General features: G+C 36.0%; 2 protein-coding genes, 5 long non-coding RNA genes and 1 pseudogene across 25 annotated transcripts; 3 read left to right on the top strand and 5 right to left on the bottom strand.

Annotated features, from left to right (window-relative positions):
- Positions 1-29,557: 29,557 nt before the first annotated feature.
- Positions 29,558-35,329, top strand: LOC132045534 (uncharacterized; annotated as a pseudogene).
- Positions 35,330-35,514: 185 nt separating this feature from the next.
- LOC132045531 (uncharacterized) lies at positions 35,515-36,667 on the top strand. Its single transcript, XR_009412440.1, has 3 exons — positions 35,515-35,617; positions 35,708-35,821; positions 36,296-36,667. It is a non-coding gene; the product is annotated as an uncharacterized LOC132045531 (long non-coding RNA).
- Positions 36,668-39,661: 2,994 nt separating this feature from the next.
- Positions 39,662-48,056, top strand: LOC132045533 (uncharacterized). 10 transcript variants are annotated; one of them, XR_009412445.1, is made up of 9 exons: positions 39,808-40,075; positions 41,909-42,035; positions 42,148-42,333; positions 44,178-44,246; positions 44,336-44,392; positions 44,479-44,533; positions 45,500-45,810; positions 47,117-47,279; positions 47,717-48,056. It is a non-coding gene; the product is annotated as an uncharacterized LOC132045533 (long non-coding RNA). The 10 variants fall into 10 exon arrangements; XR_009412447.1 differs by having other exon boundaries at positions 44,178-44,249; positions 44,479-44,525; XR_009412443.1 differs by having other exon boundaries at positions 39,809-40,075; positions 44,479-44,525.
- A 5,158-nt stretch (positions 48,057-53,214) lies between these two features.
- LOC132045539 (uncharacterized) lies at positions 53,215-54,176 on the bottom strand. Its single transcript, XR_009412460.1, has 2 exons — positions 54,126-54,176; positions 53,215-53,691 (listed from the first exon to the last, which is right to left on the bottom strand). It is a non-coding gene; the product is annotated as an uncharacterized LOC132045539 (long non-coding RNA).
- Position 54,177: 1 nt separating this feature from the next.
- LOC132045538 (uncharacterized) lies at positions 54,178-57,590 on the bottom strand. Its single transcript, XR_009412459.1, has 3 exons — positions 56,274-57,590; positions 55,490-56,193; positions 54,178-54,390 (listed from the first exon to the last, which is right to left on the bottom strand). It is a non-coding gene; the product is annotated as an uncharacterized LOC132045538 (long non-coding RNA).
- Positions 57,591-57,659: 69 nt separating this feature from the next.
- Positions 57,660-61,350, bottom strand: LOC132045537 (uncharacterized). Of its 8 annotated transcripts, XM_059436118.1 has the most exons (5): positions 61,010-61,350; positions 59,969-60,155; positions 59,393-59,476; positions 59,017-59,116; positions 57,660-58,055 (listed from the first exon to the last, which is right to left on the bottom strand). In XM_059436118.1, exons 2-5 carry the CDS (start codon positions 59,991-59,993, stop codon positions 57,983-57,985), a joined length of 282 nt encoding a protein of 93 aa, XP_059292101.1. In that variant the 5' UTR covers positions 59,994-60,155; positions 61,010-61,350; the 3' UTR covers positions 57,660-57,982. The 8 variants fall into 8 exon arrangements, 3 of the variants coding, with proteins under 3 accessions (XP_059292101.1, XP_059292100.1, XP_059292103.1); XR_009412454.1 differs by having other exon boundaries at positions 58,500-59,476; positions 61,010-61,349; XR_009412458.1 differs by lacking the exon at positions 59,393-59,476 and having other exon boundaries at positions 61,010-61,345.
- Positions 61,351-63,133: 1,783 nt separating this feature from the next.
- On the bottom strand, positions 63,134-63,885 carry LOC132045536 (uncharacterized). 3 transcript variants are annotated; one of them, XR_009412453.1, is made up of 2 exons: positions 63,433-63,885; positions 63,134-63,329 (listed from the first exon to the last, which is right to left on the bottom strand). It is a non-coding gene; the product is annotated as an uncharacterized LOC132045536 (long non-coding RNA). The 3 variants fall into 3 exon arrangements; XR_009412452.1 differs by having other exon boundaries at positions 63,134-63,487; positions 63,565-63,885; XR_009412451.1 differs by having other exon boundaries at positions 63,565-63,885.
- A 5,727-nt stretch (positions 63,886-69,612) lies between these two features.
- On the bottom strand, positions 69,613-71,535 carry LOC132045532 (MACPF domain-containing protein CAD1-like). The gene is made up of 4 exons (XM_059436116.1): positions 70,624-71,535; positions 70,306-70,501; positions 70,096-70,179; positions 69,613-69,657 (listed from the first exon to the last, which is right to left on the bottom strand). Exons 1-4 carry the CDS (start codon positions 70,860-70,862, stop codon positions 69,613-69,615), a joined length of 564 nt encoding a protein of 187 aa, XP_059292099.1. The 5' UTR covers positions 70,863-71,535.
- Between the last annotated feature and the right edge of the window lie 554 nt (positions 71,536-72,089).

The following is a 72,089-nucleotide window of genomic DNA, read 5'->3' as shown; positions in this document are numbered from 1 at the left end:
AATATTCGTATCTTAAGTTTTGAAGTCAAGCAAGTTGCAAAATAATAGTCGGCGAAAAGTATCGCAAGTTACGTTCATAAATTTTGTTGAAATTTGGGTCAAATGTCACTGAGCTTTTATCCCAATATACTTGGAGTTACGGGGTGATCTACCTATCAAATTTAAAGTCTACAAGTCTAGTTTTCAACACATTAAACTATTTTTCCATATGACATTGAAATAGAGAGATATTCACGTTTTTACGAGACTGCGCAGTCAGTCAGTTTGGGGCCCACTTAGGCGGTGGCCGACCTACTTCATTTTAAAAACGATTTGGACGACCATTTTTTCTCATCTTTCGATCCAAATTTGTCCATACACTCCTCCTAATCCTCTCTAACAGTTCTCAAAGGCTCAAGGGTGAATTCAAAGCCAAACAACTCAAAACCTCTACTAAAGTGTTGAAGACTACAAGATGTTGCTCTATGGTGTTGTGTTGTGATTAAGGGAGGTTGTGAGCTAAAACAGCTGTGGATTTTGATTCATAGATACTGCTTGAGGTAAGAAAAGTATGTTCTTGGTTGTGCTTATGGTTAATTCTATGTTGGTTGTGTTACTTAGGCGCAAAACCACAAGATAGAACTTGATATGGCATATGGGTGTTGTTGTCTCCTTGTGGACTCTTTTAAGAGTATATACATGACTTGTTATGGCTGAAAAATATGGAAAATAACATGATTATGATATAGTTGTTGTTGTTATGCATTTCTATATGTTTATCAAGTGAATTGACGAATGAAACATATGAAACTTGAGATTGAAAGTGAAGATTGAAGTGTTAGGCGTGTGGACTGTTTTGAAGGTTGTTTTTATGATGCTTTGGACTGAAAATGATATATTAAGCATAAGTATAATGTTATTAAGGTTGTATATGTCATGACCAAACCCAAGGGCCATGACGGGTACCCAGAACTAGCCTACCGAGCACCACCTAACATGCTTCTTCCAATCTTATCTCGGTGGGCTACACATCTAACTCACAATATCCATAACCAGTACAAACATGAATTCTCAAATGAAACTCATTTACACAATGATTATCTACTCCGCCCCATATATATACATATATAAAAGCCCACAAGGCTACAACAATGATGTGCAAAATATACATTAGCGAGATTATGAAACTTCTAACTATCCACATATGTCTACGAGCCTCTATCTGGAGTACTGGAAATCATAGTGATGGGACAGGACCCCGCCATGCTCCAAGTATATATACACAGAGGAAGTATACCAATAGACGACAACTCCGGAGAGTGCTCCTGTGTCTCCGCTGATGAAGCTACTAGGGATCAGAACCGTCTCCCTGTCTACCTATGAGCATGAATGCAGCGTCCACAAAAGAAAGGACGTCAGTACGAATAATGTACTGAGTATGTAAGGCATGAATAATAACATAACAAGAAGTAAAGAAGCATGAGATAAGCTATATATATGATTGCCTCATAAGGCGGATACCATGTATGCTAACTTTTACTTTTAAAACAACATCATAATTATCTATAAATAAGCTGCCCGACCATATAGGTACGGTGTTATCATCATTAGCCCACATCCGAGCCTCCCGCTTTCGGGGTAATCACCTCACGCCGCCCACTAGTGGTGTCTGGCCGGCCATAAAGGCACGGTGTTATTATCATTATCCATAAGCCGCCCATCGTAGTGGTGTCTGCCCGGCCATGAAGGCACGGTGTAATCATACATAAACTTAAGCATGCATGAGAGCCCAATTAAAAGCTACAACTCTATCGGAGTGACATAAGGTCGGTAACCTCTGATTTATGTTATGGACAAATCATCATCGCTATATCCCACCTCGAAGGAACAAGTAACATAAGGTGAGATCATCAATAATGAATAAAAACAATAAACGTGTGACAAACTCAATATTATCATGAAAACATTGAGAACTTTATGCATTAGCCTTTTTAGAAGGGAAATCGTCATCATAAGCATCATCACTATCTTGTCTTGCTTTGAGGGAATAACAACATAAGATAAGGCTAACTATCATGAATGTAATCAAGAATTACATGGCAAGCTCAATCATATCATAAGAGACTTGAGAGTTAAGGTTCTCTAGAACTTCTAGGAATAAGGGTAACATGGATAACATATATGGGATCACAACATAGGATTCATGCCTTTTGAAAGAAAAGGGGTAGCCTTACATATCTTTACGTCTTCTTAATGACTAAACGTTTCCTCCAAAGCTCGCAAACTCTACATTTAAGAGGATTTGTAACAACGTTAGGCTTGAAAACATACTCAAGCTCAAACTAATATGACTAAGAAAGCTAACGGAATTTGGGCAGCACTTCCCCTACTTTATCAACTGTACTTCCACCATATCATAAAACAGCTTCCAAATAACAATAATAACATCCATAATATCATCCTCATATTAGGGGTGATGTTGGGTGGTGAGGGCTAACAAAAAGGTGAGTTTCCGGTAAGTTTTCTGCACAGCAAACTCAGTTTGCAGCCGCAAACTAGGCCACAAACTCCAACTTTCGCGAAAACACGTTCTTTTCGATTCGTTTGACCTCCAATCCTTAAGGAACCTTCTTGGCACTTATATATAACTTCATCAACCATCTAAGGGGCTCTATATATCTTTTTCAAAGTGATGCTAAGCAATGTATAGCTCAAATGATACAAAATTTCCCAAAACATGGCTCAACCTTAACTTTCTCCGACAAACTTACTTCCTTTGCCTCAAATGCCTTTGGAATCTTAAGGTATACTCTTAAAATCATCCAACATCCTTCCTAAACTTATAGGGAATTCATGTACACCCTATACATACATTAGTCTATTCGTAATACAAACAACGTGAGATTTCCAAGGTGTAACAAAGATACTAATTTATGGAAACAAAATTGGATTCAAATTATGTTTCGTTATTTATAAAATGAGCTTGCCGCTCAATATGGTTTTAAGGTAATCGAAGAAGCTTATATTGAATATTTGTTATTGTTGTTGTTTTTGTTGTTATTGTTGGGCTGTTGATGACCCTTAGTGGTCCTAAGGATGTAGTATAAACAGGGGAGGTGTTACCCGATTTTTCGTAGGTTGTAGGATTAGCAAAGTATGATAGGTTGGACACTGTTTGTTGACGACGATATCATTTCACTTGTTGTAGACGAGGGAAGATTATGTTAAGCTTTGTTGTGGATTGAGAAGGAGATTATCCAGGTATGTAAGGCTGCCCCTTTTACTCTTTTTGGCATGAATCATATGAGAAGAACGAAACGAACGAACGAACGTTATCCATAATGATTCCATTATTAAAATACTAGAAAACTTATGTTTCTTTTAACTCTTGATGATATTATTACTTCATGTTTATGATTCTTGAATTGATCTCAAGGTCCTTGATCCAGTAAAGGTAAGATATGTTGATGATGTTAGTCCCATAACGATATTCGAAAGTTACTGACTTTACGTCACTCCAAAAGGCTCAGATGTCACCTTTATGAGTAATTCATGCATTGTATATATATGTATAAATTTTTTTTACCACACCGAGTCGTGCTATAGTCATCGGGTATGGCACCTATTGTGCACACTACTGCAGTTGGGTACGGATAACACCCAGCCTGTCATGGCTGAGTACGGATAACACCGAGCCTATATTATATGGCCGGGTATGGTATTATGATACATGTATATGATTTTGAAAGAAAGCATGCATATCATACGCCCTTAGAGGCCTTTTCAGATATATAGAGTTATACAGATATATTCAGACATACAGATTGACTCTCATGTCTCAGATTCCTTTCATGATTCTTATGTATATGCTGTTTTCATGCCTTAAATACTCGGTATATTATTCGTACTGACTCCCTTGGGGGGCATGAACAGGTTGGTGATCCATCTATTAGGATGTCAGCTCAGTAGATAAGGTTGATGCACTCCATTTGTTCCGGAGATGCCAGAAGTCAGCATGGTCTTATGTATATACATATGTATGGGTATGGCGGGGCCCTGTCCCGGCCACGTTATGTTATATTTTCCAGTAGAGGCTTGTAGACAGTTATGTACAGTCAGACGATGTCCAGACTTAATGTTTCATATGTTGTCACACAGATGATTATGATTGTCTTATCGGCTCATGTAGTATGTCCAGCATATTCATATAGATGGGTCTTTCAAATTAATTAATACATGCATGTTTCCTTATGAGTTTATCGAGAATCATATGATGGGCCTATCGGCCCACCTATGTTCATGTTGATTTCATAGATGTATGTTAGATGGTGCTTGACTACTACGGTCCGGTGCCCGTCGTGACCCTCTAGCTTGAGTCATGAAAAGGTCCCCTCCATACCCGTAAATATGCATACATATCCATACTGACTCACAAGGAAACTCTAGAACATGTGGAGTGCGACACACTGTTTGCTGAGCTGGCGTCCTACTGAGTGAGCCGTCAACCTGGATCTCAACATCTGCGGGCACGAAATGCAACGTCCCCAGGCATAGGGACGTCAGTATGAATTACCGAGTATGTAAGGCATGAAAATAGCAAATAGAGACATGAAAGTGAAATGAGACAAGAGAGAATCAACTTGTACATCTGAATGCCTCTGAGGGCGATACTATGCATAAGTGTCGTACATGTGCGTATATAACGCCTGGTCATACATATATATACGTGTATATAATGCCATCAGACCTCTGTGGTTATCTGATTATATCATGGCGGCCTCTGTGGGCATCATCATTATCATCATATACCAGCTGATCAGGTAGTGGTGTGTATATAGCGCCTTACCTTTCCCCTATCCCATATACATATCATATACTCATATATAACGCCTGTGTGGTCATGGTATATGTACATATATATACATATATATATATATATATATATATATATATATATATATATATATATATATATATATATATATATATATATATAATATACATACATACATACATATAATATATATATATATATATATATATATATATATGTATGTATGTATATATGTATCATTCGTCCTCGAATGCTAAACTCTCGTGAATCTTATTGAAATTTTGACACAGTCTCCTCTGTAAATGTTCTACTACTAACCTACCACGCAACAACCCAAACTATATAATGCCTCACAGGGCCATAACAAACAACAACAACAATGACCTCACACGACCTCTACTCATAAGTAACGAAATATTATGCCTATGAAGGAAATGGTGTCTCAGTATGGATCTCCTCTGGGAGCAGAAACAAGTGCGGATACCGGGATATTATATCTTTCTCAACTTCCCAAGTCATCTCCTTGACATTCTTGTTTCTCCAAAGTACTTTAACTGAGGCTGCATCCTTTGTCCTCAATCTCCAAACCTGTCTATCTGGGATAGCGATAGGGACTTCCTCATATCATGGTTGCTCTGTAACCTGAACGTCATCGACAGGTACGACTCTAGAAGGATCTCTGATGCACTTACGGAGCATAGACACGTGAAAGACCGGATGTACAGACTCCAAGTCTGAAGGTAGCTCTAACTCATAAGCCACTTGGCATACTCTGCACATAATCCTATAATGCCCAATGTATCGAGGGCTAAGCTTTCCCTTCTTACCAAATCTCATAACACCCTTTATTGGCGATACCTTCAGGAATACCCAGTCATCTACCTAAAACTCCAAGTCTCGTCGTCGATTATCTGCATAAGATTTATGGCTACTCTGAGCAGCTAATAGCCTTTCCTGAATAAGCTTAACCTTCTCAACTGCTTGCTGAATCAAATCTAGTCCTATCAGCTTGGGTTCCCCAACCTCGAACAATCCGATAGGTGATCTGTACTTTCATCCATATAGGGCTTCAAAAGGAGCCATCTGGTTACTGGAATGGTAGCTATTATTATACGCAAACTCGATAAGTGGCAAATGATCATCCCAGCTAAATCTAAAGTCTATCAAACATGCTTTTAACATATCCTCAAGCGTCAGAATCATACGCTTAGCCTGTTCGTCCGACTGGGGATGGAATGCTATACTAAGACTTACTTGTGTCCCCAATCCCTTTTGGAAAGACTTCCAGAAGTTAGCTGTGAACTGTGCACCCCTATCCGAGATAATATATACTGGAACACCATGAAGTCGTACTATCTCCTTAATATATAACTTCACATAATCCTCTGCTGAATAAGTAGTCCTGACAGGCAGAAAATGGACCGACTTACTTTGCTATTGGAAACACATGATGCTCTTTTCCTAAATACCTTCTCTGATTTCCCCTGAAACGGGATCCTCAAGCTAGTGCTTCTTTTACCTCGGCTACAAAGATTCATCAAGTTCGGGGTACTATACCCATGATCCCTGGGTTTTTTCGGCATATAAAATACATCAACCATTACTATTTCCGACTACATGATACTTCAATAATTGAAACTCTGTACTTATCTTAGTAAGTCCTTTATACAGTTATATCATTTTTACGATACATGGTTTCATGCCATCTTGATCATTAATATCTCTTCGTTGTATAGGCATTCGACTTTCTAGTATGCCTCCTTTAGATTACTAACTCATTGCTAAAGAAAAATGTAGCTTGTATCACTTTGCAAATTTTAACTCGTTCATTTCCATCCTTCCCGGATTATGTTTCCATTTGCTTGGTTCTTCATCCCTTACTCTTCTCGAGACATTTCTTATTTTTCCTCATTAGCTATTTAGTCCTATATCACTAACTCAATAATCCCATTGTCATAAAACTTTTACGGAGGATAATCTTCTGTAGTTTAGGCCTACCTTTCGTCTTATACATTCCTTCAAAGTAACTCATAACCTGTATATGCTTATACTCATGCCCCTGCATAATATCTTTTCCGATATAATCTATTCTCTTCCTCTACTTCATTGGCTCATAATTCATTTGCATAATTGATCGAATGATTTAATAATGCATACTCCTATCTTTTCCACAATTCTCCTTAAAAAGGGCATGCAACTCTATCCTCCTCACATGTCCCTCCACGATAACTCATAATTCACATATCCTTATACTTACATAGCGTCGTAACATCCTTATCAATATCGAACCATGGGTAAGAAAACTTCTATAAAAGTATATCTCAATGAGTAATACCCATCGTCCTTCTCCCTTTTTTGGCTATATCGATATCATTCATGTTCAACCAATAAAACAATCTTAGTACAAATCTTGTAATTCCATATTGTATCGCCATAAACATTTCAATCCTTATAATCTACACTCCTTTCTTATTCCATCATTTATGTTTTACCTTCTTGTTCGCAAACCCTTTACATAACAAAACTTAAGCGTCATACAGAAACACATACGTAGCCTTCCCATATCATTCCTTTTAAAGCAATTTCAATGACTATATAGTCATATCATTGCCTTATTTCCATAACATCTCTTTACCGTCTTATCGACATACTCACAATCTTAACCTGCCACCTAACCATAGATTCCACTTACAGTTCCCCTTTTAACATTACCCTCTTCCCCTATCTTGGTGTAACCATCATGGCTTTACGACTTATCATTGTTGCCTAACATAAAAAATTTCAAAACCACACTCGTATAATTCAAACATGTTATTAAAATGGTAGATATATCTTCCATCCTCAGTCGCTCTGGTCTTGAAACTCTGACAGGTGGAACCCTGCCATAGCCCTACTCTAGAGCCTTGATCTAGCATGAATCGTGCTAACATGGGCTGGGAAAATTCTTCTTCCTGTTGCCCTCCATTGGTTGTTCGTCGCAACTCAGAACCTCTACAAATGTACCAAGTATACTAACTGTTACACCTTCTGTTTTGTTGCAAGGAGATTTTGGCTTATTGGCGGTGTGTACCTTCAGTTCGGTAATCCGCACCAGAGTTTTAGACATGAGATATTTTACCTTGTATGTGTACAGGAGTATAATTATGCATTCTTGACATAACGAGGGAATTAGAAGTGAAACGAATCGAATCGGAGCAAAATGGAGCAGTTCAGAAAAACTGCTAAAACCAGTCAGCGTCGATGGCCCAAAGGACGACCGTCGACACGTCTGGCATCATCGACAGGGTTCTGTAATCAGGCATCTCAGGCGGCAGTTCGACGGGGCATGTCGATGGGCCGTCGACATGTCGACGACCGTCGACCCTGCTCGTCGACCAGCGGATCTGGAATTTTTCAGCTCGGATTATAAATATAAGATCTCACATTTTTATTCCATTGTTCTCCCAAAAACAGATCCTATATCTCTCTAGAACTCTCTAAAACCCTCCCTCTATTTCTATGACAAATCTATACAAAAAAAAAAAGCCCAAAATCAAAAGCAAAGATTAAGAGATTCATGTACTAGGAAGCCTATTAAGGTTTGTGAAGAGTAGGAATTTCTTGGGTATTCAAGTGGGGGAGATCTCATTCTAATGGAGTAGATTGACTCAAGGCTTGTCCCTAAGTGATTAAGGTGAGTTTTATGTTTATTTCATGTTATTGAGAATATTGAGTGGTTAAAAGACTTGGATTATGGAAGAAAGTGGAATATGAGTTTAAATATGGAAATAATGGTATGTTGGGTAGTAAGTTAATGTGAATCATGATTCTTAGTATGAGATGAATATAATCTCGTTATAGATGATGCTAATGATGTTGAGGAAATGGTATGTGAGGAATAAATATGATGTTGTATTATAATTAGGGTTATGGATATCCTTGGAGGGGAATTGTGAGAATTGAATAATGCTTAGCTTAAAGAGGTTATTTATTAGGATATTGTGGGTGTTGTTGTTGATGGTTGGGAATTGTTACAGTTGGTGAAAGTGGTTGAGACAATGGGGATATTTCCCAATTTTCATTAGCTCTTAGTCGCTCTAGCTCAAGCTTATGTATGTCTTCAATTATCTAATCTTAGTACGAATTCCCTTGAAGGTAGAATCGCAAGCTTGAGAGGCACGCAATTAGATAATAGAGGTGAAGAGATACAAAGGTATGTGAGGCTAGTCACTTCTTTTTCAAAGGCATGATTCTTATATATATGGTGATTTCTTTCCGGTAATTTCCATGGCCTTCTTACATTCCAAAAGATGAAAGCTAAAGAGTATTAACAGTTTCCCACGAGATAGAGATGAGATATGTCCCATGATAATGATATGATGCTAATGATCTTGACATGATTCTTTGATGCTATTCGTTGTTGATACCCTCGCCTTATAATGCTAGTTCCCTCAAGGTGAGGCATGATGATCATGACTACTCCATAATGGAATCCGGAGTTCTCGACCTTACGTCACCCCAATAAAGTTGCAGCTTTTACTTGTGTTCTTATGCATGTCCTATGATAAGCATATAATGATGAGATTACATCGTGCCTAGTTGGCCGGACATGACACCGCTACGGCGGGCGGCTTAAGGTTACACCATGCCTAGTTGGCCGGACATGACACCGCTACGGCGGGCGGCTTATGGTTACACCGTGCCTAGTTAGCCGGACATGACACTGCTACAACGGGTGGCTTATGGTTACACCGTGCCTAGTTTGCTGTACATGACACCGCTAAGGCGGGGCGCTTATGATTACACCGCGCCTATGTGGCCGGACATGGCACCGCTAAGGCAGGCGGCTTATGATTACACCATGCCTATATGGCTAGAAATGACACCACTAGTGGGCGGCGTGCGATAGTTACCCGGACGCGGGTTAACGATGATGGTATATTTGATATGCATATCATGTATTTTCCATTAAAAGCTAAGCAGGACATATCTTCGACTTATGTTTCATCATTTCTTTATTATGTTGGTATTATTCATGCCTTACATACTCAGTACACTTTTCGTACTGACGTTCTTTTTTTTTTGGATGTTGTGTTCATGTCTACGGGTAGACATGGAGACGGTGCAGACCCGTAGGAGGTTATCTTATTAGCAAGTTTACAGGAGCACTCCACTACTTCGGAGGTGCTACTTATGGTCATACTATTTTGTTTATATATTTTGGTATGACGGGGTCCTGTTCCGTCCTTATGACACAGCACTCTAGTAGAGGCTCGTAGATACGGATACGTAGGTAGTTGATGTCTTATGGATATATCGGTGTATATTTTGTATATCATTTTTTGTAGCCATGAGGGCTTATATATATATATATATATATATATGCATATGTGGCCTTCAAGATTGTGTATGTTCAGGGTGGGGGATGCTGACTAGCATAATGAGTGGTGCTCAGTAGTCAGCTCCGAGTACCCGTCATGGCCCCTTAGTCGGGTCGTGATAAAAGTGGTATCAGAGTAGTTCTGTCCTAGGGTGTGTCCACGAGCCGTGTCCAGTAGAGTCTTGTTTATGGGTGTGAAGCGCGCCACACTTATAAACGCGAGGCTACGGGGCATTTAGGAAAAATAACTGTTCTTCTTCTTATTAGATCGTGCCATAGAGCTATGTTATAAGATTTCCTCCTCCTTAATTGTGCGTTATTATTTCAGCGATGCCGGTAAAGAGAAAAGCCACCGCCGCCCAGAGGGGCAAGGCTACGACAGAAAGGCGGAAGAAAGGGAGCCACCAACAAATATAGAAGAAGGTAAATCTCATAATGAGTCTCCATCCAATACCTCTCACACCTCGCCTATTCTAGAAAAACAAGAGAGGGCTTCAGCTCCAACTCCTATGCCTCCAGTTCCTCCACCGGGTGCTTCGGGTCAATAAATGATCGAAGCTATTCAGTTATTGACCCAATTGGTTGCCGCTCAGGCTCAATGGCAAGGTGCGGGTTCCGGTGATAGAGCCATCATTGCGAGGGCCCGTGATTTCATGAGTTTAAATCCCTCGAATTTTACCGGTTAAAGCCGGACGAGGTCCCGCAAGGTTTTATAGATGAGATATTGAGGACGTTGACGATCATCCATGCCTCTAATACTGAATCTATGGAGTTGGCATCTGATAGACTCGAGGATGTGGTGGTTCTTTGGTATAATAATTGGATATCTTCAAGAAAGGAAAATGCACCTCTCCCAGTTTGGCCAGAATTTGTAGATGCTTTCATCCGCCACTATTTGTCACCCGAGGTTCGAAGGGCCCGAGCCAACAGGTTTCTAAATCTAAAGCAAGGGAATATGAGTGCTCGGGAGTGTAGTCTCTGTTTCAATTCATTGGCCCGGTATGCTCCCACTATGGTAGCCGATATGGGAGATAGAGTACACAGATTTGTGAGTGTCCTAGGGCCACATTTGTTTAAGGATTGTCTGGCGGCTTCATTACATGAGGGGATGGATATTTCCCGTATTCAGGCCCATGCCCAGAACTTAGAGGGGCAACGAAAGCCGCGCCGAGGCGAGCATGATATTAATAGAGGACAGAGCAAGAGGGCCAAATCTGCTAGCGGTGAGTATAGAGGGGGCCAGCAACAGTATTCCAGATATTCGGGCCATTCCACGACGAGTGTACCTCCTCAGTTGGCGGGTAGCAGATTTGACCGCCCAATTTATTCTAATTCGGGTCAGAGTTCGAGGGTCTCAGGTTCCCAGTTTGGAGGTGATCCTAGTCAGAGGAGGCCACCGGTCCCACGATGCAGTCAGTGCGGAAAGTTACATTCGAGCCCGTGTCGCCAAGGCTCAGATGCTTGTTATGTTTGTGGACAGACTGGGCATGTGATGCGTGATTGTCCCTCAAGGTATGGTAGAGGTGGGGTTCAGCCCACATGATCAGCAGCTGGTTCTTCCTCGTCTGTGTGCCCGATAGGGCAGACTTCCTAGACTCCAGCAGGCCGTGGTTGGGGCAGAGGGGGAGCATCCAGTTCAGGTGGCACCCAGCTCTATATTTATGCTTTAGCCGGACGTCAGGATCTTGAGTCCTCCCCGGATGTAGTTACAGGTATACTATCTATATTCTCTCATGACGGTTATACATTGATTGATCTAGGTTCTACGTTGTCTTATATTCCTCCTTATATTGCTGGCTGCATTGGGGTGAAACCCGAGCCAATTAAACCTTTTGAGGTATCTACTCCGGTTGGTGATCCCGTAATAGCTAGACGAGTATACAAGAATTGTGTGGTGGTGGTATGTAATCGTCAGACTATTGCTGATTTAATTAAGCTGAAAATGTTAGATTTTAATGTGATTATAGGCATGGATTGGTTGGCCTCTTGTTATGCCGATGTTGATTGCAGAACCAAAATAGTTCGATTCCAATTCCCGGGAGAACCCGTGTTTGAATGGAAAGGTAATACAGCGTCTCTAAGGGGTAGGTTTATTTCCTACCATAAGGCAAGGAAGATGATAGCTAAAGGCTATATTTATTACCTAGTTCGAGTTCATGACACCGAAGAAAAGCCGCCAACCTTTCGATTCGTCCCGGTAGTGAATGAATTTCTGGATGTATTTCCAGATGAACTCCACGGCCTTCCTCCAGAAAGAGAGATTGATTTTTCTATTGATGTGTTACCGGACACCAAGCCTATATCTATTCCCCCTTACCGAATGGCTTCTGCAGAATTGAAAGAGCTGAAGGCACAACTGAAAGATTTGCTTAAGAAATGATTTATCAGGCCCAGTTCATCACCGTGGGGAACACCTGTCCTATTTGTGGGAAAGAAAGATGGTTCCCTACGGATGTGCATAGATTATAGGCAGCTAGACAAGGTGACAATAACGAATAAATATCCGCTTCCAAGAATCGATGATTTGTTTGACTAATTACAAGGTGCCAAATAGTTTTCCAAAATTGATCTAAGATCGTGGTATCACCAAGTGAGAATTGGAGAAGAGGATATTCCCAAAACAGCTTTCAGAACAAGATACGGCTATTATGAGTTTCGGGTGATGTCATTTGGGTTGACTAATGCTCCGGCGGTGTTTATGAATCTGATGAATAATATATTTAGACCCTTTCTAGACCTATTTGTGATCGTGTTCATCGATGACATCTTCGTATATTCTCGATCAGAAACGGAGCATGCAGACCACTTGTGTATTGTCCTTGAAATTCTTTGGACTCGAGAATTGTATGCAAAATTTTTAAAATGCGAGTTTTGGCTAAATTCCGTGACTTTTCTAGGCCATATTATCTCAGGCGATGGCATTCGAGTAGATGTTCAAAAGATTGAGTGGAAGACTTGACCAATGCCTACGCGCCTACGAGTGTTCGTAACTTTCTGGGATTGGCAGGTTACTATAGAAGATTTGTGGAAGGATTTTCCTCTATTTCAGCACCATTGACGAAGTTAACTCAGAAATCAGCAAAATTCCAGTGGACTAATGCTTGTGAACGCAGTTTCCAGGAATTGAAGGATAGATTAACTTCAGCCCCAGTGCTGACACTTCCGTAAAGGACCAGATGATTATGTTGTTTATTGTGATGCCTCTTGTGTTAGGTTAGGCTGTGTGTTGATGCAACACGGTAAAGTCATTGCCTATGCTTCAAGGCAGTTGCGAAAACATGAGAAGAATTATCCAACTCATGACCTCGAATTGGCTGCGGTTATTCATGCACTAAAGATGTGGAGACACTATTTGTATAGAAGCCATGTTGATATTTATACAGATCACAAGAGTCTCCAATATATCTTCAAACAGAAGGAGTTGAATCTTCGACAGAGGCGGTGGTTAGAATTATTAGAGGATTATGATGTGAGTATTTTATTCCACCTCGGAAAGGTGAATGTAGTAGCTGATGCACCTAGCTGCAAATCATTGGGAAGCCAATGTGAGGTTCCTCCGGAGAAGAAAGAATTAATTCGTGAGCTTCATTAGCTAGCCAGCCTCGGAGTTCGTCTAATTGATTCAGGCGATGAAGGAATTGGTATTCACAACCCAGCTATTTCGTCCTTAGATATGGAGGTGAGGAAGCGCCAATATGAAGACCCTCAGTTGAATCACTATAGAGATACATTTCCTAAGAAAGAGAAGTCGCTATTTGAAATTTCTGCAGATGGAGTTCTTAGGTACCGACATAGGCTATGTGTTCCAAATGTTGCCGAACTACGTCGACGAATTCTAGAAGAAGCTCATTACTCTCGGTATTCCATTCACCCAGGAGCGACAAAGATGTATCACGACCTCAAACTAATGTACTGGTGGGATGGAATGAAGAAAGACATAGCAGAGTTTGTAGCTCAATGTCCAAGTTGCCAACAAGTGAAAATTGAGCATCAAAAGCCAGGAGGGTCGGTACAAGCCATGGAAATTTCAGCCTGTAAATGGGAAGTGATCAATATGGATTTCATTGTAGGGTTGCCCCGTTCCCGGCGCAAGTATGACTCCATATGGGTGATCCTGGACAGACTCACAAAATCGGCTCATTTTCTTCACCAAAACCACATATTCAGCAGATGATTATGCAAGATTGTATCCTAAGGAGATAGTGCGACTTCATGGTATCCCGATATCTATTATCACAGATCGAGGAGCACAATTTACTGCTAAATTTTGGAAGTCTTTCCAAGAAGGTTTGGGTACTCCGGTAAGGCTTAGCATAGCGTTTCATCCACAAACTGATGGGCAAGCAGAACGCACTATTCGGACTTTGAAAGATATGTTACGAGCATGTGTGCTAGATTTCAGTAATAATTGGGATGACCACTTGCCTCTTATTGAGATTGTATACAACAACAGTTATTATTCCAGTATTCAGATGGCCCCGTATGAAACTCTATATGGAAGAAAGTGTAGATCCCCAATGGGGTGGTTTGAAGTAGGAGAGATATAACCAATCCATCTGGAGTTGATTCAACAAGTAGTGGAAAAGATCAGGGTTATCCGAGATCGACTATTGACAGCCCAAAGTCACCAGAAATCTTATACGGACAACCGTCGGCGAGACTTAGAATTCCAAGTTGATGATTGGGTATTCTTAAAGGTATCACCGACGAAAGGCATGATGAGATTTGGTAAGAAGGGAAAATTAAGTCCTCGATACATTGGACCTTATAAGATTATCCGTAAGGTAGGCCAAGTTGCTTATGAACTGGACTTACCCCCAGAACTTGAATCAGTCCATCCAGTTTTCCACATATCAATGCTCCGTAAGTGTGTCAGAGACCCTACTAAAATTGTGCCGATAGATGATATTCAAGTTACGAAAAAGTTGACTTATGAAGAGGTACCCATTGCCATACTAGATAGGCATGTACGAAAACTTAAAAATAAAGAGGTAGCCTCAGTTAAGGTCTTGTGGAGAAACAATAACCGAGAGAAAATGACTTGGAAAGTGGAAGAAAATATGAAGTCCAAATATCCGCAATTATTTCCATCCCCGGAAGAAGTGCAAGATGAGACGCCATTAGCATAAGGTATGTAATGCTTCATTTCATGTTTTTGGTCGTGTGTGGCCCTATTTTCTTACCATTGTATTGTAGCCCTGTGAGGAGTTGTTATTGTGGGTTGTTGCGACGAGATGGTATTGCCATATTGCATGTGGGAAACTGCGGCAAACATTTGTAGGACCCCTTGAATTTAACATTTGGGGACGAATGTTCTTAAGGGGGGGGGGGGGGGGAAGAATATTACACCTTTCGTTATATTGCAAGGAGATTTTGGCTTATTGGTGGTGTGTACCTTCGGTTCGGTAATTCGCACTAGAGTTTTGGACATGAGATATTTCACCTTGTATGTGTACAGGAGTATAAGTATGCATTCTTGACATTACGAGGGAATTAGAAGTGAAACGAATCGAATCGGAGCAAAATGAAGACGATTCGTAAAAAATCGTTGAAACCAAATACGGCCGTCGATGGCCCAAAGGACGACCGTTGACATGTCGACAGGATTTTGCAATCAGGCATCTCAGCCGGCAGTTCGACGGGGCATGTCGACGGACCGTCGACATGTCGACGACCCGCGGATCTGGAATTTTTTAGCCCTGATTATAAATATAAGATCCCATATTTTTATTCCATTGTTCTCCCAAAAACAGATCCTACATCTCTCTAGAACTCTCTAAAACCCTCCCTCTATTTCTACAACAAATCTATACAAAAAAAAAAAAAAAAGAAAAAAAAAAAAACCAAAATCAAAAGCAAAGATTAAAAGATTCATGTACTAGGAAGCCTATTAGGGTTTGTGAAGAGTAGGAATTTCTTGGGTATTCAAGTGGGGGAGATTTCATTCTAATGGAGTAGATTGACTCAAGGCATGTCCCTAAGTGATTAAGGTGAGTTTTATGTTTATTTCATGTTATTGAGAATATGAGCTTAAATATGGAAATAATGGTATGTTGGGCAGTAAGTTAGTGTGAATCATGATTCTTAGTATGAGATGAATATAATCTCGTTATAGATGATGCTAATGATGTTGAGAAAATGTTATGTGAGGAATAAATATGATGTTGTATTATAATTAAGGTTATGGATATCCTTGGAGGGGAATTGTGAGAATTGAATAATGCTTAGCTTAAAGAGGTTATTGATTAGGATATTGTGGGTGTTGTTGTTGATGGTTGGAAATTGTTACAGTTGGTGAAAGTGGTTGAGACAATGGGGATATTGCCCAATTTTCGTTAGCTCTTACTCGCTCTAGCTCAAGCTTAAGTATGTCTTCAATTATCTAATCTTAGTACGAATTCCCTTGAAGGTAGAATCGCAAGCTTGAGAGGCACGCAATTAGACGATAGAGTTGAAGAGATACAAAGGTATGTGAGGCTAGTCCCTTCTTTCCAAAGGCATGATTCTTATATATATGGTGATTTCTTTCCGGTAATTTCCGTGACCTCCTTACATTCCAAAAGATGAAAGCTAAAGAGTATTAACAGTTTCCCACGAGATAGAGATGAGATATGTCCCATGATAATGATATGATGCTAATGATCTTGACATGATTCTTTGATGCTATTCATTGTTGATACCCTCGCCTTATAATGCTAGTTCTCTCAAGGTGAGGCATGATGATCATGACTACTCCATAATGGAATCGGGGGTTCTGGACCTTACGTCACCCCGATAAAGTTGTAGCTTTTACTTGAGTTCTTATCCATGTCCTATGATAAGCATATAATGATGAGATTACACCGTGCCTAGTTAGCCGGACATGACACTGCTACGTACGGGCGGCTTATGGTTACACCGTGCCTAGTTGGCCGGACATTACACCGCTACAGCGGGCGGCTTATGGTTACACCGTGCCTAGTTGGCCGTACATGACACCGCTAAGGTCGGAGGCTTATGATTACACCGTACCTATATGGCCAGACATGACACCACTAGTGGGCGGCGTGCGATAGTTACCCGGACGCGGGTTAACAATGATAGTATATTTGATATGCATAACATGTATTTTCCATTAAAATCTAAGCAGGACATATCTTCGCCTTATGTTTCATCATTTCTTTATTATGTTGGTATTATTCATGCCTTACATACTCAGTACACTTTTCGTACTGACGTTGTTTTCTTTTGGACGCTGTATTTATGCCCACAAGTAGACTGGGAGACGGTGCAGACTCGTAGGAGCTTATCTTATCAGCAGGTTTACAGGAGCACTCCACTACTCCGGGGGTGCTACTTATGGTCATATTATTTTGTGTATATATTTGGGTATGACGGGGTCCTGTTCCGTCCTTATGACACAGTACTCTAGTAGAGGCTCATAGATACGGATACGTGGGTAGTTGATGTCCTATGAAATACCAGTGTATATTTTGTATATCATTTTTTGTAGCCATGAGGCTTATATATATATATATATATATATAAGCCTATATATATGTGTGTGTGTGTGTGTGTATGTGTGTGTGTGGCCTTCGAGATTGTGTATGTTCAGGTTGGGTATGATGACTAGGATAATGAGTAGTGCTCGGTAGTCAGCACCGAGTACCAGTCATGGCCCCTTAGTCGGGTCGTGACACTAACCCTCCTAGTCTGGCTACCATCTTCATTCGAACCTGGCTCCACAAATGCCATCAAGTCTTGGTTAGTTGGGCTCTCAGGCTACAAACTCCTCAATCTCTTGGAAGGCCCTGCTTCCTCCAATGGTCTACCATAGTACGAAGCTTGGGAATCAACTCCCGACATTGGCCTCCTCCCTTCTTGCCCAGCTGGGGCCAAAGGTGAAACTGGCGACGTCGGAGCTCTTCATGGCTCCTCTACACTCATCAGAGTCGACGATACCTGCAGTGCTGACTCATCCCGAATCACAAACGGGTTTGTTTCCATAGAAGACTTGATCTTATATAGGTCCGTCTCAATATAAAACATAACCTCAGACGGGTTTGTCTTAATTAAGTAATTTGCTCCCTCTCTCGGATAGTCTGTAGTCTTTTCCATAAAAGTCATCTCCTGACTATAAAACAAACAAAGGGCAGGATTCGGAATTTCATTTCCTATGACTAAACTCTATAGCACGATCTAGGACAAGAAAAAAGATAACCATCTTAAATGCCCTGCAGCCTCCTGTTTATAAGGGTGGTGCACAACACACCCATAAACAAGACTCTACTAGACACGGCTTGTAGACATTCCTAGGACAGACCTGCTCTGATACCACTTGTGTCACGACCTAAAATCGGAGGGCCAGGATCGGCACCCGGGCCTTACTTGTCTAGCACCACTAGACATACATCTTTAAACATAATCATAACATAGCTAGGCCCTGAAGGCCATCACAAGACAACCTACTGACTCATAAAAGCCGTAGACTGAAAAGGAGACAAGCTCCAAAGGACATAAATACATGAACATGTTGAACATACTGTACGGGCCGACAAGGCTATCTAACATGTTACTATGCATAACTGTCTACAAGCCTCTACTGGAGTACATAATACAATGTGGTCGGGATAGGGCCTCGCCATTCCCGTAAATATGCATGCATATTCTTACTGACTCACAAGGCGACTCCGGAACATGTGGAGTGCAACATCACTGTCTGCTGAGCTGCTATCCTACTGAGTGAGTCATCAACCTAAATCTCAACACCAGCGGGCATGAAACTAGCGTCCCCAGGAAAAGGGACATCAGTACGAATAATATACCGAGTATGTAAGGCATGAAAACATCATAATAGAGACATGAAAGTGACATGAGACAAGAGAGAATCACCCTGTACATCTGAATGCCTCTGAGGGCGATAATATGCATAAGTGTCGTACATGTGCGTATATAACGCCTGGTCATACATAGATATGCGTATATAACGCCATCAATCCTCTGTGGGCATCCCATCATATCATATCGACCTCTATGGACATCATCATCATCATCATATACCAGCTGATCAGGTGGTGGATCAGCTGGTGGTGCGTATATAACGCCTTACCTTTCCCGTATCCCATATACATATCATATAGTATACACGTTTATAATGCCTGTCTGGTCATGGTATGTATATATATATATACATAATGCATTAATGCTAAGAAGACAATTTGAATCTATCAAAGTGACGTAAGGTCGTTACCCCGCCGGTTAACATTATGGAACCAACATGATCAACATAATTAACTTACCTTGAAGGATCAATAACCATAAGACAATATTAATAACATCATAAGGAGGTCAAGGATTATAAGCTTCCAGCATATCTAAGAGTAGAATCATTATGGATATCGTTTGTTTACGCTTCGTTTTATTATGGTCATGCCAAAAGAAGAAAGAGAACAACCTTAACATACCTTTAACACTTAATACATGACTTAATATGTATATGATTCTTGAAGTACTTCAACCTATATCAAAGTATTAGAACTACAGTTAACGCCATGGAAGAACTCAAAACACATTTCTAAGCTAGTCTCTTACAGAAAATTGGGCAACATTTCTAAGCTAGTCTCTTACAGAAAATTGGGCAGCACTTCCCCTACATTTCCTCACTTCCCCAAATTCAAAACAACACCAAACAACAATATTAAAAATATCAACAACCAATCCCATCCATTAAGCCCCTCAACAATGCAAGAACAATTCCAACAATTCAAGCAATAGTACAACGAGCGGCAAGCTCGGTTTGTGATTAAACAACAATAGTTTTAAACCCCTTCTTCTTTCCAGAATTTATCAACAACATTAACAACAACAACCAAAAACCACATGTTCATCCCTTCAACAATACAAGAACAACCTCCACAATCCATTAGAACAACATTCAACGCTAAATTGCGACTTTTAGTCGACGTTTCACAAGTTCTTGAAAAACCAACATACGTAAAGCTTTAGGAAGCTCATATACATAAAGAGGAAGAAAAACCATATGTTTATTATGATCCCTCCAATAAATCACAACAAGATCATCTCCCACAAGTTTACTCTGCACAAATGAGAAGCATACTAGTGTCAAACATGTTGAGACGTAATGACGAGTGATTAGCCTACTACCCTACCATTTTGGGGGACTTTATCCATGCTATTTATCCTTCCAAACTCCATATAAATATTAGAAAAAAAGACAACTCAATTACAACACGAAACAACCTAAAAAACAGACCAAAACAGTTCACTACAAGTTGAAAAAATTGAACTAACAGCTTTCGTTCACTGTTCCATGAGTTCTTACTATTATGTGACGAATTTCTCCACCTTTCCAGCAGAAAAAGAGGTTGAAGTAGGGCAGTATCTCACCTTACTTGGTGAAGAAGCTCCAGATTTGGGTTCTTCAACTCTTAGGTTATTCCTCAAACTAAGGCATGAAAAGAAGAGAAAATTGTCACACCCCACCCTTGGTAAGGCGTGATTGGCACCTGGCACCTGGCACCTTACAGGAACCGAGCGAACCAAATTATAACTTACATCCTTTGTGTCTCAAATGGAAACAATAAGATCAAGAGGCTAAATGTGATCATAATATCACGCATAAGTAAATGTACAGTAGACCCATGATGCTGACATTACTATTGTCACACTATGACTAAGTTGTACACAGGAACTATCTGCAAAGCCTCTATGAACATGATTGAAGTATATAAGTCGGGACAGGGCCCCCGGCATACCCTCTTGTCACAAAAAAAAAACATATATACAACTCAGACTCGGCAATGCTCCAGGAAGAAGTGGAGCTCACCAATCAACATCAAAATTGGTACACCGAAGGCGACTATGATGAAAGATCCTCGTCTCGTCTATTTACACCTGCGGGCATGAATGCAGCGTCCACAAGAAGGGACGTCAGTACGAACAATGTATTGAGTATGTAAGGCATGAATAGTAGTATGATATCATAATGAAGATAACATAAGATAAAGTAAGTAACTATACCTCGTACTCTTCTTAAGATCTCTATCCTGTAAACTACTCGTCTACAGGAAAATCATTTCATACACATCCATACATAATATACACAAACTTGCATTCACATACATTTACTATACATACTTCTGTCATATCCGTACACGGCCCTCTCGGGACTCGGTGTTATCTTGCCCGGCTATATAGGCGCGGTGTTATGTTGCCTGATCATATAGGCGCGGTATTATCTTGCCCGGCCATATAGGCACGGTGTTATCTTGCCCGGCCATGTAGGTACGGTATCATCTTGCCCGACCATGTTGGCGCGATGTTATCCCAGCTGATCAGTGGGATGCAATGCATGCATACATACATACATACATACATACACATAAAAATATATAAATGAAATCAACGTCATCATTAGCATTACCATCGTCACTATATCATTCCTCGAAGAATTAACCATCGTATGATGAAATTGATAATGTCACGGGAGTCTCGAGAATCATGAACTTAGGTAGCACTGAAAGTAGAATCGTTATCTTCGTTATATCTCACCTCGAAGGAACGAATGACATGAGATGAGACCATCAACAATAAGTAATATCAAGAGATACATGGAATGGCTCAATAATCTCATAATGTTCTCAAATCATAGCTTCGGAATTTCTAGAAGAGAATCATCATCATCACAATCGTCATAGAAATTTTTTCATTTAATGTTATAAGAAACTTTAAGAGTCATGAACTTCTAGCTATTGAAAACAAGGAGGTTGTTGAAACATTTATGGAATCATCACATAGGAATCATGCCTTTGAAAGAAAGGGACGAGCCTTAACATACCTTTTTGGTCGCCTTAACTTTAACTACTCAACGCTTGTCCTCCTAGGCTCGTAAATCTATATTCAAGAAAATTTATACTATTGTTAGACTCACTTTTATACGCTTGTCTTAGTCCTTCAAATAAGTCTTTCTAGAATCTGCCGAAATTTCGGCAGCATCTCCCCTGTTTATATGCCTAGCCCAAAATCGTAATTCAGCAACCAACAACAACAACATCAATACCAACATTAATCATAATATTCTCAACACCAAAAATACTCCATAAACATCCCATATGGGGTTTATCCCATATTTCCACCAACAAAACTATTATACGGCTATTTGACAGTTTTATCTCCGTAAATAAATCAAAATTAACATTAATAATAGGAGATTCATACCTTTCTCCTGATAATATCGCTATATCTTCACTTTTTCCACCTTAAACTTGAACCACACGCGTCGCTATATGATTCTATACTCGCAACTATACGTTGCCTGAACCGGAATTCGGGAATTATAGCTAATTTTTGCTTGAAATTTAGGTTTGAGAGTTGGGGAACTTTCTAGAGCATTTTGGAAGATATTTTGGCTGAAAAAATAGGGGGAAAGCCCCTTTTATATTGGTTCAAATTCGGGTCGGGGTCACTGTAGCAGTTACTGTAGCACACGTTTCTGCTCTGTCAGCTGAACTTGTAACGTCCATAATTCTCTGCTCCAATATCGTATCGATGAGCGGTTTGTTGCGTTGGAAACTAGACTCAACAAAATTCATTTTAAGCTTTTGAAATACCTTAAAACTCTTAATATACTAGGAGATATACCCCTCCAACGTTGACCCAAAATTCTGTCAACTTTTTCCAAATTTTTGACAATTTATTTTCTTCGATTTTCTTGGTCCTGAAGATTCCCATAGCTTAATATATGAACGTAAACTGTCATGACCATAGGATTACTTTGTATAATATCATACGTCCTTGAAGGGAACTCCAGTATCTATACTTAAAGCGTCCAACACTTAAAAATTTCCACGTACGAAACTATGGGGTGTAACAAAAATCACTTAGGGCTTGAGGGAGCTTCGAATGGCTGGCCTTGGAAAAGCTTCAATGGTGAATTTTAAGGGGTCTGGTCGTGGAGATAAAGTGGAGAGATAGAGATAAAAATCTGATTTTTAAAGGGTGTATTTACCCTTTTTAAGTTGGGACAAAAATCTAAACCTTTCCTTTTAAGCAAGTAGGTGCATCACCTACTTGACACCTACATTCTTAGTAGGTGATATGCTGGTCTTTATTCCATTTTTAAACACGTGTCTCATCCTTACTTTGCAGTTAAGATACGTATCAAGTAGCTCAAGCAAGTAGTACGGGAATTAAGTTGGTGAAGCAGGCACATCGGGTAAGCAAACAACTCATTTTATTTGCCCAAAATCTCATTTCTCATGTCTTAAGTTCATTCGTCAACCTCAGCTTAGTAGCGCATATGTTGAATGAAAATAGGGGATGTAACACTCCTATATAAAGGAGTGTTTTCTACTCATTGTAACTAAGTTCGATAATATTAAGATATTAGCTTTGTGGCGGAGACCTTTGAGGTTCTCTTTTGAGTTATGCCCTTTTTGTTCTACTTGGATCCTTCAACGGTAAGATTTCTCATTTGAGTTCCCTCCCTCTGTTTTTTTTCCTTCTTAATTGATTCAATGCTTATTTCACTATTAAACAATTTTAAGTATCAAATGCTTGAACTTGTTTTCTTCTTTCTTAAGAATCAATCCTTCCCCCTTTCGAATTTCTAATTTTAAAGTCTTCCGCTATCCATACTGTTATCAAGTGCTATCAGAGATTTGAATGGTTGAGTATTCTTATACTCACCCCATCTATTAATTTGAATACAAGAAATAAAAAAGAAAAAATATTCTGAAAAAAAAAGTTGTTGTAGCGTGAATAGTACAAAAAAAATCAGCTCATGTGAACAGTGAGGTAACAGTAAGTTCTAATTATCTTCACTTGTTCTTGGTTTGTTCAATACTTTATCTTGTGATTTGGTGGCTTTAAGTTATTGGGAAATCTAATTTGGTTATTATCTCTTGAAAAGTTCATTAGATTTTAATCTTCTTGAACCAAGCTTTGGAACTTACTTTGAAGTGTTTGAGTTGATGGTTTATTGAAAAACTTTGAGGATCATCCCTTGAGTGGTAAAAGGCAAGAGTGGTGAGATTCATTGAGGGTAAAAGCCTAAAAGTGTGAAAAAAGAGTGTTGAAAGTGACTCGAGTGATACACGTAACAGAGTGCATGTGAGATAACTTTACTACTAATAGTTTTCTCTTGTTTTAAATCAAGTCTTCTATAGATTTTGAAAGCATTTGGAGTGAAGGAATGTATGATTGTAGTGGAGATGATTGGGGATCAGATGCAGAGCATGATGATAGAAGGATGTACTGTGATTCATGTGAAGATTATGGTGCGGATGACTCAAATACTAGCCAAACCTAAGATGAATAACATCAAGTTTGTGATCCGAGTAAAAGCAATAGCATTTGTGATGATTATTGTAGTGATGAATCTTCTGTTTATGATTAGATTAGTTATAGTGATGAATGTGTTGATTATGGGGGTGTTGAGAGTCCGAGTCCTATTAAACCTACTCCAGCAAGATCTACTTTAGGGAAGAGTCCCAGAATAGGCCATGCACGTACTAAAGTTAACACGGTTTTTCAAACTAGAATGGAAGTATTGTCTAATGTGTGTGCTACTAAGATTGACAAGAATGTTTGTCACACTTTTGTTAGTTCTTACTTTGTTTAAAAAGTGAGTTTATCTTGTGTTAAGCATGCTACGCCCTACACCTTAACAGGAGTATAGTTAGAGAAGAGGGTGTTAGTGTCATTCAATCTTAGGAAATACAAGGATGAGGTTTGGTGTGATGTGGTTCCCTTGTTCACATATCATGTTTTATTGGGAAAGCCATGGTATCCCTATAAGAAAGTTTCATATAATCTAGAAAAGAATAGGTATTCCTTGGTGAAAGATGGTGGAAAAAGAACTGCCCTTGTATCTTTGTCACTTGTGGAGATTCAAGAAGATCAATTAAAGGTAAGGAGATCACTATAGATGTTTGAAAAAGGAAAAGGTATGCAAGATGGGAAACAAAAGTAGGATTGGGAAGCCTAAAATTAGAGTTGATGTTAGAAGTCCTCCAAGGGATAAAAGAAGGATTATTGGAAAGGATTATTGGCAAGTATATGGGAACTTGTGATACTTATTGCAACCTAACTTGTCCTTGGATAAAAAGGGATGATATTGCATTGACAACCTTGTCTACACCAAAAAAGTGAGGATGAGACACAAAAGAAAGAGAGAAGTGAAGGTGAGCAACTTGACAACTCGAGAGCAGTGATGAGTGAAAAGAGTGAGTTGTCAAGAAGTGGAAATAAGTGGAAAGAATTGAGTGATGTGAGTTCAAGAGGTAAAATATAGAGTGAAAAAGTGCACCTGATGGATGAGGAAAAAGAAGACATTAAAAGAATTGAGTGCATAAGTGTGACAGATTGTTGTTCAAGTTCTAACCAATTAACTCATTCCTTTTCTAGTGTTTGTGCTCCAAATGTGCAGTTATTGAAGAAGAACCTATTGAAGTGTTGGAACAACAGTTGAAGGAAGAATCTAGCTTCAAATGGGATTTGAAAGGAGCAAAGGATGATGATTCATGGAAACAATTGCAAGTAGAAAACAAAGTTGAGCCTGATGATCTCATGTGGTATGACCTTATCGATGATCTATTTGTAGATGCAAATGAAACTGATCTTGTACCACAATCTCATGAATCAAGAGTTTTAATTGAAGGTATAACTCAAATTGGGAGTGAACCTAACCTTTTCTGTGGTTCTTCTCAATTGAGCAATCTGCCACAATGTGATGAAAGTGAGGAACAAGCTAAGTGGAGTAAAAAAATCCAAGAAAACTGGAGAAAGGGTGAATCTTGTTCATATGTCAATGCACTAACTCTTTCTTGTTTTAGTATTACATCTTCTTTCATGCAGAAAATTGAGGATGAGCCTCATGTCTATGATGACAGCTCACTTGAAGAAAACAATCCCATTAGTCAAGGTTTTAAAGTGTGGGATAACCTATTATGGGATGATACTAAACATGAGTTTACTGTACATTTTTGTCCACTTTGGGATTCCAATGAAAGAAGCAGAGGTGATGAAGTTACCAATGAAGACAATGAAATACATGAAGCTTTTGGTGCCTTACATATTGACAAATTTGAGCTAGGTGCAGAATGTAGTAGCTCAAGTGTGGAAAAGGATAAGTGCTCACATGTTTCCAATTTCATAATATCTTTATCTTGTTTTGTAGATCCTTATTTGCAGGTTCATTCCAAGCCACTTCTTAAGAAAATAACTTTTGATCCATATCTTGACCATGGTATATCGAATGGTGAGGTTAAGTTGTTTAGAAAGAGCAAATATGGTATGTTTTCTTGGTATTCATATGCTTTTGGTCTGGCCAATGATCCTTTACTGTTTAAAGAGCTTATGAATTGTGTTTTTAGTTCTTGTGTTGGAAATTACATTGTTCTATTAGATGATGTAATGCTTGATATTTAAAAGGGGTGTTTGTGCATAAAAGAACTAAGTGGGTTAAGTGGTTGCACTTGATTACTACCTTGTCTTTTTTTACCAAATGCTTGTCCTGTTTCCTTTGTTTGCTTCCTACTTATTGTGATTATCATGTTGGTTGCAGGTCAATGTCAAGATTCGAGGATGAATCTTCGTTAAGAGGGGGAGAATGATAGCAACCATCGAGGCTCCAATGCATTAAGGAGCAAAAAAAAGGTCACTGCCAAGATTCGGGACGAATCTTCTATAAGAGGGGGAGAATGATAGCAACCAAGGAAGCTTAATTTTCATTGAAGACAAAAAAATATCAAGATGCTTTAATGGGATTCATTTGGTAATGAAAACATGTCTTGTAATGGAGGAATAGCTCCAGCCCAACGTAGATCTTTTGGGAAAGTCTTAATACTATTTGGAGGCCCAAATCAAGACCAAGATTAGTTGGATTATGGCCCAAAATATGCCAAAGAAGGAACAAGTTCAAGAAATTTCCATACTTGTGTTTCTAGAAGATCATTTAATGCTATGTTGACTACATTTAATGTTTTTATTGAACAAAGTGTTGGTGGACTTCTATGCACGTGGAACAAATGTTTGGTGGTCTTCTATGCACATTGGAATAAATGTTGGTGGTCTTCTATGCACTTTGGAACAAAGAATTGGTGGTCTTCTATGCAACTTGGAAATTGCACCTTAATTAATTTAGTTTGACCAACTTTGAAGTCTAGAATGTTCTTTATTTTCTTTAGGGTAGCAAAAATGCCCACCATTTCTCCTATATAAGGGGTGTTTTCTTTTTCATTGTAACTAAGTTTGAATATTAATAATATTAGCCTTGTGCTTTGTGGAGACCTTTGAGGTTCTCTTTTGGGTTATGCCCTTTTGTTCTACTTTGAACGGCAAAAATCGGATTCTTCGATGGTAAGATTCCTTGAGTTCCCTCCCTCCATTTCTTCTTCTTCTTAATTGATTCAACTCCTTCTTTCACTATTAAACAACGTTTTAAGTATCAAATACTTGAACTTGTGTTCTTCTTTCTCAAGAATCAAACCTTCCCCCCTTTCTAATTTTTAATTCTAAAGTCTTCCGCTATCCGTGTTGTTATCACATCATATGGATGGCATTCTCATCCTCAATATTATTGCTTTCTTGTTCCTGATCACATCCCAAGTTGCCAATGATAGAAAACCATCAATCCATACTTTTACTCTTCCCCTTGCAATTAGTATTGATCTTTCCTCTGTTATTAGAAAGAGCGATTTCTCAATCTCTTCACAGGGGCAGGAGTTCTTATCACTCTCCAAGTTTAACCATATATCGTAGGAAGTCATGATCTTGGAAAGAATTGTATTAGAATGAGCTTTCCATGAGAGCACTTCTTTCCAAGCAGCTTTTGAATAAACATCACAAGTTCTGATGTTAAATGCATTTTTCACCCCCGGAAACCTAATTCAATCATATTTGAGTTCGAAGGATGGCTGCTGGTCATTACAAACAACAAACTTATTCAACTCCCATTGCTTTGCACCAACTCCAATATGCTTCTCCTTTTCATTATCCAAAATCATTTTTCCATATTCCAACATGAAAGCATTACAAGAATTCACATTACAATAACCAAGACAGAATAGGGTACCAAGAAGCCAAAGGTACATAATAAGATATCATATTATTCCTTGACATCCCATTTCTCCCGGGCATTTGATCGAATATGTAAGGAGTGGCTACATCTCTTCCCCAGTTTTGAATACACATCAAGAACAAACAGATCGTAATCTACCTCAGCGCTTTCTAGAACTCGAGAAGGGCTAAATTGGGAATGCATGAAGAGTTCGAGAGTTCCAGCTTGTATATCCTTCTTGTTTCTTGTTCTCACTAACTCATCTGGATTGGGATTAATTTCTTCATTGTTTAAAGAAGTTGTAAACACTTTGTTCTCATTTTCTATGGAAGAACATTGAGAGCCAAGCCTCCAAAAATCCCCTATATCACTCTTATCTTCCACACGAATTGCAACAAGAGACCAATCTTTAGAAGCATCTACATCACCTTCATTTTTCATAAAAAGTGTGGCAAGAAGCATGTCTTCAAGAAGTTCAGGTTGTTGAAGAATCTATATCCAGAGAAGAAATTTCAGCATATTCATCAAATTGTGGCTGAGATTGTTCCTCCAATTGTTGCTTCAAGATCCATTGTGGTTTCGTCTTTTAGGATTGTGGATTTGTGGGTGATCAATGATATGAGGCCCAATTGGGATTTTAAGTCAGTGAGTGTGGAGTATCACTACATCCATGTGGGCATAGTATAAATGAGAATTTTGAAAATACTTTTTAGCTACATTAGGCATGGTAGTAATAGTAGTTGTTGTTGTTATACATAGTTTAGATGGAAGATTCTGATTCATTTTCTGGAGGATTGTGAGATTTAGTGTTAATGGGTACTAGAGGAAGAATAAACCCTTGAATCTTTGATTACTTGTGATTTCCTAGCAGGTATTAATACAATTGAGCTTCTACTTCTAGCTCTTCAATCTATTACTCCCGAAAATGGGCACGGAGTTTAAGAAAATAAAGAAATATTGAATGTTGTGGTCTTAAACTAAAGATATGTATACTGTACCAAAATGCCCTGTAATCTTGTGGTCTTGAGCATACCACGTGGAATAATAAAATAGTTTTCAGAATTAGGTAAGAGACATTTATTTTTTTGAAACAGACCAAAAAGGAATTTAAGACAAACAAATTGAAACAAAGGGAGTAATAGCTGTCTATCAAATGGTTTGTTATGTTTGAATTGGCCTAGCTCACTTAATTATGCATAAGCATGAATACTAGCTTATACCTCTGCAAAGTTCTCATCAAAAGGACTTAAGGTTTTCAACTTTGATGTTCAATATTTATTTATGTGGCGGCAAGTACTAACATTTTTGTGTATACGTTTTTGCAATAATGCAGCAATTTGTAGCATTAAAAGTACAAAAGAGAGAAATTCAAGGTGCTTTGAAGACAGTAGTAGTGATGTACAAAAGATCAAGCTGAATTGCATCAAACTTTTTAGTTTTCGGTGCAAACAGATTTACCTTGAGGAGACTGAATCCATAATTGAAATCCTAGGCTCTTGTTAGATTTTCAGAGTTTTGGATCAGCTTTCACTTTTGCTGTAAATATGGTTTCAGTGCAACCTATGCACTGATCAAGTCAATACGTACCAATGTTATATTTTCAAAAAAAAAAGAAGTACAAAAGAGCGCTCAGCACTACACGGAGGCAGCATTGGACGAAAGTACAATTTTAAAGCAGATTGCGGAAGGTGACCCAGACGGAGAAAAAAGTGTAGTGAAGTTACTAGATCATTTTAAGCACTCAGGTCCAAACGGTCAACATGTGTTTGTGGTTTTCGAATATTTAGGTGACAATCTCTTGTCACTTATTAAGTATACTGATTATCAAGGACTGCCTATTCACATGGTTAAAGAACTTTGTTTCCATGTTCTAGTGGGTTTGGATTATTTGCAAAGACAGTTTTCCATCATACACACTGATTGAAACCCGAAAACATGCTACTCTGTTCCACAATCGATTCGTGTAAAGATCCCAGAAAATCAGGAGCACCTCTTATTCTTCCTAGTGATACGGACATCGCTTCAATCGAGTTCGGGACTGTGAAGAGCCGTCTAAAGTTCTACGGGAATTTAACTAATAACCAAAAGAAGAAGAACAGAAAAAAGCCCAAAGAAGAAGCTCAAGTTTTTACTAATTTTAATAGGTTGTCTAACGCTGATGCTCCAACAGCCACTGGGAAAGAACATGTGGGTCCTACGAGAGGGAGCGGTTCTAGAAGGAAGAAGACATTGGAGTCTGTTGACCTAAAGTGCAAATTGGTTGATTTTGGGAATGCGTGTTGGACATAAAAACAGTTCACGGATAATATTCAGACAAGGCAGTATCGGTGCCCTAAAGTCATCGTTGGGTCTAACTATTCAACCTCAGCAGATCTTTGGTCCTTTGCTTGCATTTGCTTTGAGCTTGCGACTGGTGATGTGTTGTTTGATCCTCACAGTGGTGATCACTTCGACAGGGATGAGGTATGATATTATACATGCACTACTCCTCCACAGTTATACTATGTGTTTTCATTTTTATGCCTGTTGGTATGTTTCAAAAGGGCTATGTATTGTCTTGATACTTGGTCATTTTATATTTAAATTACAGTAAGCACATTGATATGAAGTTAAATTTGCATAGAAAGGCTGGAGCTAAATTTCATTTAACCCTTTTTGAAGTTTCTTGTGAAAAAAAAAAAAAACTTTTTTTGATAAGTACTAGTAGTCTAGTCTAGAGATACTTGTTTGCATATAGTTCATCTGATTATTTTTAAAAGATATGGTAGATCAACTATCTTATGGCTAAAAATGGGTTAAAAGCTGTTCAGCTACTTTAGCTTACAGGCACTGCCCATACAGATTTGCTTAATCCTTGTTGAAGAAAATTTGCTATGGACTTACATATTCACTTTTATGTGTCTTTTTGAGTTGGATAATGTATATAGCAATTCTGTGAGCTTTACTGAGTTTCTCACTTATATTAATTTTTTCGCTTGATTCTTTCACAAAAGCAGCGTAACTCAATATGATCTATGGCAGTTTGAGCTTTACGCATTTGACTAACATTGCATTAGGTGTTTGCACAAGCCAGTAATAATTTGTATGAACAAGGTGGTCTAATATGCATTTGATGCGTTTTCTAGTTTTATTGTTTTTTTTGTGATGTCCTGTTGACTTTTGCTCTTCCATTTCCAAATATATGATCACTTTTATACATCTAGTCAGGTCAACTCAGAAGTTCAAGTAATAAAAGCTGATGTGAAAATTAATATGCTTTAAGAAAATCTGATGGTGGTTCTATTATTATTGGAACAAGATGAATCTTTGTTCTGATAGCTGCATTAGTGGAGGTAAGGGTGAGGGAAGATATGTTGGGTTCAACAGTTAGCATAGAGTCTTCTGTTTGCTGTGCTTTACAATACTTCTCGGAGCCTTGTCAAAAGTGATTTTAATATCTAGAGTTCTAGCGATCATCTGGTGATCTTATTGCATCCCTCATCGTTTTTTTGGAATTCAGTATATAGAACAACCAGTTCCTTTTTCTCTGCACAAATTCACGTCAAGCTCAAATTACTTAGACAATTTAATCTTTTGGATATTCAATTTTTGGGTAACAAATTGATAAAATAAGAGCAAAATGTAGAGAAATTATGTCTTTGCTATTCGTTTGAATGATTACATATAATATCTCATTACGTAAAGGTACATACTATCATGAGCAATATGAAAGTTCTGCTTTTACTTTTTTCTGCACTGCTTTGAGTAGCTCTCCTCTTTTGACTTGTCTTATCTATTTTTTATTAAAGATGTGGATAATCATCACTTTTGTTCCATCTCTCTCTTTCATTGTCTTTAAGTGGACGTTTATTTGAAATGCAGCAAATGAATACAGAGAAGCTTGATAATATTGGATTCATATTTTCATCAATGTTTAGAAAATTCAATAAATATTGAGGGCTATAGGTGAGTTCAACAAATAGACTGTGTTATCTCTTAACTTGCTGCCTGAATTTGTCGTTTTAAAGGGGTAACCATGCTATCTCTTAACTCGCTCAACAAATAGAGTATATTATCTCTTAATAGACTGTTTCTTCAAATTGCAATATTTGGGATCAAAATAAGAACTTGACCAGCTGCTGAGATGACCTTTATTTGGTCCGACTCATAACTCATTTCCTTTTTATGATGAATTTCTAGTTTCCTAATCCTGGATATAAGCTCTCTATGGTTCTTTTCGGTTGCTGTCGTTTGCCAAGAATTGTTATTGTGATTTACTACTTAAATTAACATATACTTACTGAAAGATTTCTTGGGTTGGCAGGATCACCTAGCACTAATGATGGAGCTTCTAGGAATAATGTCCCAGAAAGTAAGAGAAAGTACCTTAACCACTTCAAACTTCTTACACTTGTCTGCATCAGCCATCCAGAGATGCCATGCGACGCCTCAGCAAATTACGGCGCCTGGATATTGATGGCTGCCCAGAGTTAGATGAAAGTTGCAGCAATCGGAGTGGCCCAAACTCCCAGTGGTCCAACATTTCCCATATTCCAAAAATTGAAGTAGGTGGGAGGAGAATTCAGAACTTAGGTACTGAAGTCTCTGTTTCTCTTTCACTTTCTGAGTCTGATCTTGTAATTGTTATTTTCCACGGGTTACTCTCCTCCATTCTCCATCTCCGGTTTATTGTTTTCCAAACTTTTCATTTCCCATTTACCCTGTGCGCACCCGAAGGGTAGCGGCTGCGGGTTCCCATGTCATCAAAAAAACTTTTCATTTCCCATACAAGTACATATTACTACTCCCTCCGGTCCAAATTAATTGAGGTTTTAGACTTGGTCACATGGATTAAGTAATTCACTTGCTCCTAAAAAGTAAGAGGTGTATTGACTAAAATACCCTTAGTTAATAGTAGGAGCTTTGAAAATACAAGCGGCATTGAATTAAGAATGTGTCAAGGGTAAATTTGGAAAAAGAATAAAATACCTTCTTGATAGACTAAAACCTCAATTATTTTGGACCAACTTTTAGAGGCTAAATTCTCAATTCTTTTGGACCAACTTTTAGAGGCTAAATTCTCAATTATTTTGGACCGGAGGGAGTAAGTTTTTGGAGTTCCAGAAAGAAGGCTTTATATTAATTTAATCCTTTTTCTTGCAATTATTTTGACATAAGAAAATGCAAAATTATCAGTTAATTGCATCTGTGCTATGCTTTCAGCATTTTGCTTGTCCACTTGAAACGAATTGTTGTTTTTCTAATTCTTCATTAAATAAGGACTATCTATATTCCTTTTAAGATATGGTTTAATCATGAGATTTATGTCTTTTTTCTCATTGGTTGCTACATCCAGGGTCATGCTAGAACGTTGCTGTGTATATCAAGTCAAAATCCACGGGCTGCACTTTAGGTAAATTTTCATTAAGACTCGGTAGGGTAATGCTATAAGAACTTTGTCAAGTTTTTTTTGGCACTCCTTTTTTCTCATGACACAATTTTACTGTTTAGCAGGGTTGGTTATGTTCCACGGAAGAACCATCACGTTTGTTTTGTTGAAGAACAGACCCTTTCATGAGCATTTGGTAAAGACTACATATCTCTCAACATTTTACTCTTCATAATGGTTGGATACCAACAAATAAATAAGTAATGATTATCGAGTATACAAAGTTGCTCATTTGCCCAAGTGAAACTATTTTTCTATATTCTTTTCTGTTGTCTCTTTTGATAAAATATAAACTTTTTCCAGATTTAATGAAAATAAAAAACAATTAACTCATTTTAAGTATTTTTGCTGAATAATGAATGAGTAGTCCAACCAACAAATACCATGTCCTTCTCTTATGATGCTTCAACTGCTTGTTGCAAATTTATGTACTGTTCTAGACTTTCCTTTTGGATTTTTCACTTGAAAGTTGAAACATATTTTTCTTCTTGGTTTTCTTCTTTCCTTTTTGATCTCATTCTCTTCGACTGGTGCACTACGATGACTTGAATGCATTGCCGAACGTCGCTTTAAAGTTTGGGTACTGAACAACCTTTTGTTGAAACAAATAGCAAACTCTACATACAAGAAACATCAAAATAATATAGGGTATTTAACTAATTTTAATGTTGAGATAACTCTAGACTAGTAGCACTATATAAGTTATAATTGAGTTTCGGTGCTTGGACCAAAGAAATTATTTGTCTATTCAAGTTACCACGTGAGGGACTTCCTATAATATGATCATCCATGTTTTCTAAGAATGTTTTAGTTTCCCCTATTCTGATCTTCTTATTACATCACTCAACTATTGCTATTAAAATTTCAGTTTTGAAAGTAACCAGTTTAAATTAATTGCAAGGAGATTTAGAATGTGGTAAGCTGTTAGGAAGAGCCTACGTCTGTTTCTGTGAGTTGTGCTTCACTCCATATAATTCCTTTTCTTTTCTTCAGAGCTTCAGTCCATATAATTTACTTTTTTATCTTGATGACAGCAGTGTTTATTGCATTCTCATGATTCTGTTTAAATTCCACCTAGTTTCCCCATTTCCTTTGTTGTATAGCATCTGACTCCTCCCCTCTCCCTACCTGTACAAAAGAAGAATAAACTCAGTAGCTAAAGTAGCTGCTCAGGTACTTTGGTGAAGATAATAAAGGGTATCCACGGACCGTGCCATTGGATTTTGTTGATGAGCTATTCATGATATAAAGCTAGGAGCGCTGTGATACAAAGAGAAAATGTATGTCCACTACTAGTTTCACCTTGCTTTCATGCCAGCCAATACTTAAATTTGTGCGGAAGTATGTGGTATGCCCAAGAACAATTTCGTCGATTTTACTTTTCAGCTCCTTTTTCTTAGGAGAACGCTGTACTGTTTAACAGGGAAGCGTCTCTAGCAGTCTTCCTTGGGATAGGAAAGTGAAGTATTTGATCGGCATGACATTGGCTTGTCATGATTTGAAAAATGTAGAGAGTGGAAAACTGACCCTTTGGCCTGTGAATGGAACATATTCTGTGGTACAAAGGTGCCTATATTATTGACTGATTGGTGAAACGGTAGAGGTAACTAAGCCATTTCATAGTCTCACGCTCTCAACAGGCCCTTAGTGGCAGAGCTAACCGGTACCTATGAATAAGGCTCGGACACCACTGTTATTAAAAAAGAAAAAGCTAAGCAATTTCACATAAGCCACTTACATGGCACTCTTAGATGCAAGACACATTCATTTTGGACCAAAATGTGACTTTTAGTGATCGTAGAGGCATCTCAAGTTTGTGGAGTGTCTTTAACAATATTTATTTTACCTATTGATGTGATTGGAACATTTTGCACAGTGGTGCTTTTGGAGACTGTGGTTGCTCACAGCTGGAGGTTTTCATGATGCAGCTAGGAGGTTGCTGTGGTATAAAGACAAATTGTATGTGCACTGTTAGCTGCACCTTGCTCTCATGGTTTCAGTTTTCAGCTTGGTTGACCGTTTCTCATGAGAATGTTGTATTGTTAACAGGGATGCTATTATAGCAGAAAGGACCTAGGACTTGAATGGATTGACCAGTTTTTGGGGCATCCTTCCATTAAGTTGAAGGTTTCTCTACTCTGCTTATTGGACCAAGCTTTTCATGTAAGCTCCTTCTAAATTGTTATTCTCCTAGATTCCCTGGTTTGCTTTGTTTTTTTGTTGCTCCCTTTACCTCTGTAAAGTTAGTCCATTGCAACATATCCCAAATGAATCAAAAGTTATCATTCAACACATTAGTATACCTTTTAATCCTCAAATATTACACACTTCATTACAGAGTATAGTGGAAGTTATTAAGTGATATGGTTCATGGATAAGATAACCACTCATTCTCTTTAAGTAATAGAGAAGCATTCGATTGGTGTAACATTGGCTTGTGATAACTGGTACAATACATTTTCTTTTGCATAAGAGAAGGAGAAACGTAGAGAGGGAAAAACTGACCGAAACGTCATGAGATTTGATGCAGACAGATTTCTTTTTGGACCGAAATGTGACTTCTATTGATAGTTGAGGTTTCAGCGGTTTTTGTTGACAAGTCTTCAACAGAATTTCTTTTTCTTATTTATTTTTCAGGGGATAGATTGGAACATTTTGCATCAGCGGTGCTTTCGGAGACTGATTGCAGAAGCTGGAAATTCAAGGTAAGTTAGTTTTTGTCCATCAAAAGATTGCAAATGGTGGCTTTTAGATCAATACTGTTCTTAGTAAGTTGAAAACTCTCAAGGAACAATGCCAAGACTGATATATGGTAGAGATCTGTATAAGTTTCTTAGTAGACACACTTCTCGTTACTTTCACTTCACATGATAATTTTTCCGTTCATTAAAACTTTCGCGGTTGAAGGATTTCAACAAAGAAAGTTACAAATGACTGCTACGCCATGAATCTTATAGGCTTTTAAAGTGTACTTAGCAATATCTGTTCATCTTAATAGGTTACAACTTGTACAAAATTATGCCTTCTCAAGAAACACAGTCCAAATAAAGTGCTTGCATTACTGAGTGGATGTTTAATATTCCAACAGCCTATACTCGTTGATCTATTACCTGTGTAAATTAGTTGGAAGAAAGTATATTATAAGTGTGAAGAAGAAATAAACAATAAATGTGGGTATATGATCACAGCAAGAAGAACCTTTTTGTGTCAATGTCAGATTCTAAATTATGTTTGTCAACTGCACCCAACATTGACCTAACGTGAAAACGATTCCAATTAACATACAAAACTTTTCATGCAACTCTAAAAGTTTTGCATACATGTGAAAGAGGTCAAATTATCTTTACAGTGAGCCCTGATGTAGAGATGGCTAATTACTGGAGCAGAATAATTATCTTCTGAAATTTGAAATATCAACAATATATACATGTGACTTAGCTACTTCAAAAATAGGAATCAGTGTGTGTTTCACATCAATACCATAAGTATGTTCAATCACAAACAGAATATTTTGCAGTCATGCATAGTATGTACCTGACCCGTGTAGTATTGGTTAGAACAGAAGAAAGATGTTAGAAGGCAAAAATAAATCTCAATATAAAACTTTAGGGTAATCAGTGACCCAATATCATCAGTTACATTGCGATGTTGCAACTCAATTCCCTTCGCCGAATTTGCGCTCCACCAAGAAATTTATTATTTGAAGCAATTGTTAAATGTATAGAGGCGATCGATATTCTGGATATGCTTAAATAACACATAGTAGTGTATGCACGGAAAAAAAAATACTAGTGCAATTACTGTAGACACGTGATTTTTGACCCTCTCCGAGTTTGTACACGATTATTAGCATTAAGTATTTCTTTTAAGCTTAATCTTGATGTTTTGACTTTTATTTTATTTTAGTTGGTTTTATTTGTGAAAATCAAAAGGATAAAATTATTCACTAATTTAGAGTACAAGTTTTAAGAAAGGAAAATTACAGACATAGGTTTCTTCTAATCTAGATTAATCTAGATTTTTAGTTAATTACTTTTGAATTATTTTTAGGCTAGTTATTTAATTTTTCATATTTTTGGTTTAAGAATAGTTGATTTGTGTATTTATTTTTGTATCTTTATTTAATCAAAAGAAAAATAAAAAAAATCGAACCAATAGCATATTGCCATTTGGCGAAATCCAATCTTATCCACACCAAGACCATATTCCATTTGGAGAAGAATATTCCATTCTTCATTATATTTTTATTAATAAGGGCAATTTGGGAAGGATAGCTAGAACTAGATAACATGCCAAACCCTCCACCTAGACACATTATAAATAGCCAAATATAGAAATCTAAGGGACCTAGACACTACTCCCTCCGTCCCATATTACTTGGTCACTTTCTCTTTTGCACGCCTCTTAAGAAATCATAAATAAAAGATTTATTTTACTACATTACCCCTATCTGTCTCCAATAAATCCATTCTAATCAATATTGACTATTTTCAAGAACATTTAATACTAAGGGTAAGATGAGAAAGATTTAATTAATTTTATCTTGATTTTGTAAATGAACAAGTAATTTGGGACATAAGTTTTTAGTAATTTGATCAAGTAATATGGGACGGAGGGAGTAATCATTAGAATCATCAGCAGCCTTAGTACACCCAAACTTTTAACCATCTCAAGCCTTTGCCACTTTCTTTGATATGCTCTGGTATTTTAATTTCCTGATAATTTTACCTTTTCGTTTCTTCTAAAGGGTTGTTCAGGAAGTGACATTAATTGCTATTTTGTGTGCCTGCATTCTTGCCCGTTTGGTCAGTAAGGGAATAAGTTATTTCTATTCTATGGAGAAAGATTATGCGGTATTATCTGTAATCAGTGGCGGAGCCAGGATTTTCACTAAGGGGTTCAAAATATGAAATAGTAAACACACGAAAAAAGCCAAAGGGGGTTCAATATATACATACAAAATAATTTTAACTATATATATATACAGTGTAATTTCTCGCCGAAGATGAAACCCTTGGACCTTCCTCCCTCCGCCCCTGCCTGTAATAGAACTAGATCTTTTAGGTCATTGTGGCTATATCAGAGAAGCTTGAACTTGCCCGAAAGATGCCACTTGAACCAAACGTTAAAATTGGGGGTTCCCTTTTTAGGGGCTTGCATGATGCATAAGGTAACATTTTCTCCAGATTTACAGTTTTTATTGTCCACTTTTTTATGTATATTATTTCACATTTGATTCTGCAATTATTCATGAAATACTGACTTTTTTCGTTTACAAAGTTAAGTACTTTTCTCTTTGAATATTTTGAGATAATATTCAAAATGTGTAAGTTCAGATTTTGGGTACCAAACTTGGAGCAAGTTTCTTAATATCTCAATGCCATTGAATATTTCTTTCGTTAATAATGGGTTTATTTTCCATAAACGCTCTGTGAGGTATGATTTTTTTGTCACATTAATAAGATGTTGGATATAAATTCATTAGTCTACTATTAATTTTTCTTCCTTTCAAAAGGAATAATGAATTCTGGTCATATAATGTAGATAAGTATATACTGCATAGTGTAGTTTCTCCTTGTGGTGATTTGCTAGGTTCATTGTGTTATAGACTATAGTATGTATTTACTCTGGTTTCTTTTTAAACTTTATTTTCCATGGAAGGGAAGGAACCTGATGGAAGACGTAAAAATTGTGCGGGCATCGACTTCTATTAGCTTTAGTAATTTTGCGGCTCCAATCAATTAACTACGGAGTGTGCGCATATTTCATCAAATGATATCTTATGGACATTTGCAATCTATATAACTATATATTACTATTACTATATATAATAAAAGCCTTGGTTTCGATCAGGGGCAAAGAAGTAATTTCATCGTGCTTCCAAGGCATTAAAAATGAAGGCCGCATGAACTTTGTACCATCTCCTGCAACGTTTTTTTTCCCCACCTTTTGTGTGCTCTATTTCCTCTTCTTCTATTAGTCTTCTCCCCCAATCTCTTGAATCCTTTCTTACTTTTGCAATTTCAAGTCAGTTACTCTTTCAAGTTTTGAGCAAATCTACTCTTTTGTTTCCTTAATTTGTATGTAGGATGCTTTTATCAGTGTTTTGTTTTGTAAATCTGATCTGAATTTATATCCAAAACACGTCTAATATCTAATATATAGTAAAAACCCAAGGAAAAACCCATTATTAGATTACCAGAGCCTTTGGTTTTATCTCAGGCTTTGGAGTTCACACATGGCGTGTTCATGGAAGTTCTTGTTTTTATCATTTGTTCTTTTTGTTGCTCTTATTGTTCCTAAAGTCAAGGCTGATGTTGGGTCTTCGTTGGATGATGAAGTTGAAGCTGTTAGATCGGATGTTCACCCCACTTTCTCAAGAATTGGAACATCTTAAGTCCAAGATCCAATCTTTAGGTTAGTTTGTGAATCTTTTTCTGTAGTAAAATTTAATTGGTGTTGTTAGTGTTCATGTTTTGAATTTCAGTACTGATTATGTGGTTGGAAGTGTAGTTGTTGGCCAAAAGGTATTGTTTGGAGGTCAATTTGATGGGTGGAGTTACTTAAAGGTATTATTTTCTTGAAAGTTTGTTATTAATGATTTGGAAGTATGAAAAAAGGAAGGGTTTTTAGTAAGTCTAGCACATTATTACAGGATTTTCCTTGTATTGTTATGACTTGTGAATTGTTCCCTTTTTTTCTTTCCTAAAATTAATTGGTATTGTTAGTGTTCATGTTTTGATAATTCTGAAAGTGTAGTTTTTATTTTCAGTATTGATTACACTGTTGGAAGTGTAGAAATTGTTTGGAGGTCAATTTGATTGGTGAACTTACTTAAAGGTCTAATTTTTATTGAGAATTTGTTATTAATGAGCTGGAATTTTTGAAGAAAGAAGGGATTTTTAGTGAGACTGGCATATTATTACTGGATTTTTCTTTGTATTGTGTATAATGTTTACGGAGTGTTGAAATGATCAAAGTTTTTAGTTTTTCATTGTATTGTGTATAATGTTCACAATGAATTACTTTTACCAATAAATGGACCATCTTAAGTCCAAGATTCAATCTTTAGGTTAGTTGTGACTGTGAGTTGTTCCCTTTTTTATTCTTTCGCAAAATTTTGATTGGTGTTGTGAAGTGTTTATGTTGTTGATTCTTCGGGAAGTGTAGTTCTTTGAATTTCAGTACTGCTTATGTGGTTGGAAGTGTAGATTTTTACTCAAAAGGAATTGTTTGGAGGTCAATTTGATGGGTGGACTTACTTACAAAATGTTATTTTTATTGAAAATTTGTTATTAATGAGCTAGAATTATGTAGAAATAAGGGATTTTTAGAAAGATTAGAATATTATTATAGGATTTTACGTTGTATTGTGTATGATGTTCAAAACGGAGAGTAGAAAAGAACAATGTTGTTCGTTTTTCAGCCTATCGTGTATAATGTTCATAATGAATTACTTTTTACCGACAAAATGAACTTTGCGAAATAAACTTCAAATTTCAAGTTGAAGTCCAAATTCTTTTGAGAACTTGTGAAACTAACTTCAAATTTTAAATAAAGTAACATTATTTCCAAGTGAAGTTGTTAGAGAAACGGGCTCTTGAGATTTTGCTATAGGAAGCTGCAGACTTCAATTTGGTAGTTTTCTTTGATTCCAAGATTTATGTTGCATTCAGTCTCAGTAGAAGTGGGTCGATTGGAAGATGAACATAGTGATGTAATTACTTTGAATATTTGAAGCACAATAAAATGCGCCGTGTATGTTCTTGGATCTATGAAAAAATAGTGGCGTGTTGGTATGCTATTGAACAATTACTCCAGGGATAGGGAGATACAATTTTGGAAACTGCACAAATTTTTAGAGATAACCTGCAATTACACTTCTCTTTGGAAACTGTACAAATTAGAGATTATATGCAAAGCAGCACAGCTGATTTGGAATAGAGAGCCACAGCTCACAACCAATAATAAATAAATCCTTGTAAAAATTTGAGACAAGGTTATAAATTGGTGAGCTGCCTATCCTGCGGTTGTCATACTTTGTACTTTGTTGGTGTCATTGGTGTCAAGTAATGAGGTTGTTAAATTTCATATAGGTTCTCTCTTGTTATGAGGTAAATCTGCAACAGTGAGTTTTAAGTTGGTGCTTGGGATGTAGGGTGCTCCCATTTGTTTTGTTAAAAATTTTGGTTACCAAATATTAATTATTAGCCATATCTCTTTCCTTTCTAATGGATTCTGTTTTTTAAGAATCAAACGTTGAGGAGACTGCGCGAGCACTGAAGGAAAGGATGAGGTGATCGCTGACAAAGAGAAAATAATAAAAGAAAAGTCGGAGAAGGTTAAGTCATTGTCATCTGAGTTGGCCTCTCTACAGGTGAGTCTCTCAAATTAGCAAGTTGGCTTTTGTATGCTATTTTAGTTTCATGAAAATGTTTTAACAGTGTTGATGTAAGTTGTAGCCTCTTAAGGTGTATTGTTTTGTCTAGAAAAAGGGAACACTAGATGCTGAGGAGCAAGTTGGAAAAACTCGGGCACGAGCTGATCAGCTTGAAAAGCAGCTTGAGACACTAAAAGCGGAAGTTGAAATGAAGACTAAGGAGAAAAGAGACTTTGAAGCTCATAAAGGTGACACCGAGAAAAGAGTAGCTGAGTTGAATTTGAAGGTTGGCGAGGTAAGCGTTTGATCTGCTTTACTTCCTTTTAAAAAAATAAAAAATAAAAAATAAAATAATAAGTAGCTCATTTGCTTTCTTTTCTCTTTTCTTTGTAAGTGTGTTGTCTATGTCTTGATTATTTGCTACAGTAGTTATTCTAGCAGGTGGAATTTCACTATAAAAGATTCAACAAAGCATAAATGAACTTTTCATAAAACTCATTTTTAGATAGGAAGTCTTTTATGCGTTAAAATGACGAAGGGGGAAAAAGAAACTCTTATCACTGGTGAGCTGCATTTATTTTTCCTTTTTTAAACTTCTAAGATCGGAGGGTTACATTTTTCTGATCAGGAAGATTTGACGTTCTTTTGCTGTCTTTCTGATTGAAAGTCTGAAGCCAAGTAACTTGTTGGATGTATGTTATTTTGGTTCTTACTATCCTGCACATCATGATAGACACTGCAACAAACAGAGAAGTACTAAAAAAACAACAGAGAAGTACTAAGAAGAAACAACTTCTAAATGCTGTCTCTGCTGGGTTTTCCTTATCAATTTACTCCAATAGAGAATCTCATAGGAATATCTACGAATGGTTAATAAAGTTAGCTGAAGCATAGAAAGGTGGAATTGGCTGCAGCACTCTTACTTTAACAAAATATTCTTTTTGATAGAATCGAGATCTTAATAGCAAGGAATGTGGACGACTTGTAACAATATAGGCAATTAAGGAGTCAACATTATGATAATGTAGAACAAAGGAAGCCTAAGGTAGCATGGGATTGGAATGCGTGCCTTAGCAAACACCTTCATGTACTCATTTTTAGAGCATAAACAAGATGCTGCCGTTGCATTGTTGTAATTAATTGAGTCCAAAAGTTACTTGGAAAATATCAAGTTTTTACTTTGAAAAAAAAAAAAAAAAGAAAAAGAATATCAAGTAGAATGTTGGCCTCCTTAAGAGACTGAATTATGGTGGAGTTAGGTAGTACTGTAATTTGGAAACAAAGAAGCTGAGAGAGCAGTCAAATCAGCCGGATGGTCCTACAAATAGAGAAAAGAACGTTGGAAAAAGAAGAATCGGATGGTGGTAAAAAATACCCTTTGAATGACAGGAATTTTGAAAGAACAAAATGCTTACATATTGTTGTACTTATCTTTGGCTGACCTTTAAATTGGTGGTATAGAATACCCAGTTACAGTTCTTTGCTTTTACTCTCAAGTGCGTGGCAATGCATATGTAAATTTTGTGGGAACCAAATCTTGTTTTAAAAAACGGCCCCCTTAGCACCTTTCAAAAAGAAAAAAGAAGAAAGATCCCTTCTCCTTTCGTATCTCGAGATGATGTCATGTGAGAATTTTGTACATGAGTAAGCGTGATGACTATTTTCTAGAAGATACTGTAAAGCTTTTTTGAACAATGAAGTATTTTTTAAACTTAAGCTCCCTGTTATCAACTATACATTTGATTTCATTCTGCTACTAAACAGATTTTAAATTCCCATGTGGGTGTCTGGCTCCCTTAGCTCCTTTCAAAAAGAAAAAAGAAGAAAGATCCGTTCTCCTTTCGTATCTCGAGATGATGTCATGTGAGAATTTTGTAAATGAGTAAGAGCGATGACTGTTTTCTTGAAGATACTATAAAACTTTTATGAACAATGAAATATTTTTGAAACTTAAGCTGCCTGTTATCAACTACACATTTGATTTCATTCTGCTACGAAACAGACTTTAAAATCCCATGTGGATGTCTAGAAAGATCTTTTACCTCTTGCTGGTGCTGGTCCAATTTAGTTTTGCTAGCTATGTGTGCTATTTCAGCTAACTTTGTGTGGAGTTATTTTGTTTCTGTTTGGTTTATGCAGCTTCAAAAGACCATTGATGAACAGGAGGAGAAACTGAAGAAAACTGAACGAGCTCTTCAACTTGTTGAGGTGGTCTTGATATTAGAAAACAGCTCAAAAGTTCTGAAGCTTGTGTGGTGGATAACAATTACTAAAGCCTTCCAATTTTGCTTTTTCAGGAGGAAATGATTAGAGCAAGGTTTGAAGCAACATCGGAGATGAAGGAGCTCATAGAGGTAGATGTTGTAGCCCCTATGTCTTATCATGTGAATTCAGGATTATAATACTATTGAAGATAGGAGGTTCCATCTCAATTTTGCAGCTAGCTGACTAACGCTGTGATTCATCTCAATGTTGCTATCCACCATGGTATCTTGGTACCTTCGGGCTTCCATTCATATTGTGTTAAGAGTTTGATATGCCGGTTTTATCTGATATTGTATATAGGCAACTGTTTTAATAGACTTAGTGTGTTGAATAAAAAAACTTGTTTGGTGGATCTGAAGTTCGTGCAGAATAATCTTTATTTCCATGGAATATGGTTCTTTCTATTTCTCAAACATATTACTTTTTGGTATATGGATAATTAGCGCTCCAAGCTATAGTTGGCAGGATGGAGATTTAAGCATTGCATTATACATTAAATTCATTGATTCGTTACTAGACATGTAACGCTCTAGTATGTATGCAGTTCAAATTGGGTTGAGATAAATGATAAGATCTGTTATTCTTTTTAATTTACTGCTTCCAACGCTCTACCTTTACATTTTGCTGTTTCAGAACTCTCTGTCTTAGTTTGTGTTTGTTGCTCCATGTTTCTTTCATTCTTTTGGAACAGGCTGAACTTTGACCACTTTGGATGCATGTTTTTGAAGTTGGATGCTCTATTAAACCTTTTTGCAGTGTTAAGCTAGACTGCCCTTACATTTCTGAATTAGGGGATTGGTGTATACATAAGGAACTAAACTTTCTGGATTGTTCAAAATGATGTACTTTGATTTAAACATTAACAAGAAGTAGGAAACTTGTCATGTCTGTTCTGTCATAAGAACTCTTAACTAACCAGATTATGTTTGTAATCAGAAATCTTGAAATAGCTGTTGTGTTCTTCCACTGTCCTCTTATCATGAAATTCATGAACTGGACATGATGCTTAAGATGTTAATTTGATTTATGGATATATTAGTGGTAATGGCAGAAAGTTCTAAAAATATATATATATATTTTTTTTAATAGCAACTACACCTGTAATCAAAGCTAAGCTCTTAAATTGTGTGATCATGTACATTTCATGCTTTATTTGCACTGCCTCTTATTTGTCATACACAATTTTACTCTTCCAGAAGCAACGGTTGCCCCTGACAGCGTGCGAAACAAACTGATGGGCAAGACACTCAATATCCAAATGAAGAGATCGTTTGCGAAAAATCAAGATACCATTCCAGGAAAGTTGTTTATTTTGTCACTCAGAAACAACGAGAGAATAAGTGATCCACCGTTGTCAACTACTGGTATGGACTCTACAGAAAGCAGCAAACGCAAGCTTCACCAGGTTGCCGTGAAGGAAGGAAACCATCAGGCCACATCCAACAAAGACAATATTTCCTATCAACAACACAGCATGGGATTGAGGTCCCTGAAAAAGGACTAAAAGGTATTGAAATCTCTTCCTCTCTACTGTAAATCGTACTGAAATACGCTGTATATGAATCTTCGTATATATGGACACAAGGGACAGTTAAATGTACAAACCGATGAAGCTAAAAGAATATCAAAAATTAGAAGAAACGAAAATTTGCGAGTAGTTTCACCAGTTGAATAGAATTATTACTCCGCAGGTCCAGACAGCGTCGTCTCTTTCTCTTCTCTGCCAAAATGTTGTTGTCCTACTGACCAATTGATTGACTTGTCTTTAACTTTCCACAAAAGTTGAAATAGTCTTCATCTTTAGCAACAGACTTGAATTAATGAAACTAATCTAAAAAAAACTGATCATCTTAATGAGTAAAAGTAAGGTAATATACGAGCAATTTTGATTGTGTTGTCCTAGCGATACATTACAATAGGTACAATTGAGGAATTTAGCATCCATTTTACTTATTCTTGATTGTTTTGCTATTCATAATTTCTCATAAATTTATCCACAAGTTCCAGGCCTTCAAGTGGTGTTCAGTGTCATCATCTGGTGTTGTGTTAATTTAGCAAAGTTACGACCTTTTTGTATTTGGATATTGATTTATAATGCCTGTGTTGAATTCTATGAAGCAAAACAAGAGTGATTGAGAAATTGCATATGAAAATCAGTTTAGGCGGAGAATGAAGCATTGCCTATTGATGCCAATTTTTGTTCTACTTATGTTGTAATATCTTTGCTATTGGTGTGAGTTAGTGGGTGTTACATTATAGCCCTTATTTTCTACCTTGGCTTGTTTGTGAATTTAATGAACTTGCAGCATTTTTGTATCTTGTTTCCTGCTTCTTGGGTGAAGTACAGATGCTTATAATATCCTGAGGATGGTAAATTTAGATTGTGCCAAAAATTACATACAGTTCAGATCCTTTACATTACTGGAAGAAGCTGAGCAAATCTTATTCATAAGATCAAGAGCTCTTTTTTTTTTTTTTTTTTTTTTCCCTCTTATATCAATTTAAGATCGATAAAATCTTCCCCGTGGTATTTCTGAATTATTAAAAAAAGGGTCTGTGTGAATATGATTTGCTTTTCCATTTCTAAAACTTATAAGTTTGAAGATTAACACTATAAGAGGAAGGGCTTGTTATGCTGGATTTGCAAAGAGGAAATGTAAACTCACGAGATACTCTTTTCTGATAGACAGGTACCTAAAGATCAATGAAATGAAATGAAAGAAAGAAATGTCGGTTGAATTGAATGAGTCTTTTTTGAGAAGGTGAATTGAATAAGTCTTATAATTTTTTTTTCTTCTTTTATCTTTTTGCAGGAGTGAGGTTTTGCAGTGTAAATACTACTGTTTTGCAATATGGTTGGCTTTTTAAATGCACTAGACGCTACTTTTGGTACTGCTTCCGCGCATTTTCACTGCTTCTCGACTTTTGCTCTATCCCTTTTCAAAATAGTCAAAAACACTATTAGTGCACTACCAGGTTAGCTCATCTATTCAGCTCTCTTTTTCCTTTTTAAACTCAATAACACTGCTCAAGATTCAGACTTAATCCCCTCCCCCCTTCCCTCGCTCCCTCCCCCCCTCTCTCTCTTTTTATAAACTGTTGAACTAGACTAAGCTTATGTGTTTGAATATTTGCCTCTTAAAAGTTATAAGTGCTCTTTAATGAGTTTAGAATTTTATAGAATTCTGTTCAACTTAAAAGTTCAGTTCCACATCAAAACTTTTGCAGCAACATTGCCAATGCTATGATTGTGTATCATCAAGATGCAATTACTGTGACATCAATATTTTTGGCTTTATAGTGTTTTTTCGTGTTGGAAAACTTCTGCTCTATGCACTCAGCGTTATACACTTAGTAATTTCTTTTTTACTGGACGCACGATCACTAACAGTTGTCTATTAATAACTCCACAGGTACTTTTTGCCAAACACTACTCAAAATCAGCCTACAAAGAAAGCAGCATACAGAACGCGATGTCATACTCATGATGTAGATACTAGAGCATGTAAATAGTTTCCATGTAAATAATGCAGCGATCAGTGTATGTAAACAGCATAACACTTGCCAACCATAATATCTATAAATCACGCTATTTCAGCTTTTGTTCATCAGTGTAGTGTTATTTGTCAAGTTTCTGTGATCCTTTATGTTAATCAAGAGGAAAGCATTTCCTAATCAATTCAACCCGCCACTATTATTTGTGGTCCTTTATGTTAATCAACAGTATATGAGGAAAACCTTTTATTTATAGAATGTTCTATTGTTGTAATCTAAATCATTACAATTACAACAGCTCTACAAAAAACCCCAACCATTCACGGGCCAATTCTATCTAGTTTATATAAAGAGCTGGTGGAACCTCTCTTCAGGTATAAAATGTATTTATCTCTCACTTTTTTTTTTTTTTTGGTTGCTTTTTTCTCTCATTTCTCTATGTAAAAGATTTACAGAAAAGTAGTTTTATCTTTTATTCCTCATGATTATAAGGTCATTATCGTAGAAATTTCACCATTGCAATATTTTCAAGGTAGCAATTGAGCTGGCTACCAGCTACTGGTTTTCCAATGGTCAAGGGTAACAATCTCTTCACTTTAAGAGTTTTAGAGACGGTTCTCATTCATAATATTAAGGAGAACTACATAAAAATTTATATACACACTCTCTCCTTTCTGTACAATAGATATCCACTGCTACTGCACAACAAGGACATCGGCGAGGAGTTTAGGTGTTCTTGAAAGAGATAAAGATGCAGCAAACAATTCCAAAAGTTATTTTCGTAGTTCTCTTAATACTCTTCCTCTCATTTCTCACTCCGTATCTTATAAATTTAATGTATGATGAATATTGTATTCATTTGGAATATGAAGTGTATTCTTTAATCCTTGTATATATAAGTCAAGACAAAATAAGAGGAATTGCGCATTGGTATAATTTTTCCAATTCTTCTATCACCTTTGGTTATACCCTCATTCCCTCGGCATTTGTATCATTTCTGCAGTTATTCTATTGCACTTTTGGTTGCCCTCCCTCCCTTCCTCTTCTTTCTCGCCTAGCTACTTTTATTTTATTTTATACTGGGTAACTTGCCATTCACCTCATTATGTTACAAATCATCCTTTAATATAAAAATGTTAGAAATAATACCTTTTCCTCTTTTTCTTCCTTTTTAAAATGTTTTTTCTTTCATACTCTCTTTATATTTTAAAAAGTCAATCTCCCTTTTCTTTTCTTCCTCTTTAACTTAAGTAATAAAAATCATAACAATTGCTTGCGGCAATCCGCTGCACTTTAATGCAATTTATTTCTCAAGCATATTAAGCCATTTCTATATTCCAAGTAGTCAAGGGTATTCGGCTTCCATTATTACAGACTGAGAAACATGGTTTTATATCACAAGCTCCCTAGTCCATATGTCACTATGACTACCAAGTATCTATTGCCTTTTAGAAGCTTTTGCAGTCGATCTACTAAGCTTATCATAAGGTTCATCACTTATAGAAGAAAAGGCCTAAGAGTACATTTCTCGCACAATACTCTTGTGAAACAATAGCTTTTGCATGAATGTCAAAGTGAGGCTGAATTAATGGATCGCTGTAGGTTTTGTTAGCCAAAGTTGTCTTGCCGACGCCTCCAGTTCCCTTTCTCCTCGACCAAGTTGATCCTGCATTATCTCAAATTCATTTTCATGGCCAATCATCATATTCTTGGGCTCTATAGCATGTAGAGACACATACGCAGGAGACAAATTTTGTGCTTTCAGATTTTGGATGTTGTTGTACCTGCCCTCTTGTTAGGATCAGGAGTCCGAGATTGTGTGGAATTAGACAAAGTAGTCAATATAAAGACAGTAACGAAGATAATAGGAGACAAATATTTAATGTGGTTCGGTCAACCTGACCTACATTCACAACCAAAAGAGGAGCAAATTTACTAACACCAATGGATACAAAAGAGAGTACACACCACAAAAGAGAGTACAAAATTAGAGTAATTAAATACTCTAATATCCCAAAAACCTCAAAAGAATAACCTCACAAGATCACTCCAAAGAAGAGTTCATACAAGTGTTTTCCAACACAACTCTCTTACAAAATACTCTCTATAGAAGAACACAAACTCAACCAAATTCTTTTCAAATTGGTGTGTTCTTGGAATGAAGAAATAACACTCCTTTTATAGGAGCAAAACTTGGAGCCCAAGTTCTATAATAAAGAAAATAATGAGTGGTCAAATTTTCTCTACTACATAACCATGCTTTGGCTCCAAGAAATATTTGTGACCAACTAAATTGTCCCAATGCCAAACAAGGCCACATCTTACACCCCTATTGCCATCCAATGCTTCATGGTGGAATCAATGCATTCTACTACTTGTTCCAAGAGGAGATTTAGTCACAAAGCACTGATTCGTTCCTCTGCAGTTTCTGTTAGGAGAACTTGATTTGATCTCGAGTCAATTGTATCTTCAATAGTGCATGCTAGCTCTAGGAGTCAGCTTCCAATATTGTCAATGCCCCAAGATCGCCTTCGCTTGTTATATTGCAAGGTTTCTCCATAATAGCTCTCGAGGAATCAACCTTTTTAATAGAACTACAACAAAATACATCAGTAATTTGCATTGTTGTATAGTGCTCTCGCTTTTGTTTTATGCAATAACTTCTTTCTGCAAGATCTGCACCCAAAGGCCAATTCATAAAATGGCAGGGCTCTCAAATTTGATAGTTGAACAATGTCTCAAATAAAAAATAGGAAAAGCACTCTTTTCTCAAGTAAACAAAGACAAAGACAAGACCAAGTCTCTTTTCTCTCTTGAATTTGTCGAAAGGATGATCTGCTAACAGGAAGAAAGAGATTTTTTTATCATTATCAGATCCTGAAAGTGCCCACTAACCAAAACTACTAATAAAACAATTCATGATATTAAAATAAAAAGAGTACATCTACCAAAACTCCCATTAAGAGAAAAACAGAACCCCCCGCCGTGTACAAAATAAATTCTGTAGTACAACATTGACAAATATCTATTGCTTGATGTTTTAAATATATTCTAGAAAATAAATTGTTGAATATCTATGCTAGTTTGTCATTCTTGCATGTCCTAAACCCAGTAGATGTGAAATCTTTATATTAAAGCATAATTTTTCCATCAGTTTTTGTGAAGCTTTTAATAAGTTCGTGCAACATCTGTAGAGCCATGGGATATACTTTTTCCTCTCCCTTGGCAAGGTAGATTGAAGACTCTCAATTAAGCAAACACACATTACAAAAATATATGCAGGAAAACTGAGGAGCAAAATTCATGCCTTACGGGAGTCACAACTAGTTATTAAGCTCATAAATTGGACACGAATACACAATAATAATTCTAAAATGTAAATCAAGTAAAAGAAAAAACACCTAACAGGCCTAACTGTTGCGGACCTCCAAGGAACTTGCGTGATTATCTTCAATGTCCTATTGAATCCGCTTGGCGGAGTTCCCAATGGAAAGTGATCACCATAGGCTCTCCAGTCAGAAAGGCCAAGCCTTTCAGTAGCAAAACTTCAAGCGAGGGAATCCTTCTCAAATACTTTCAGTCATTGCCTTCGCTGGAAACATATGCTAATTTAAGAGCCTCCGATAATGCTAAAATCCTTCCACTGCATTTTTTTTGGTTGCTAAAAGCTAAACTCTTAAGGTTTTGTTGAAAAGCATTAGCACGAGGAAGGAACAAAGGTAGTGGATCAAGGTAAAATCCAGATGAAAGATCATGGAAGAGGTTGTTCTTGTTACTACTTCTGAAGTTCTCCTCCATACCACATATCTGCAACTTCTCTACCTTGGGAAATAGTCTAAAGGCAGAAGAAGTACAATATACAGGAGTCCACCCAGACAGATATTGCAGAATTTTCAAAATCAAAGTCGTCTCACTTGGCTTGAAACATTACTCCTAGCTAGTTGTCCCTGAGGATTTCTAGAAGCAAAATCGTGCAGCTTTTTTTCCTCGCCGTGATTCATATCTTAAGCGAGAAGCAACCGGTGCGGGGGGGGGGGGGGTGGTGAAGTGAAAGAAAAACTTAAGGAAAACCCAAGGAAGGATCAAGGTTTCTCTTGCTTTAATCAAAACTCTTCAAAATGCAAATACTAAAATCAAATAAAATTCCCATGAAATAGTCTGGAAAAGCGAAGCGATTGATCTTGTCGAATCTCAACGTTTTCAATCTCGCAGGAGAACAGGAAAAACTCTTGAATTTTTGGTTCGCCTGCCATAATTATACATTACTTAGGTACTATTCTATTGTGCACAATAACACAACGTTGAACTGTTAAAGAATACGAAAATGAAGAAGATTAACAAATATTCAATTTACATGATTGATAGAAAATAGCAAAAAAATTCAAATAAAGTATGGACGTAAACTACTGAAAACCAAGAAGACATAAGGATATGAGCATACATATCTTACAAATGAGAATAATGTTAAATTAAAATAGTACGATTCACTTAAAGGCACAGTTGCAAGCGATGAAATTGCAGTACATAGGACCTGAAGCATTAAAAAATATTAAATAATAACAATAATAAACCAAAGAGAAAAAATAATGTCATGCCTTTATATGAGAGTGGTCAGTGATGAAGGGAAAATAGAATACGGAGATTGTGAAACTGCCGTAAATATTAAGGAGCACAATATTAGATATAAGAGAGACTTCAGAACATTAATAATACCAAATTAAAAATAAATTTTGTGACTGTGGAGGTATGGATTGAATGTAGATTTTGTGAGAAGAAGGATTAGTGGTAATTGGTGAAGGAAAAGGGGCAGACCGTAGGGTTGTTTCGAAACGGCGTGAATTATTTGCTGGTACGTGTTCGGTAAAAATAAACGGTTATTAATGGATCTATTAAGGAAAACAAACGGGTATAATTGAAAGAAAAGAATTAATTAAAATGGGGAAAAGCCCAAAAAATACAGGAAAAGGATAAATTCTAATACCGGCTTTAGAGATCTTACATCAAAATTTGAGCTTTATCCCACTTTATATATATCTTAAGTATAGTTGCTTACGCTTACACAAGCTACGGCCATTAAAGGAATTAAAATATGCTGCATTTACTGTCACAATTTTATAAAACAAAATTGTTCTCTACAAAAATTCATAATTCTACCGCCTTTTATGGTACTTTTAACATTTTATATATTAAAAAAAGACTGAGAAACAAGCTCGTAAGAAACATTTCCAAGTACTTGATTTGGCACGTTATCAACTGCTTATTCCGCTTCACAGTTCGAACTACTACTTGGTCCTCATTAACATAAAAATAGATAATAGTTTACCTTTTCCAAATCTATTAAAATATAGCCACGGTGAAACCGATGTGTGCTATCTTCTTCTTGTTATTGCATTGATATACAATGGTGATGATGATGAATGCTAGTATGCTTCTCAATTTAATCATTATTTTGGTGACATTTGTTCTTTCATAGATTCATCACTAATTACAGAATTTATGTAGGAACATTAGATAGAAGAAAGGGAAAAGAAACAAGAAATTTAATGATTTTTTGCTCCATATGGTATATAATTTGAAAGTTAGATGATCCCTTCTCCTATTTCTCTTCTTCAATTTGTCTCGCATATGTCGTAAATGCTTCTGCAAAACTCTTTCTCTGATGTTTAACTTCAGAAGGATCCCCATGATGAAACACGAAGAATTGCATGCCCTTTTGTCCTCTTAATTAAGGATTTTCACAAGTTCATCAACGCACCATGTTGAAGTAGGATAGACGTTCTTCCAGATAATACTTATTGAACTCCTCAAATGTATGATTGCGTTCCCTAATTCTGTCTTAATATTTTCTCCTCTCTCAATCTCATTGTCACCCTTGAACGTGCGCCTACAAAAGCTGCATAAAGACTGTCAGTGAAGTGTCTTGTGGGTGTCTTCGCCTCTGAAACTCGACAATACATTATAAATGCATGGAGAAATGAAAAGAGGAGGACGTTTGTGGTCTTTCAGAACCCAGCAGATCAAGTTGACCAATTCTCTGAGTGTGGATTTAGTAGTTACACAATTACACCATGTTTTAAAAATCAATCATGAAATAACAGCAAGAAAATGCAAATTAATGAAAGTTAAGGCTAGTTCAAATTAATAAGTTGATTCTTTACTTAAATAGTAAGGAATATTTTAACTTTGGCAGGACAGAAATGAGGAGAAGGGAATTTGTAGCCTGAGTTAAGCTTAGTTTAACTTACTAATTGATGTATATGCTAATTCTTGACCTGAGAAGGAATTAAACGGAAGACTACTTTCTGAATTACCCTAAGAACAGAGTACCTTTTTTAACATTATGCTTGCACCCTATGCCTCTGTTTTCTCTCACAAAGTAATGCAGATTGTTCTGTTGATGAACCCTTTACTTAAGGATGCTAAACCAAAATAAAATCAGACACACTTATTTTTTAATCTTTCTTGCTATATCATTTGCCTCCTTTACACTTCTTTGGAATGAACAAAAGAAAACATGAAATTTGGTTGAAAGTTAAGTCTTGTTTATCTCAATCTGAACTAAGAAAGACAAAGTCTGGATCTTATTAAGTAACTAAAACGCCCCTGAACTTGGCATGAATTGCAACTTTAGTCCCTAAACTATTGCTGCACTTCAAGACACCCCTAAACTTGACAAAATGGGTTTTAATTCATCCCCGAGCTGCCACGTGGCACAGCAAGTGTAGTCATACGCCAACAGGCGCGTGACAGGTGCCATGTCAGTTTTTTTTTTTTTTTTTTTTAAAAAAGAAAAATCAATTTTGGAGAATTCATAAAAAAAGTATAAATTTTTAAAATTAAAAAAACTAATTTTTTTTTAAAATGTGGAAAACCCATTTAAAAAAAAAAAAAATCTGGACCGAATTTTTTATTAAAAAATCTGGAACTTCTTAAATCTTGAAAACTGAGAGACCCGTTATTTAAAAAAAAAAAAAACTGGAATTTTTTTTTAATTAAAAAACTTGGACTTTTTAACAATCTGGAAAATTAAATAAACTCATTTTTCAAAAAAATAATCTAAAAAATTAAATTTTTGGTTAAAAACTTGGACTTTTTTAAAATCTGGGATACTGATTTTTTTTAAGAATAAAGTGAAAAACTGATAATTTTTTTCTAGATTTAAAAACTAATCTAATTTTCAGGGATTATTTTTTTAAAAAAAATGGGTTTTCTACATTTTTAAAAAAAATCCATTTTTCCACTTCTTTTTTAAAGAAGTGTCTTAAAAGAATCATGAAAATCTGAATTTTTTAGGACACTTTTAAAAAAATATCAAGTTTTCATTTAAAAAAAAAAAAATCCATTTTTTACAGATATTTTAATTAAAACTGTAAAATCAAATATTCCAGATTTAAAATAAATATTTCATTGTTCCAGATTTTTTATAAAAAAAAAAAAATTAGTTTTACATTTTTTTTCAAAACAATTTATCTATGTGGAGGACACATAAGATGAAAATGCCATGTGGCATTAATATTTTACACATGGAGGCCACATAAGCCTTATTTTACAGCTGGACCCGCGAGTGACTACACTCACTCCGGGTAGGGGTGTAATAAAACCCATTTAGCCAGTTTAGGGGTGTCTTGAAGTCCATCAATAAGTTTGGGACAAAAAGTTGCAAAACGTCTTGGGTGCTGCGTTTTAGTTACTTAAGCCGAATTTAAATGGAACATTAAGCAGAAATCATGAAGTTGATGCACAAACAGATACAACAAACAGCAAACAAACATCTTATGTCATTATGAATGCATAAAAAGTTACTGAAAAACTCATTAAGTGAACAAATTCAAGAACAATCAAATCTCACAAAATCGATGGCAAAATAACCAAATATACAAGCATGACTGCTACAAAAAAACCTAAAATGAAGCGAAAATAAAAAATATTTGATACAAATAGACAAGCAGTTAAATCCAGATAATTATATATGTTTCACAAATATTGAACGATACCAAAAAAATATCATAGTTCATGACTGGTGGTATACTACTTTAATTTGCTTCCTTTGTGGAACGATCATATAAATAAAATTCCAACTTAGAGTTTGAGCAAGTAAATGCAATGGAAACTGGAAAAATATGTCATTTTGAATATTACTAAGCGCACTTCAATATAATAATATAACTTGTAAATGCTGCAAAGACCTATTACAGTTGCTATTCTATGTTTTTTTTTTCACTCTTTTTTTCTAAGCATCAAACCCATTCTCAGCAAACAATGTGAAAGAAAAAATAATGGGAAGAGAGAAAAAGAAGAAGAGGAAAAGAGTTTCACCAGAATCTCCGTGACCCGGTGGATTGTTGCTCCGGCTCCGACGAATGAGGCAAAAAAATGGTGAAACCCAATATAAGGGCTGCTATGGAAAAGTTAAACAAAGGGATTTAATACAGAGAAACATGAAGTCAAGAACCAACGGAACATGAAACTTTGTACCTTCAATATTTCTCACAGATGGTAAAACACTCTTCCTTGTTGGCTTTTTCTCGCCCTTAGATGCAACAGATTTTTAAGCTTCGGTTTGAAACGATTGTCGGGGTCAATGTTTTTTTTTTTTTTTTTTTAGTACTGTTGATTTCTTCGCGATTGAAACTGAAATGGCTGATTGATTGTTTAAATTGATTAACTATATTTTTGGTGTGGTTGGTGTTGAAACGAAGAAGAAGTTGAAAAGGAAGAAGAATTTGGTAGCGAACAGGTTACAAAGAATGGAAAAAGGCAGTGCCTTTTCTGCTTCCTTATTATTTGGACGTTGCGACTGAACCTTAATTTTTAGATTTTTAATAATTGTTCCTTTTTTTTTCTTTCTTTCTTTTTTTTTTTTTTTTTTTTTTTTTTTCTGTGAAATCGGTGAGAAAAGTCCTCAAATCTGAGAGAAGAGATAAACACGTTTTCTGATCAGCGAGAGATGCTACGTCACTGGCTGAGTGCCCTGCTTTATATATATACTACTCAATGAGCCCGCACTTCGCGCGGTCGGAAAAATTTGTTTAAATTTATTATACCCTTTTTTTCATGAAAAAGAAAATGCTTATAAACAATATATATTTGAGTTAAGTTAAATAGGAATTATTTAGAGCACATACTACAATATGCATAATGTATCAGCACTTCTGTTACGGGGGTAGATAGTAAATTTTACCTCTGGTTCCCTTATCAATTGTGGTGTAAAAATAAGGGTGAGCAAGAAAATGTGGAGGGTCGTATATCTTCAAATTTGTATAAGCATTTTTCTTAAAAATGTTAAAGGAATACCAAAAGGGTGTAATTAAGATAATTAGAAAAGTGATTTTTGAATTTATTTTAACATAGCACCAAAAAAAAAAAAAAAAAAAAGAGGGGCTAAAATATGAAGAATGAAGGGAAAAACAGTGTGGGTAAGCACTTCTCTTAGAGACTTTTAAAAAATACAAATAGGTGTAATTAAGAGAACTATAAAGTGACCCTTGACTACCTATTTTATCAAAGCACATACGTGATAATAAAATAAGGAAAGAGCAAAAAGAGAAGAGCAGAGGAAAAATACAAAAGAAAATAAAGACGAAAGGGAAAAAAGGAGATAAATGAAAAACACATTTCCTAGTCTATAAGAAGTGTCATATTACTCCTCCACAGACCAGCTTTATATGTAGTTTATTTCTTGTAAAAGACTTAAGTAATCCTTTTCTACTGTATGGATTTGTGATAATAAGCCTCCTGAATCAGAAACAAATCAAATATGGGCAGTGTGCCCAGAACAATTCCTTAATGATGCATACGACCAGCTTTATATGTAGTTTATTTCTTGTAAAAGACTTAAGTAATCCTTTTCTACTGTATGGATTTGTGATAATAAGCCTCCTGAATCAGAAACAAATCAAATATGGGCAGTGTGCCCAGAACAATTCCTTAATGATGCATACACTCTTTCAAATGACACGGTGATACAAACCCCTCACGCATGGAATTTTAAAAGGCATCAAAAGAAAAAGTAATAACAGGGAAAGCAAAGAGGCAGGAAGGAGAGTTAGTGACTGCAGGAAGCAGAGTTAGAGACTATACACTAAACTAAATTAATGTTACTGCTAAAAGTACTGTTACGTGGGCTATCTTAGGGGACGCAAATAACCATTTCATCGGTCCTTAAGGTGAACTTTGGACACAAATCATTTCATTGTGGATAGAAAATCCACCAAATAATCATCAGCGTAGCCATCACTTTCCACAAACCAGAAGATTCTGCAAAATATATATAGAACGAGAGCATACCTTTATTAGATTTAGGTACATGAGAGTCATTCCGACAACCTATAGAACATATTAGTATAAATATTTTGTAGCTATCATCACAATGTTCTTAAAATTTGCTAATAATCTCTAACTTTTGGTAAAATAACTAGACATTAAAATTCAAACAAATGTGAAGTTATAAACTTATTAAGCACCATATACAATGATCGTGAACATTGGTGATTACCTATGCCGCTTTTAAATTTAATTGGCATCATATTCATACAATAGATCGTGAATATAAGATAGACAGATGCCAAATTATAGAATAAGTATCCGTCCATTAAAAAGATGAAACAATTGAATATTTCACGGCAAATAACAATATTTCGCTAGTATAGATATTAATAGATTTAGCAGCCAAAAAAGAAAAAATATTGAGGAGAAACTCACGTTTTTCCTTTATATAATTTGTTGACCATCTTGTACCATTGAAATATGTTGGTCACAAATAATTTCTTGTTTTCAGCCTTAGCAACATCTCGAGACTAATCATCACACCACGGATTTTCTAAGTTACGCAATAGAATTGTAAAAGAGCACCAAATGATAAAAATGAAGATAAAAAGCCAAAAAAAGAAGAAGAGATAAATAGGTTTCCTACTGTATGAGAGGAGCCACATCACTTCAACTGGAAAAGTCTTAACACAGAAGTGTAAGTTCAATATATTCTCTATCCTTCTTCCGTGATTCGACGCCAATTTAATACCAAATTAACAAAGATAAAAGGTGTAAGTGTTTTGCCAATCAAAAATCAAGCAAAGCCTCCATTTCGGGAAAATATTATTACAAGGAATGGTTGTAATTAGTTCACAAACCTATATCAGTGTAAAAATAAGTTTGATACTGAACTTACAAATGACATGTGATTAACAAATTCATGATACAGGTTATATTGGTAGAGTATTACCTCATGAAAATCAGAGTGCCAAAACAGAATAGTTGTACAACAATCAAATGATCATCCTTGGAGTTGTCAAGTAATTGTGGTAGCTCCAATTTGCCTTTGTCTGCTGCTACTTGTCAATTAGTATATCAGCGATAGTATGATGGGATTAGGGTGGACAGGTTTACAATTTTTATCAGATGAATAGACCCACATCAATTAATCACTTTAGTCAATTTCTTGATATTCACCCTATTAATACTCTATATATTGTTAAAAAAAAAAAAAAGTATCATCAAAATGATAAATCACTTGTTCAAAGCCCCATCTCCAAACCTTCTAATCAATAAATATAAAATACATATTCAAGGTTCTATGAGGAAAAAAAATAATTACAAACCTGAAAGTGAATACAAAGAAAAGAATATATATACATAGTTGCACCTTGAGAATTGCCTGGGTAGGAGGGGATTAAACTTCTCATCTGCATTCCACCATTGTCCGCGACAGAGAACAAAAACATAACCATATTGATTCATGCTTTGGCAGTGGAAAAATTCAAAATAAAGGCAAATATAGCAACTAATTTACAATCAATCAAAGTAATATATATATATATATATATGTGTGTGTGTGTGTGTGTGTGTGTGTGTAATTCTAATAAAAAAATTCTCAAATTTAAAGATGCCTTTGGGATACCTATGAGCTCTGCCATTACTGCACTCTAGCAAGTAAATTCACCAAAGAAGAGAAGTTCAATTAGTTTATAGTTAACTAACAGTTCAGTTCAAAAAGCAGGGAACTAAATAAATATTGGACATCTCAAAAGCGATGAAGCAAACTTTTCTTCATGACCAGAAGAACAAATAACCAAAAATAAAAAATAAAAAATTGCTCTATAGATTAGCAGCATCCACTGAGGTGCTAAACCTCTTTATGGGAAATTTGCGAAGAATGTAAAGCTTATATGACACACCTTCCATGCAGTACTTCCACATCATCTTTGGCTGGATTCGACAACATATCCAATTCAATTACTCTTACACAGGCATGTATTATGGGGATATCACTGCAATTATTACTCAATTGACTCCCGGTTAAATAAGATTATCGCCTGTATATGTGAAGTAATGTGACAAAGGCGCACTCATATCATGGTGAACCTGAAAAAAAGAAAGAAGAATATATTACAAAAAAGAATACATCAGATATGCTAATCTATGAAATGAAATAAAAAAGATACTCCAATTGGATTAGCTTTCTTTTACTTTTTGTTAACTAAGAACATGTTCATACATATGGATTTCTTTCCCCAGCAACCTAAGAATGATACAAGGGAGGCTCACTTACTAACAACCTCCACGGGTAAATTAAGAAGCATTCCATATAGGTGAAAACAATAGAGAAGCACCTGATAATCAAATCTAAAAGCTTAATTAAATACTTTTCATTCAGAATTACAGTGCCATTCAAACGTTGTATTTCTGTTAGATGTTTTTTAATATGTATAGATAATCTATTAAGAACCAAGTAAATAAAAAGAATTGTGATCCAACTCTTAAACAGCAAATTCTGACTCCACGCGCACTAATTTATATACAAGAATCCTCTTTAGAACCTTATAACTTGCATCTTGTAAATAGGTCATGTTGATAATGTGTACTGTGAATAATATTTGTACATAGAAACTTAGTTTTAAATCAATTTCCACTGGTTGGTCATACAAATTAATATTAATGGGAGGATAATTTATAAGAATAAAATTGCGTTAGGATTTTTGAATATTGAATGTCGACAGCTTCATCAAAATCAATCACCGGAGAATGTCGAAAATTGTCTGCCCTGCCCTATCAAACAAATCATGACGGACAAAATCTCAATCACATACGATTGTAAATTCAAAAGACAGAGTGAAACCACCCAATTGTAACAAAAAATTGAAGGAAAAAAATCGACAGCATAAACATGAAGACCTCTCGGATGGAAATTATTGAAGATCTTAAGGTCAGTAACTTACCCACGTTTTCCTCCTTCTGAACCTGAATCAAAAAAATATGAACGTTCTCGGTATTCATCACGACGGTAGCGGGGGGTCGATTCTTTTACTTTGGTGATTGATTGTAGAGTGGCGATTTGTTCTCTGTAACTGAAGCCGTGGAAATTTTGGCCCGAAAAGGTTCTAAAGAATATTGAAAGAGGCGGCTTTTGGGATTCCTTGTTGCAAAGTTATAACTGAACATATTTTTTTTATTTAATTTTAATTAATTAATTAATAATTGAGTTTATTGGGTGGAAATTTGAGAAAATAGATAAATAAGTTTTCTGATCATTGAGGCATGCCGCGTCAGCGGGCCTTTGTTCTGCTTTTTTTATATATATATATATATATAATTTACCCGCACTTTGCGGGGTCATGATTTTGAATAATTCTATCCTAATATCCGAATATTAAAACTAACAAAAAGATAATTTATTTTGTAGGAATTAGAAACATTGAGGATATTGCAACAAAACTTAAAAGATTGGACGCTATCTGTATCTCAAGAACCTCTTGATAGCCAAAGTCTTTCCACTTTGGATCAATTTTGTATACTACATTTTTTTTCCATTGTAACCTTTGTTCCTTGAAATATTGCTTCTCAATTTTGAGTGATCTTAAAATCGAACATTAATTAACGTGAAAAGTATAAAATATTCAATTCCATGCTCACCTTTGTACTCTCTTTCTCAAGATCTTCATGTTGTAAGGTTCCCAAAAATCATCAACATAAAGATCAGGGGTTATAGTTTAAATAAGTTGGACTTGTTCATAAGCAGCACAAAAAATTTATGAACTAAAATTAAGTCAACAATAATCTTACTTGGAAATTGCCGAGCACTATGTTCTTCCAATAGAGTTGACCCTTCACTTCATCTTTGGAATCTTAGCATTAGTTCTCTAGCTAACGAATAATTCACTGAACAGCCGTGATGTATTCGTTCAATTTATTTTTAAATCTCACCAACATATTTAACAAAGAAAAATACAATTGAACATGTGAAGTACTTAAAACAGGTTAAATACATAATGAAAACAGCAAACAAAAGAATAATATTTTTAATTAAAAGGACATAAGATTCCGCAAAATTTCAATTTACTGTCATCTTTCAAAATGATAAGACTTAAGAGACTTGATGTACAAAAGTTCTTCACATTATTTTGCATCCACTCAATAGATGATCTGGTAAACCAAAGAGATTCCACTCACCTTTAATATTACAACTTCCCTTTTCCTTTGCATCTAGTATTTTCTTGCAAGAGTGGGTTGCGTCATTGTTCAAAAGTCCTCTTTATTTGGACCTTGCTATACACTATCAAACGTATGACTTCGTGAACATAGCTAAAACAAAGATCACATTAAAAACATATGCATTCATGAGAATAAATTATGGTGGAAAAAAGTAATTCTAAGCTATGATTATCAAAAGAAATAATTGACTTGCTAAGTCTCCAAACAGAGGAGGGTAAAAAGATCCAATGGGGAATATAGCCGAAGAGAGTAGCTCCTTAAGAGCACAATAAGATACAAAATATTATATGCCCCATCACCACTCAAATGTTGCTTGCAGTATAAAATAGTAAGTAATTTATCTCTTTATACATACCAGAAAGAGCTGACTCTACGTTAATCTGCTTAGCATCATATGGTCCATATATTTTGCTGACACAAGTGCACTTGCAGCAGTTGTCACATTGCCGTGAAATGACAACAACGAAAAGACACCAAAAGTTAGCAAACTAACTGATTTATGTGTCAGATTCCATATGTGTCAGATTCCATTCTCCTCTTGTCGTTACATAAGGTTATGGCTTGTAAACTTTATTATGATCGTCCCTCATTGGTTGTCCTCGGATTCCATTGTCAAGAAGTTATCCACGGCCTCTTATACTAATTTCTCTGATAAACATTGCATGAACCTTTCACATTCTTAACGACATTGTTGACTCTTCTTTCCCATTCATCACAGTAGATATACAGTTTTATTTCAACCTTTTGGCAAGAAAGAGAAATAGAAATTTTCGAACAATATCATCATATAAACAGGGAATAGGTAAAGTGGAAAAGGCAGAAGGAGGATAAATGACGTAAAAGACCAAAAATATTTGCAGAGCATTGCATCATATGCGCGTAAATTAATTAGAGCGACTAATATAACAATTGGACCATAGAAGATAAGGCCTGACCTTCATAGCGAAAACTTGCAATGAAATCCCTAAGATGCTAATAATACCTGCAATTATCCCTTAAATCTTCACAAATTCATGTTCCAGCAATGGAAGGTTTAAAAATGCTATACTGCAAAATTAAGATAATTTCATAAACGGATTTTCCAACAATGAAAGGTCTCAAAATTTAACGCTATATTCAAGATATGGCTCATTGACGACAACGAACTTACTTAAGAGGTGGACTCCTTACGTGTTTACTGTAATCCTTTTCCATTTAAAAGAAAGCTATAGTCAAGGATGAATAAAGGATTAGCGTTTTAACAGATAAAATAGAAGAAAAAGAAGTATAATATAGTTTATACCTTGATTTTAGTAGAGTGCAAAAATATGATACCGTCGGAATTTAATGGTGACACGATTAAAGGCAAATGGAGGAAGACGCATTGGAATGGAAGCATTATTTATTAGATTCAGTGGAGGGGCTAATCATTTATATTCCTAATTTCACTAAAGCCTCAGCCATTTGGGTCAGTTTATTGGATCAAGGCGCTTTAAATCGGTTATTCTAATTCTAGTTTAGTGAAGTGGAGGAAGAATACTGAGAGAGGAGTTATTTGAGCAGGGAAACTGAAAATAAATGGAAGAATACGTGAGAGAGGAATGGATTGGATTAGAAAGAGGGTAAAAAGGTTTGGGTTCCCAAAGCTGCACTTCTGGGTGCGATGGTTTATTATTATTATTATTATTATTATTATTTTAATTGGAAAATGTCAAAAAAATCTGAAAAAAAAAAGATAAATACAATCCTTGTTTTTGTGGCACCACGTCAGCAGGCCTTTGCCCGCTTTTATATATATGATATATGATATGACATATATAGAGAGACATTAAATGCTTTTCTTTATTACTACTCTTTTGCTTCTTCTTAATTCTAAAATATTCCATAACGAATAAGGTGTTTTAAATATGTAAAGTACAAAATAATTGTAATATTCCATAGTTATAAGAACTTATTTTATAAATTCATAATTATGTTTAAGAGGTATAATTAATAAAATTAAGAGAGTAACATAGTGGCTTTTTAATATATAACACGTTATTTTAAAATGAGAAAAAATTCAAAAAAATGAGAAAAAGGATAAATAGCATTCTAGGCTATAGAGAGGTGTCACATCACCTTATTTATACCTAGTTTTATATTATATACAGTCAAACCTCTCTATAGTGGCAGCGTTTGTCCGGAAATTTCATAGCTACTATAGTGAGATGCTGTTATGCATGTATACCGGCATTCGATATTTAGATCTTATTTAGCTGTTATAAATAAAAATACACGAACAATTAACTTTTTTGTACTTTTTATGTTATAAACGAAAATAATATACTTGTAAATTTTAAAATCTCAATTGATTTTCATATCTCATAAATTAAAAATTGAAAAGACTAATAAATTACAATTAAATTCATAACTAGTTGTACCACATAGATAAAGAATTAAAATATATGGAACATATGCATTTTAAATTAATTGAAAATTTAAATATTTCAAGTTTGACGTAAGAACTCTACAATTGTAGGTTGTTTCGTAAATTCTAGTCTTTTAGTGATAATATAACGCTTTTTTTTTTCAACCCATTTAAAATTTTTGTCCAAACTTTCAACAAAAGGAAGTTCAACAGCTTTCCCTTGAAGGTTATCTAAGTATTTAATATTTGACTCTTCTGTCTTCAAGTAGCAGTAGGTTGAAGCTCTTCATCGACACTTTTATTGTCACATAATATATTTTTTATAAAATATTATTACACGCTATTTGAGTATTGCTGTTATAGAGAGGTAATTTTACAAAGAGTATACCGCTATAACGGATGTCATTGCTGTTATAGGCGGAATGTTATCATAGAGAAGTAAAAAATAACATAAAACATTGGTTCCGGCGAAAATCAGGTTGCTTTAGTGAAATGTTATTATAACGAATGACAATAATAAAGAAGTTTCACTGCATATAGATAGATTGTTTCATATAAAGTGTTAATTAGTATAATTATAGTTAGTTTTGCTCCATTGTTTTCACGGGTTTGAGTGTATTCTTTTAATATTTCATTGTTCCATAATGATTAGCCCGTGTAGAGTGGATCTAGATCGAAATTTAAGGGGGCAATTTGCACGATTGCCCTTCGTTCGGGGTGGTCTTTAATTTTTGCCTCTTAAATTGCTGGTTTTTAAATTTTGCCTTTCACCTAAAATACCCTGAGTTTCTGAGTTCGAACCCTGGTTTAGTCATAAAAATAAAATAGAAAAATCACAAGATAAGACTTTGCAAAAAGTCTATCTTATGCAGCAGACTTTGCCTTATGGGACAGACTTTTAATTATGCCTTAAGGCAAAATCTACCGCATAAGGCAGACTATTTGGAAAGTCTTGCCTTGCGATTGTTTTTTTGACTAAACGGGAATTCGAACCCAGAACCTTGGAGTATTTCCGGCCACCATTTTAAGCAAATGGAAAAAATTAAAGACCAGAAATTTGAGGGGCAAAAATTAAAGACCACCCCAAAAGAAGGACAATCCGCGCAAAAAATTGAATTTAAGGTCCGGGTTAATTTAATTGTGAGCTTAAGCGAGATGGGGTGCGAATTTATTTCAAACCCCATTTTATAATTAAAAGAAAGGAGTGGTAAAAACATTTGGGAGCAAGATGGTTTGCTAATGACTCCAAGACCCATTGTCAAAAGAAATGTTCGAAAAAGAGTTTGTCAGGTTACGACCCAAATCAAAAGCATTTAGAAGTTAATTAATTAATTTAAGTTATAATTAACGATGAAGTCGGAAAGCGCTGCTACCGATAAATCGTTTTTATAAAACTTACTCACCATATTCAAAGACAGTAATTGGAGTGGATGGACTTTAAGTATGTTAGATGTTTATTTAGGCATGGAAGGTGAGAACGATGCATAAATGCCTCAAAAGACGCGAGAAACAAATCAAAATTCGCGGTAAGGCTAGAATGCAATGCTACCAACACACCGTATATTAATAAAATAAAACAAGTATTAAAGCGAACAAAAGGCGAGCATAATCATTTCAAGGGCTCATACGCATAATTTTTATCCAAAAATTTGGGAAGCCGAATTTTAGTCAATAAAAGTGACTGTGCTAAAATTACGGGACTAAGAGAATGCCTCACACCTTCTCCCTGATCAACAAAATTCCTTACTAGGAATGCATAATACCTTCTCCCTGATCAACAGAATTCCTTATTAGGACTTTTGTTTTCACGGACTTATAATAAAGAGTCACTTCCTTTTAATTATGGATTCAATAAGGTGACTTGGAAAATCAAAACTCAATTTGAAGTGCCAACTCTGAATAAATAAATAATTCCTTCTCAAAATGTCAGTTCAATAGAAAAAACCCTTTTAATAATAAAAACCGTTATGTGTTTATCACGCGGGGCGGAAAAAGGGGGTGTGACAATTACATGTCGAACCAATAAACCCATGGTATGTGTTTATAAGCAGAAGAAAAACACAAAATCCGTATGTAACATTTTCATCTTCATGCTTCATACTATGGAGAAACCTTCTAGGACTGCAACAAATTAAAAAGTTAATCACCAATTAGCATTTGATTAACAAAGAAAAGTTGTTAAAACAAATTATTTGCCAGAGAATGTTGTTAAAATACCGTACCCAAAAAAAGAAGCAAAAAAATGGGGAACAGATTCTATAACAAAAAGATACTAAACTTCATATAACAAAATATCAAGGTAACAGAGGAACTATGATCGATGGTATATTGTGAACAAAATATCTGCACGTAATTTCCTTTTAATAATCTATACTCTTTGTCAAGTGAAATTTGGGATTGAATCTTTAGCTAATTACTTGGTTATGAACAAACACCAGAAAAGAGTTTCATACCTAATACAACAAACAACCGAAAGGAGGAGAAACCCTTAGCTGAAGTATTGACATTCAGAGAAATCACAAGAATATTATTATTCAGAAATTATACAGAATTTACACTGCGATTCTCCAACTTAACCCCGCTCCTAGAAATTTGGGCACGGTCAAGAGATTTATTAATTGAAAGTTCTCATCCAACATAAATCTATTTCTAAGAGAATCTCATCTAATGATGGTTAATCACCTTGCTCTTTGCTTATTAAATAATCTGTAGAGTTTTCAAAGAAATTTCACTACCATACCGTATATCTCTGCAAGATGTTCCTATGGATTTTTTCACTTTTAAATTAATGGAGTTTAAGTTTAATTTCTATAATATTTTCTTCCCTTTCTAATTAGTGGATGAATCATCGTCATTGTTTGTAACTTTCTGCACACGTGACTTTTCTTCATGGAAAGGAATAATACAATTCGAGCTTTCAAGTCTAAAAAAGAAAAAGTTTATTAAACAAGATTAGCTGTAATGCACTAAAGCACTACTTTTTCTGTTTCAAATATTGCCTTTATTCTTTTACTTTACTATTTAAATTATTGGCTTTATTCTTTTGCTGTTTGAATTATTCATTGTTTGAATTATTGGCTTTATTCTTTTATATTACTAATTTGAATTGTTGACTTTTCTTTTGGCAGTCCACAAACAACTACTACTGTTAAAGGTATTTTAATCATTTAACAAAATATTAGCTTATTATCAATATTTTACAGTTGATCACGCATTATCATTAAGCACTCCTGTCCAAACAAGTTACATCTATAAAAAGCAATTTTAACAGTTAATTTTTTTTCAATACTCAAAACTTATCAGTTATTGCAATCAACTAATTCAATAGTACTCTTAGTTTTAAAAGAAAGTTCTATAAGTTATTTGGTTTTAAAAAAAAAAATTAGTTACAATACTGTTTCTTAGAAAAATTACGAAACAATATTTTCTAGGAATTACCCAACAAAAATAGTAAGTGTTGACTCCATTGGTTAAACTGAGTAAAAATTGTTTCACAGATATTTGTTTCATTGGAGTTTACCATTCATTTTTCTTTATCGTCTTCCTTTGAGTGGTCAGCTAAAGAAGACGTCTGCAAGAACTTTGAGAAGACTGTAGTGAAGGAGAGCAAACTGCAAAGCAACAATGGCCGATACTGTAATTGGTGCTACTGTTCAAGTTTAAGGAACTGCAAGAAAAATCTTAGAAAGCTGACAAAGAATGTAACCATAATCCAAGCTTTCATTCATGATGCTGACAGACGATAAGCTGAGGATCAGGCGGTGCAAGAATGGCTCAAGATGCCTGAGAGATTTGCTGAAGATGCGGAATGTGTGTTTGATGAATTCAGATATGAATCTCTCAAAGTAGAAGTTATGAAGATCCGAAACATAGCTAATGGAAAAGGTCCGTAACTTCTTTTATCATGCTGCTTTTAGGTACAAAATGTCTCGAAAAATCAACAACATCACTGAAGAGTTGAGGGCTATCAATCAGTTAGACAATGACCTCGGTCTCCAATAGCTGATAGTTCCTTCTCGACAAATACTACAAATTAGAGAAACAGATTCCATGGTAGTTGCTTCGGATGTTGTTGGTAGAGACAACGATGTTGCTGAAATAAAGGAAAAGATTTTGAACATGAGAGCGGATGTTGTTCTGTGCACCATTCCCATAGACGGTATGGGGGGTTTAGGGAAAACAATTGTGGCTAAGAGAATTTTCAATGGTGAAGAAATCAAGCAAAAATTTGAAAAGAAAGTTTGGTTGTGTCTACCTGAAATGTCAGAAACGAAGAGCTTTCTCGTACAGATCCACGAATCATTGACAGAGAGGAAACTTGAGGTCCAATATCAAAATTAGCAATAAATCTAATGTGAAGAAATTTAACACCAATAAGACCCAATAGACAATCAAATGACTTCATCCTCCAAATTTGGATAAATCTTCCCTCCCACCCTGGCATATCCTGAAAGCTTTAAATTACTTTTTGATGTAATAATGGAAGAAAGATGCACCCCGTTAGGAGTTAACACTTATTTACTGGTCTTCCCCAGCGAAGAAAATTATAGTTTAGGAAATCCGTGCAACAAAAATGGAAGACCAAATCATGAAATAATGGAGCAATGCAACTTGTCACGTAAAAGGTCTCAATCCAACAAATCTGCTACTTCCAATATGGCAACAGGTGAAGTATGTAAATAAGATTTTCTCACCATCACAGTCGTGAAAAATTGCTGGCCGATATGATGTATGTGTTTTATGTGTGAATGACACCAGGATGATGACTGAAAGATGTTAAATAAGTGTAGTGGGTTGGAACTTGAAAGCAAAATGTGGCTCAGCAATTCATCCATAGAGAAAGAGCAGGAGAGAGGGAGAGGAAATATCGTGATAGATCAGATAATTGGCTGGTCAAAGCAGCATATCAGTATACATGTGGTAGTTTTTGAACAAAAACAATATTCAGGAATAAACCGCAAATGATGATTTTGCATCACGATCAACAGACTGAAGTACACATTAAGAACTAATTTGACTTATTAATTTGGTAACAGAAAGATGAAAACACTAAAATTATTTCTGACAAGTAGGTTTTGACTGAAAAAACACTTTTAAATGAGTTTGAACTGTTAAAACTTTGGAAGTTGTATAGAACATTATTATTTCAGAACTTGTTACCGACTCTGAGAACATGACACCCATCACATAAATGGAGTTGGAAGCAACATCTAATAGTCTTAGTGGTAATATAAGAAGACAAAAAAATTACATGAAAAAGCAATTATTAAGAGGAACACGGGTCCTTCCTTCTTGACATTCAAATGAGCATTAGTTCTATGACATTTTTCTCGAGAATGACCCTCAGTAGTAGAAAAGATCATCATAACTTTGCACGTATTCATAAAGCAATAAAACCCAGAAGAAAAGAAAAGGAATGTTACAAACCTCTTTCCCATTTCCAGCAATATATCGAGCATTAGTGGGCTGCGGATATATCCCTCGGCTATTGAATATCGACGGATCGCTAGACTGCACAATTAAATTTACAAGCAATCTATTTGAAAGGAACAGTCTAAAACAACGATTTTAATAGAAATAACAAACAATAAAGAATAGTTTTTAAAGTTTGAAACCAAGGAAAATAATGGAACTAGCCTTATCCTTGTATCTCAATAAACCTGAACTTGTAAGGCTTTCTGTGCTGGAGAACCTCTGATTTCCAATATCATGAACAAAATTTTTTATTTCCATTGTCGACAGAGGTGATGAAAGGTACTGTTTAACATAAATTACATCTTTACCACCGATAGTTACAGATGTAATTATGTGAGTCCCAAAATTTTCAACGAAGCTGTAAGAGACAGAGGTAACCCCCTGTTAACGAATGATAAGAGGTTCTACCAAAAGTTATAAACATGTCAACTATATAAACAAATTTAACTTGTCAAAAGAAAAGTAGTGAGAAATTCTAACTTTGCTAATGCAGGTGGGTCCCATGATGGTGGGACAGCTCTTCTAACACTTTCCTGTAATACTAGCTGTGAGTTCATGAGTTGAAGCCTAGCAAGTGGTATGAAATATCCATCCATACAAAGTGTCTTTGTAGTAGTAGCATCTAAATGCTTTGCACCAGTGAAACTGAATGCTACATTAAAGCTACCAAGAGGGGCTTGGCCTGAAATATTAGCCTTTCTGTTAAAATATTCCACCATCTGCAGTCAAAAGCAGCACTAGAATAATTAATAAGAGAAAATTATTTATTAAATTAAATTAGGAAAGAAAAAGTAGAGAGACTTGCACAAGCATTAGAAAACACAGATTAACGAAGAACCTTTTCAAAACACAGATGAACAAAGACATGGAAGATATCACTAGGAATTGAATACTAATAACATAATTGAAAACTTAACTACAACACAAATGTACAAAAAGGCATCCCAACACTACATTTTTCATACAAAAGTTTGCAACATTTGCTGCATAAAAATTCAAAAGTTGTCTCAAAAGACAAAAGAACAGATGGTGATGTAGAGGAGCAGAATAAAGATGGGAGAACCATTTCTAAAGACAGGAGCTACATTTGAAAACCTGAAGATGGAGAAGACTTGGCGAGTACATGCATATGTTGAAAATAGAAGAAAAAGAAAACTTATTGTTCTTGTCAACACCATACAAGATGGGAATTTAATAAAATAATACTTTATTTTGTTGTGCAAAAAACCTAGTATACCTGAAAAGTTGAAAACCTACACAAAACATATGTTTCTCTAGGAACAACATCCAATCATCTATACTAACAAGAAGGACCTTACACACGAGGACATTGGCTGATCCTGCTGACAAGAGAAAGGAAGGCCAACGGTACATCCTTTATTTCGATTGAAACCGACCATACCATCCCCCCCCCAAAAAAAAAAAATTCTTCCCATTACAAAACCTGAAAAGAGGACCTGCATAATGGGAGAACAGCAAATGCGCCCTGCAATGGTAAAACCTTGTGAACCAAGCGTACAACTTGAGTTTCTTTTCTTCTCTTTTGCACGAAAACATAACAGAAAGAAAAACATGCACTTAACTATAATAATTTGGTCTCCCCCCCTTCAAAGACTCCTAATCCTCTCCCTTGAAAGTTCCCACAACAGAGCCAAAGGAGCTACATCTTACAATTGGCTCCTTCTCTCTCTATTGAATTCCTGCTAAACATCCCATCTTTATCTGTTGTCAATATTGACTGTTACAACAGATCCAGTACCGCCCACCACAACTAGCTTGCAACGGCAATGCACTAACTAATGATCCATGTTTGTACCTGAAGCAAGAGCTATGCGTTCTTTTTCTTAGAATTCAGCTGTTAAGGTGTCCCCTCTTGCTACCAACCACATCCTTTCTTCATACTACAAGAGTTTAGACTTTAAGAGGGAACGGTCTGGTCTAGCTTA

The sequence above is a fragment of the Lycium ferocissimum genome, unplaced genomic scaffold (assembly GCF_029784015.1).
Source record: "Lycium ferocissimum isolate CSIRO_LF1 unplaced genomic scaffold, AGI_CSIRO_Lferr_CH_V1 ctg6944, whole genome shotgun sequence".
In the NCBI taxonomy this organism is placed as follows: Eukaryota; Viridiplantae; Streptophyta; class Magnoliopsida; order Solanales; family Solanaceae; genus Lycium; species Lycium ferocissimum.
This window is presented reverse-complemented; position numbering and strand designations above follow the sequence as displayed.

Excerpts from the sequence above, each read along its gene's own strand:
- LOC132045537 (XM_059436117.1), bottom strand. The coding sequence starts at position 59,531 with ATGAATCAATATGGTTATGTTTTTGTTCTCTGTCGCGGACAATGGTGG. Across the intron at positions 59,117-59,392 it reads TTCTTTGTATTCACTTTCAG|ACAAAGGCAAATTGGAGCTA; the intron begins GTTTGTAATTAT and ends AAGTAGCAGCAG. Across the intron at positions 58,056-59,016 it reads GGCACTCTGATTTTCATGAG|AATCTTCTGGTTTGTGGAAA; the intron begins GTAATACTCTAC and ends TATATTTTGCAG.
- LOC132045532 (XM_059436116.1), bottom strand. The coding sequence starts at position 70,862 with ATGGTGGAATATTTTAACAGAAAGGCTAATATTTCAGGCCAAGCCCCT. Across the intron at positions 70,502-70,623 it reads GACCCACCTGCATTAGCAAA|CTTCGTTGAAAATTTTGGGA; the intron begins GTTAGAATTTCT and ends TGTCTCTTACAG. Across the intron at positions 70,180-70,305 it reads TATTGAGATACAAGGATAAG|TCTAGCGATCCGTCGATATT; the intron begins GCTAGTTCCATT and ends TTAATTGTGCAG.